The sequence below is a fragment of the Lutra lutra genome, chromosome 1, assembly GCF_902655055.1.
Source record: "Lutra lutra chromosome 1, mLutLut1.2, whole genome shotgun sequence".
Lineage (NCBI taxonomy): Eukaryota > Metazoa > Chordata > Mammalia > Carnivora > Mustelidae > Lutra > Lutra lutra.
This window is the reverse complement of record NC_062278.1, coordinates 201,495,694-201,564,014: the sequence shown is the minus strand read 5'-3', so window position 1 is coordinate 201,564,014 and position 68,321 is coordinate 201,495,694. Positions and strand designations below refer to the sequence as shown.

Below are 68,321 nucleotides of genomic sequence, written 5' to 3'. Positions count from 1 at the left end.
CTCTCTTCCACACCCCAGTTCCTTCATTTCTCCAGGCTCTCTGGGGCAGAGGCGAGGCTCAAAAATCCCCCTCCCCAGCCCCCAGATTCTGGGTGAGTTGGAATGCTAGGGAAGGCTGCCCTCTCTCAGGCCCCTTGTAAAACTAGAGATTCATTCCTTTGGGACCAGACTTGCCTCCTTTAGCCTGCATTGCAGTGAAAACAGCCCTGTGAGTTACCCACTGAGTGTCCAAAGTCCAGTGGACAAGATTCTGTGGGTGTGATGGCATTGCTGACGGCACCTGGAACCTAGGGAGTGACACTGGGGAGGGGGCGGCCAAGGTGGTCTTTCCTCCAGGAGGCCTCCCTGATCGGCCCCCACTCCCCTCCCCACTGTCTGTTGGGCACCTATAGGTTTGGGGGGGGGTGAATGGACCAATGGGGGCTGGGCTCTCAGAGCTTAAGTCTGGGAGGCAGGGGAAGGAGGAGGTCAGGGTCTTGGCTCCTGGGATGGGAGTGGAGACTGAACAAGGCCAGGGTCATCCCTGGGTCTGCTGTTTATTCAACTTAACCACCAAACCCAGAGGGCAGGAGGTAACCTGTTCTTGGCTGGCTGGGGGCTTCCACTCTCTGAGGTCAGGGGGCCACCCTCTCCCAGCACTGAGCCTCATTCCCTAAGAAGTTCACCCAGTTCGTCTTGCAGTCAGCCCACTTTCAAAGCTCAAACATCACTTACCCAGTCGGCGCAGACCTAGGAGTGCTCACACAAGGACATAGAAATGGAGCTGCCCTCAGCACCCGTGCCCGCAAAGCCTCGAGTGCCCACACACACACCACACATGCACGCACACGTCCACAGCTTTTCACATGCACTCACCCACAGGCACGCTCAGGCACGCATGCAGATGCTCGCCCAGTCATCCTTGCACACAGAAGCCTGCCCACACACACCACACTGCCCATTTTGGGTCAGGAAGGGGGAGTCCTCGGTCAGGGTCACCACCCCTGCCTGTGACCGGCACTGAGGGTGAGGTTTGAGGTGTGGCTGTGACCACAGGTGCTCCAGGGGGCCCGGCAACACTGGGAGGTGGGTTCTGCCCCGGCGGTCACCCGCCAGCCTGCTCACCTGGACCGGACCCCAGGCTGACCGGGACTTTGTGCAGGGGAGCTGGGGATGAGGGAGGGACCACATGAGCTGTGCCAGCACTGCTTGTGGCTGCTGCCACAGAGGAGGAAGTGGGCTGCTTGTGGTCATGGGGCCAAGGTGCTCGCAGGTGGATGGGGGTCCGGTCAGCCCCTCTGTCCCCCATAGCGTCCATGCCTGGTGGAAGTGGGGTTGCTGGGCTCTGGCGACTGGGAGGCAAGCAGGCTGCTTCTCCCAGGGCGGTGTGTGCATTTGCCAAGGCCTGGGTCCAGGGAGAGGCCTGTCCATCCGAGGTGTTTCCGGAGACTCACTTCCCCTGGGCTGCCCAGGAAGTGGTTTCAGAGTGGGACTGACCAGCCCGCTGTCTGTGGCCGCCCCACCCTGGCCTTGCCTATGAGGGGAGCAGCGCCTGGCCCGTGGGTTAGGCTGACTAACCAGGCTTCCCACGCTAGGGCTGATTGGGCCTTGACGGAGGCCCAAGGAGAGGGGTCGTGGGGTGAGGCCATGAAGTCCCCTGCAGCCCCAAGAACCCCAGTTCCTCCTTCCCTGTGAGCTGTACCCTGAGGCTCAAAGCCTAACTGGCAGGCACGGCGGCCTTGTGTGTGAATTAGCAGCCACTGAGTTGCCTCTCTGGGATTGGGCAGCTCCGAGCAGCTGTTTGAAAGAACCCGGGCAAGTGGCTTTGGTTCCTGGTGCCTCATTTTTCTTCTCTGACAAATGAGACAATGATGGCATCCACCTTCATGGGCTGGTGCAGAAAACTACAGATAATGTATGCAAAGCGGTGAGCATCATGCCTGGCACTTTATTAGTGTTTAAAGATTGGAAACTGTAGTTATGTAAAGCACTTAGCACTCGGTTTGTGGTAACTACCCCAAAAAACAGCAAGTGGTCTTGGTGATGGGGTTAGTATTGTCTGAAGGCCTGGACCCCCGCCCAGTATCACAGGGCCTGGTGGCCACACAGCCCGGCCAAGAAGCCAGGGCTCAGGCTCTCTCATTCCCCCTCGCGTCCGCCTCCCAGTGGCAGTCCTGCAGGGTGGGAGCTCCGGGTGGAGCAGCTGTGCCCACTCAACAGCCCAGCCCCCTCACTGCCTTTCAAAGGGAGAAAAATAGCTCTCATGACAAATGGATGCAGGAAGAGAAAGGCAGCTGCCTGCTGCCCCCTCAGGCCTCCCCTTCCCCCTCCACGGTCCCCCACGGGACTCTTGGAGAAGCTGAGGCTGGTGATGAGGGGTGGATGGTGAGCCCTCCTGCCGGCTTGCCTACCCTTCAGAGTCTGCCTGTGAACTGGGAAGGGGGTGGATATCTGGGGCCTGGGGCTAGAAATCCCCCGCCCCCTGCACACGTATCCCTATCTACATCCTTGACACTTGGCAGCTGGTGGCAGGGACCTGCCTATCGTAAGGACCTGCAGAGGGTCAGTGCAGGGAGTGTGGGTGTGGTAATGATGGTGGTGTAGTAGGCAAGGGCCCGAGATTGGAGGGAGCGAGCTGGGCAGGAGCCTGCGCCAGGACTGCGAGCCAGGGCATGCTGGAGGTTTAGGAGCAAGACCTCTATGGGCATCAGACAGACCTGGGTTCGAGTTCTCACTTGGTATTTACTGGCTGTGTACTCTTGAGCCAGCAGCTGGACTGCTTTGAGCCTCCGCGGCCTCATCTGTGCAATGGGCAGATCAGGGAGTTTCCATCAGAGACCTGACAGATAAGGAACAAGCCTGTGTTTCAGGGGAGGGGGCAGGAAGACGGAACAGCAAGTGCAGAGGCTCCTAAGCAGGAAGGAACCCGGCTGCTCAGGGAACTGAAAGGGGTCACTGTGGCTGGGGCAGAGGAATGAGGGGAGGGCAGTGGCCGAGGAGGAGGTCAGGGAGATAATGGAAGCAGCTTGGGTGGGTCAGGCCCAGGAGAGGCGTCTGGGCTTATTGGAAAGGGAGTGCTGAGATCTGCTTTATGGGGCAGAGGGGCTGTGGGGCCAGAGCAGAGGATGGAAAGCAGGCAGGTGCAGATCCTGGGGAAGGTGTTGTTGCCAGGATGGGGACAATGGTGGAGAGGAGACGACTTCAGGGTAGAGTGCAGGACAGAACTGAGAGCAATGCGGTGTGGGGAAGAAGGCTTCCACCCTTCCCCCACCTCCCACCCTGCTAGGAGAGGAGGGAGCACTCGCTTGGGGAACACTAGGAGGCCAGCTTCACATGTGTTTGAGGACCCCTAGAGCCCGGTGAAGTTGGGGCATCAGGTGGGCCCACAGGCAGGCCTGCAGTTGGGGGGCCTGGGCTGAAAGTAGAGACCCGAGAGTCAAGGGGTAGCAGGCGAGCCTGGACAGGGGAGGATGGGGTTCGGATGGTCTTTGGTGGGGAAATTCTGGAGGCCCTGGGTACAGGGCTGGATGGCTGTCCCTCGAAGGTCCCTGCCAAGGTGTCCAGGAGGGCAGGCTTGTGGTGGCTGAGCCACTGTTTTCACAACAGCCCCGGAAGCTTTGGATCATGTCGCCGGCTTGTTGGGTCAACAGACACAGTGGAGCGGCGAGGCCAGATGTCTGCTTGCTGTGGGCTGCAGGGGCGAGGAGTGGGGCCAGGGCAGGGGTCGGGGGAGAGAGGAGGATTGCAGGGGCTTCCAAGACCAGGGCTGGAGAAAGCTTCTCGGTCTCCATTGTTAAGATGGGGAGACTGAAGCCCTGAGGGAGACAGCAGCTAACCCAGGGTCAGCTGGGGGTTTCAAGCTGCCTTTGCCCCATAGGGTCTCTTTCCAGGGTAGCAGCCCAGAGCTGGGCACTATAAGGGTTGGAGGCTCGAGGAGCCCCTTTGCCCACTGATCCAAGGAAGTTCAGGGTGTACCTGTGGTGACAGGAAGACGGAAATGGGCAGTGGGGCGGGTGGGGAGAGGGCCAGGTGTGAGGCTGGGATGGCGGTGGTGATGAGGATGATGGTCTTGCACTCAGGACAGCCTCTGAGGCAGGGCAAGATCATTCCCTTTTGGGAGGAGGTCAGAGCGCTTTGGCCAAGCTCACAGGGCCCTAAGGGCCTATCGGGTCTGAACTAGACCTGTCCAGCCCACACCCAGGCCTCCACTGCTAAGTTCCCCTGTTCACTGCCTGCCGTGGGATGGGACAGCATGGCCCTGCCTCGCTCCCAGCTCCTCCCGGTCCCCAGAGTGGGGAGGTGCGATAGGGGCCCTGCTCACTTTGTGGGGACGGACGGCAAAAGCCTTTGGGGGGCATCTCACCTCTTCTCAAGCAAGGATCGATGTCAACAAAGGGGAGAACCATGGGTACAGAGGAACAGGGTGGAGGAGTGGACTTGGGCCCCCCCTGTGGAGGCTGGCGGAGCCCTTCCCCCGCCCGAGACACACCCATGCCCTCACCCCACAGGAGGCCAGGTGGCCCGTTCCAGGTTTAGAACTGGAGGGTCCCTCTCGGCCTCCCCCTGGGGCTGCCCCATCAGCTTTGTGGTTTTGGATGAATTGCTCCATCTCTCTTTGTCAGGTTCTGCCCAGTGAGTCTGGAGCTCAATGGTGGTCACGTGTCGGGTGCCTGGCATGGCTGTCCTACCCGCAACAGGTGTACGCCCTCCCCTCCTCCTGCACGCCAGGCCTGTGACTGCCACCTGTGACCCCTAGCCTCGTCCTCGGCCTCCGCTGTCCCCTCAGACAGGTGGGTGGGGAGGCCTGCCCAGCTCCGTGCCTGACTGGTCCACTCCTTCCCTCATGCACTTTGGACTTTGCTCTGGGCCAGGAGGGACTCTCTCTGCCTCCCTCAGTGGGGAGGCCAGGGCCTGCCCAGCACCCGGCTGCTGTTCTCTCCTTTGCCATTACCCCAGGGACTATGCTCAAAAAAGCTCCGTTTTGACTTCCCTGGTGCCAGCCCCTAGTCGGACGCGTGTGGTCCTTCCAGGCTCATGTGTTTATGCCTGTGTCGGCCTGAAGCATCTCTGCCCGTGTTTACCTTGTGCTCTTGGCGTGCCGTGTGCGGCCGGATCTCTCTGTGCTGGGGAATGCGTGAGGGTGTCAGTATCCTGTGTGGCCCCTCGTGGGCCTGGATGTCTGTCAACATGTGAGAGCAGGGGGAAGAGGGGTGGTTTCTTAGTGTGTGTCACTGAGTCATCATAGGAGTGTGCGTATGTGCCTGTGGTCACGTGTGTCTAACTGTAAGCAGGGTTCCCCGTGCGTGACTGTGTGTTTGGGTTGGTGGGTGTGCCCGTGTGTGCACACATGTGTGGTTATTCTGGGAGAGGCCCCAGTGTCCCCCCCCAGCCCAGCTCCTCACAGAGGCCCCCTTGTCCTCGGTCTTGACGGGGCCTTTGTTCCTCCCTTGGGGGTACCTGGAGCCCTCCCTCCCACCGAGCCCAGGGCTTTCCCAAGGAAAGGGACTAGAACTAGCTGAGTGACTCAAGGCCTGGGGCTGGTGTGGACTTTGCCCCCAAGAGGGCCTAGCCTCACCCCCCTCCCTACCGTGTGCTGGCAGGAGCGAGTGAGCCCCTGAGAGTAGGGTCCCAAGTCTTGCCCCTCAGACTCTTCCAGCCCCTCTGGCCTGGTGAGCCAGCTGCACCCCTGCACATCCATCAGAGGGAACCCCGTCGTGATCCCCATCACACCCCAGCACCTCTCACTCCCTTCCTTGCACTTACTGCCTGAGCGGTGGTCATATCGTCCTCTGATACATATTTATGTGACTGTCCTCACCAAGCTGTGAGTTCCATGGCCTGGTGTGTCTTATCACTGTGGTGCCTGCCAGTGGGGCCTTCGAGACTAACGGCCTCCCAGCCCATCTCGTGCGGGCTTCTGTCACCACCAGCTGTGTTTTCCTGGGAAGAGGGTCCGTGTCCCTTGTTGGGTCTCAGGGTGTCGCCACCCCTTTGGCTATTGCAGAAGCTTCATTCATGCTGCCCAGGTCTCACCTGTGACTCCCACTGGATCCCAGTCCAGGAGTAGGATTTTTTAATGTCCCCAGGACATTCAGCTGTGTAGCCAGGGCTGAGAAGCTGGAGCCAGGGACAGAGACTGTGCCCAGAGAATAGACCCAGGTCCCCAGCATGAACTTCCCAGACAGCTGCACAGGGTGCCTGGGGGAGGTACATGGGGTAGAGGAGCAGCCAGCTTTCTCGGGGGGAGGCAACGGTTCCCCAGGGTTGGCCTTCAGAACTGTCTGGAAGGATATATAGGAGTTAGGGAGGACATACTGGCTGAGGGAATAGCATATGCAAAACAAGGGGGCTAGAAAACAAAACGGGAGTTCACAGAGTAGCCAGAGGTGAGGTCTGAGCTGGAGAGCAGGCCACAGCCTGACTGAGGTCTGGGCTTTCTCCAAGGGCAGTAGGAGCCCAGGAGGTTCCATGGGTTGGGGAGGGACCAGGAATGGTAGCAACTGGGTAAAAGGAGAAGAATTCACTGCCGTGGTTGGTCTGCGTGGTGTGAGGGAGGGGCCAAGAAGGAGCACAGTGAGGGGGTAAGGTGCTAGATCTGGGGAGGAGCAGGTGTTGGGAGCATCCCCTGCTCTGGGACTTGGCCGTGACCTGAGACCATAGTAGCCCAGGACAGGACTGGGCATAGGGAGGCTGGGGCACAGGCCCTGGTGGAAGGGCATGAGAAGGGCCTTGCTAGCCCTTCCCCTCCCCCACCTCCTGTTCTTCTTGCTGAGCCCATTTCCTGGGTTGTGAAACCCCTGTGGCCTCCTTGACTTGCTTCCGTGTGGGAAGGCCATCTGGGGAGGCCAGCCTCCCTGTCAAGCCCGGCCCCCTTGGCCTGTTGGAGCTCTGCCCGAGCTAGCCAGTCCCTCCTGCTGCTCACACTGCCTCTCACTGTCCTTCCCTCCCACTGCCTGGGCTTTGTGTATCCTCCCTGCTTCATTCATTCTTCAAGGCCCACGTGGGCTGCACCTTGAACTACCCCCCACCCCAAGGCAGGGTTTGATCCCTAGGAGAGCCGGGGGTGACTCTGACTCGCTTTGCTGCCACCTCCAGCCGGCCTTGACCTGCAGCGGGTGGTGCCTTCCATGCACCCGCAGCAGGGGGTGGCCCCAAGGTTGGGCAGGTATGAGTGAGAAAGGGCTGCATGGGAGGGGTGCATCTTCTGCCCCCAGCGGTCTGTTCGTGGAAGAGCAGACCCAGCTTGTGCCTCAGCTTTGCTGGCTGGGCTGGCTTTGCTGGACCTCAGCCTGCCCCCTCTTGTTTCCCTGGCGGATGTTCGGAGAGAGCCTCCCTCCACATCTGCTCACGCTCCCCAAGAGCCTGGCCAGGTCTTTCTTCTCAGGGCCCCCTCTGCTCCTCTGTCCTACCCTGTGGCCTGTGAGGCAGAATCCAAGGCCAGGGAAGGGCTGGGGTAGAGGGGATCAGGTTGGCTCTGGGGGCCTGGGGACTCTCACTGCAGGATGTTGCCCTTGGTTTCCCCCTCCCTACGAAGAGGAGGTGGGTATGTTAGTTTCTAAAGACCCATCTCTTGACTTGTTAGGTTTTATTTTTCACCATTAATAAAACTATTTTCAAACAAGTTACACATGATTGCAGTAGAAAAATTAGAAAATACATTTTTTTGTTCCAGATGACACCCCTCAAGCCATGTCTCCCACCCCACCCCCTTTGCTGGAACACACTCACGTGCATCTGTGTGGAGATATGCAGCATGCTCACTTGTCCTCTGCTCCCCGGGAGCTCCAACCATCGTGGCCCCTCTGGCCATGTCCAGCCTGCCCTGGCTGGCTGGGAACAGGTTTCCATTGCCCTAGAGGAGGCTACCTGCCTGCTCTGGTCTGGCCCAGCACTACCTTTCCTCACTTCTGGGTGGCTGATCTAGGGCAGGGGTGTGGGGTGTGGGGGGAGTGGACCCTCATGCCCTGGAACCGGAACTCAGGACAGCCAAGGCTTCCCCAGGTTTTGATAAGCAGAGGCTGGCCTAAGGGGCTGGGACAGGAGGGAAGGGAGGATTTCAGGGGTCAGTATCACCCTCATACAGAGGAGGAGAAGGTCTTCAAGGTTAGGCTGACAGGAGGTTGGGGGAACAAACTCTGGGTGTGCCCCAGGACACCAGCTCCTTTCCCCCTCTCCTTGGTTCCTCTGTCCTTACTGTGTGTGTGTGTGTCGCTCCTGGCATGTTTCTCTCTCTCTCCCTTTGCTCCCTCTCTCCCTTCATCAGTTCTTCCTGGCTGGGCATACTGAAAAGAACATCAGGCAGGCCTGAATTCAAATCCTTGTACCACTTTCTGGCTGTGTGACCTTGGGCAAGTCACTTAGCCTCTCTGCACCTGCTCACTCATCATTAAAATTGCCACTTCCAGAACAAGCACAGGGATGAAGTGAGCTAATGCCATGATGAGGTTAATCTGGCATGTGTTGGCCTTAGGGAAGGATGGGTCCTTCTTTGAAGTGGGGGTGCTGAGACTCAGCCCTAGATCTTCTGACTCTGTCCGGTGCTCCCTGCTTCGTAAGGCTGCTTTTGCTGTGGGTTGGAGAAGCAGGTCAGTAGAGATCAGGAGCCCTCTGGCTCCAGATGGCTCCAAGGAGCAGGCGCCCGTGGAGGTCTATGGGAGGTCTGCCCTTGCCACCTCCACGGCCCTGCACAGCAGCATGGGGCTGAGCCAGTGGCCTTCCTTTGGGGCCTGTGGGCCTGGGCCTATTTGCATGAGGGCTATAAATAATCGACGCACCTTGCTTTTGTGCTGTTTCTTCACTCCCTGTTTCCCCACCCAAGCTGAGACTCTCTGAGAGGTAGATGGGGGGCGCTGGGTCCGCTGTGCAGGGGGCACTCAGTGTGCAGGGCCTGAGACCTCTCCCAGCATCACGTGGTGATGGAAGAAGATGCCAGCTCACGGCGACTGTCTCCCTCCTGGGGTCTGGGCAGTGCAGCTAGGCAGAGGGCTCACACTCTAGTTTTTTGTCTAGGAAGTTGGGGCTAGGTGACTTAACCGTAGGGTCACTGCCAAGTAGTCCCAGGGCAGCCCACAGAACCCATGGGTCCCCCTCCTTGCAGCCTGGCTGTACAGGTTTGGGGCAAGAGCTGGGGCTTGCTGTGGTCGTGGTTTCCCTCCAGTGGCTTTTAACTGAGCAGCAGCTGCTCTGATCATCGAGAGCTGGAGGGCAGGTCTGACTGGCAGCCTACAGGGTTGCGCTCTGCCTCCGATTCCGGGGGCTTCTCTGATCCGTCTCCTCCATGCACCCCCGGGGCGGTCCTCATGGTTGGCTCTTGCGAGGCGACCTAGAAGTGAGAGAGGTCATGGAGCCCAGGGTCCATCTGGGTCCAGGGGAGGCTGTGGGGAGGCAGCTTGACCCCTTGCCCAAAATGGCCAGGTCATTTTGCCGCTGGGCTATCCAGACCCCCTCTCTCCCAGGAACCCAGGTCCCCTGCGGCACAACCATTGCTTCTTTCTCCCTGCCTGACTGCCCCCTCAGCCCGCGTTCTCTGAGTCATCCGGAGAGCCCATCAGTGCCCCACCTGGGTCTCAAGGTTATCGTGCTGGGAAGCACGAGACCCAGCCATGTCTGCTGGGGTCAGGGCTTAGGATTGTGGGAGCAGACTTAGGGCAAGTGGGTGTTGTCTACAGGCCCAGCTGATCATTCTGGATCCCCCAGGGAGAACTCATCTGGTGGCTCCACAGCTTGGAGCCCCAAGCCCAGCCAGATGGCAGGAGGGGCACGGTGTCCATTTTGGCCTGCGAGTTTGGGACACTCACCCAGACGCCTGCATGCAGTCAGCCAGGCCCACGCAGCTTGCTTTTGTCTTCCACGTTAGCTCAGGGCCCACCACATGCCGCCCACACACACCTTCCCCATCTCACACACTCACACGTGCTTGAGCCCAGGGAGGAGCCTGCAGCCACCCAGGGCAGGCTCCTCCTCCTCACCTACCAAGAGGTCGTGGTGGCTGGCTCGGCTGGTCTTAGGCTGAAGGCTTTGGGACCTGGCCTCAGATGTGAGCTTCCAGCTTCCACACCGGCTTGGCGCTTGGCTCGTGCTCCCTCTGAGGCGGAGCCAGGCCTGGGCAGGAGACACGGAGGGCAGACCCCTCCCCTCTGGCTGCGGGCCGCAGAGGGCTGGTGGGGCCCCTGGGCTGGGCTGCAGGCTGAGGTCAGTGTTTCCCGTGAGCTCATCTGGGCTGGGAACAGCAGAGCCGGCCGTTACTCTGGCTGCCTTGTGGAGGAGCTGGGGGACCCGTCCCAGGGGCCGGGGGGCTGCTGCACGTGCACACGTATGTGTGGGGGGCTGGGGGTGCGTGTGTGAGGCCGCCGCCGTGCTGGCTTGTGTTCAGGAAGGCATGAGCACGTACACGTGTTTGTGTGCGTGAGTGTTGGCTCAGCCACACTCCCGGAGTGTCCTCGTGTTTGCGGTTCAGAGCTAGGGCGCGTGTGCGCCTGTGGGCTTGCGCGTGTGACCGTCTTCCAGGAACGACAACATGGTCACCTCCTCTGGTGAGCCTCGATCTGAGGAACAGCTAGGAAGAGGGAGATGCAGGGCTGACCTGTGTGGGCGGAAACACAAAGTCAGTGTAGGTTCAACATTAAAATAGTTTTATATTTGGCCAAAAAGAGTCTGAAAGTGCAGGCAACCTCTGTGCGTGAGCGCACCTGACCCTGAGGGGCCCCAGTTCAGAAGGCGAGGGGTGTGGCCTGGCCTCTCACTGCCCTGCTCCCTGAGTGGACTGGGTGCCTCATGATTGGGACCTCGGCTTCAGCTTCTGGCTCAGCTTCGGGCTTTCATTATCTCATTCTGAAAAGTGGGGGTGGTCTTCTTGGCCCTGTTGGTCTGCCTGAGTAGTTAGGAGCAAACTTTGGAACCAAGAAGGACTGCAGGGTGGCGGGGGTGCTGTCCTGCCTGTCTCTGTCGGCATGTGCTGGGTGCCTGGCCCGTGGTAGGTGCACAGCTGTGGGGTATTAAAGGACGCCTTAAATGACCCCCCAAATAAATGACTCGAGGTCACAGACTCACCCACCTCCAGGGCCCAGGTAGGTTTTGGAGAGTAGAGTACAGAGGGGGCCCCTGGCCTGCAGTGCACTGGTAGGTACTCAGCAAAGGGGGCTGTGCCAGCCAGCTCTCTTACCGGGGATGCCACAGATCTAGACTTCCAGAAAACCGCTCGGGTTTCCCACTGGCAGCTAGAACTAGTGTCTCGTCAGCACACCGTGGAGGCCAAACTGAATGCGGTGAGAGCCCCTGGGGGCCCCTGAGCACCTCCCAGGGCTGGCCCTCGCCGCCCGGCCTCACCCCTTCTGTCTCCACAGCCCCACTGCAGGCCCCAGCATGGCACCGTTCTTGCGCATCGCCTTCACCTCCTATGAGCTGGGCTCTCTGCAGGCCGCCGATGACGCCAGCCAGCCCTTCTGTGCCGTGAAGATGAAGGAGGCGCTCAGCACAGGTAGGACTGGTAATCGGGGCCCAGCAGGGGGCCCCAGAGGGCCTGGGCCTTATTCCCCTGGAACTTCCTCACACTCCTCTCCCTGCCCAGTCTGGCTGTGGATGCAGGACCATAGTGCCCATAGGGCCTCTAGCACTGGCTACATGGAGCCATCCCCAGGAGGGGGATGGAGGCTGCGGCAGGGGGGGCGCACATGCTTCTGGCTCTTCCCCCGTTTGGGGGTGTCCCCCAACAGTTTCCTCATGTCCATCTGTGTCATACTCTACGCTGGGCCCTGAGGATACTGCCGTGCTCCAGGGCTGACTTGACCCTGCTCTCGTGGGGCTTACGGTCGGGTGGACAAGTATAGGAGACACTGAGTCCTGTGATAGGGAAGCCCAGAAGAGCCACTGTCCCAGGCTGGGGTCAGGTAGGTCTTCCTGAAAGAGGCAGATATCTCACACCATCCCTTTTGGCTTTTGTCCTCACCTGCTGAACCCCTGACTTACCCCTTAGGTCTCAGCTGAGCTGTCCCTTCCTCCAGGAAGCATTCCCTGATCTTAGGCTGGGACACACACCTGACCATGACCCAGACCAGGTCTAGAACCCTGGTCCTGCCTTCTTCAGTCTCATCCCAGCTGTGATTTAACGTTTACTTGAGGGATTTGTGGGCTCGTCATGTCTCTGTCCTGGACTGGGCTCTAGGGGGACAGGCACTGGTTTGTCTTCTCTTTCACCGTGTTCCTCACCTCCAGTGTTGTGGCTGGCATGAGGGCCTGCAGTGTGTTCACTGAGAGAGTGCATGAGGGGAGGTGACAGCTAAGCGGGGCTGAAGGAAGAGGGTCACCAGACGAGGGAGCAGCAGGAGCAGAAGCCTGGAGGGGGTACCTAGCTGGGTAGAGGAGCTGCTGGCAGTTTGGTGTCCTGGAGTGTTAGGAATGACAAGCTGGAGAGATGCACATAGCACTGTTGTGAAGGCTGAGGAGTGAGAAGAGCCTCAGGAGGGCTCTCGGGGTGGGGGTAGGGGGAAGCCAGGCAGCCTTGGGGGGCTGAAGGCTATGGGGACCTGGGGAGGGCAGGAGAGAGGGGCCCCAGCCAGACCTTTGCCTGGCCGTGTTGCAGAGCGTGGGAAGACGCTGGTGCAGAAGAAGCCCACCATGTACCCCGAGTGGAAGTCCACATTTGACGCCCACATCTACGAGGGCCGAGTCATCCAGATTGTGCTGATGCGGGCAGCCGAAGAGCCCATGTCCGAGGTGACGGTGGGCGTGTCAGTGCTGGCTGAGCGCTGCAAGAAGAACAACGGCAAGGCCGAGTTCTGGGTGAGGGCGCGCGGGCGGCAGCAGTGAACACACGGGTGCATGGGGTGTGGGTGAGGGCATGTAGGCTGCAGTGGTGCACGCACGTGTGCACAGCGTGGGGATGGGGCGCGTGGGCTGCACAGTGGTGCGTGCATGTGTGCGTGGGGTGTGGGTGAGGGAACACGGCTGTGGTAGTGCATGCACATGTATGGGGTGTGGGTGAGGGCACGTGGGCTGCAGTGGTACACACGCGTGTGCACGGGCCCCGTCTGGCCTCCTGAGCACCTCTGTAGCTGCTCCAGCTCTGCGATCCACCGGGTCCCAGCTCCTCTGAGTCTGTGTCCAAATCTGTTAAAGACCCTAACTTGGGGTCAGTTGTTCAGGGGAAATGAGCCACTGGATGCCAAAGGCTTCCTGTAGCGCTGGGCACATAGTAGGTGCTCAAGAGAGTCACCCCCACCCCTACACCTTCCTTCTTCCCTTTTAGTTTCACAGAAGCAGGATACGCACATGGTAAAACATCTCAAAACGTGTGTGCGGGGATATCCCAGCCCCACCACCAGGCCCAGGCCCCCTCCCAGAGACACCCGTCATCCCAAGTTCTGTTGGAACCTTCACAGATGTTCGGGGTGCAGGCAGGCCTGAGGGAGCACAGTTATGTGGCTTCAACAGTGAGGGCATGGGAGAAGGGGAAAGCCGAGGGCCACCACTCACCCGCTGGAACCCGGCCTCCACACGTGCACCTGGCCACATATCCCTTGTGGCCACAGGATATCTGTGCTGCCCGGGTGTCTCTTGCTCTCTGGGGTCACCTTTGGGCTCCTGCAGCCAAGATGTCCCCATGGGAAAAAACCCCAGACCGTCGAGGACTCTGGTCAGCCTCCAGTGAGGCATGAAGGGACCAGGCCAGGAGAGGAGTTGACGCAGAGCTGTACCAGCCCTTGGCTGGTCAGGCAGAGATCCTTGCTGTGCTCTCTGTCCACTCTGCTGAGGAACAGTGTCAGGGAGCAGGCATGGGTCCTGGGAGAGGTGAAGGTCCTGCCTTCAGAACTGTGCAGGGGGACTGGGCGTGCAGAGCCCCCGCCACAGAGAGCACCAGCGTGGGGGTGTCAGCACACATCTGTCTGTCTGTCTGCATGTGCAGGGACTGGGGGAGGGGGGCTCTATTCTAAGATCCTTGTCAAGGGGGCAGCAAGGGTGAGGCTGGGGAGTTTCCCTTCCCACTCTCTTCCTGGGCCCTGTGGCCGGCCTGGGTGTGAGCTGGATCCTTTCACTTCCCCAAATGTAATAATACCCCTGGGTTGGGGCGTCGGGGTGGGGCTCAAGGGCGGGGCCATGCCCACACTGGGCAGACAGGTGTCCAGCCCAGGCTGCCAGGACTCCCTTGGCCTTGGGGGACCAACCATGGGGGCGGGTTCTGAGTCCAGCTTGGCTGGAGCCCGCCCTCATTGACCCCCACTCCCAACCCTCACTTCTGCAGCTGGACCTACAACCCCAGGCCAAGGTGTTGATGTCTGTGCAGTATTTCCTGGAAGATGTAGGTAAGACCCTCCTGCCCTGGGCTGGGGACGTAGGTTGAGAGGCTGGAGCTAGGGCTGAAGCTCAGGGAAGCGGTCCCTGTCAACGGTCTCCCCAGAGCCACCCTGGGAGGGACTCCAGGAATGTTGTCCTTCCCGGGGCTGGGACTGACCTCACGACTCCACGGTCCCCAGATTGCAAACAGTCCATGCGTGGTGAAGACGAGGCCAAGTTCCCAACTATGAACCGCCGTGGAGCCATCAAACAGGCCAAAATCCACTACATCAAGAACCACGAGTTCATTGCCACCTTCTTCAGGCAGCCTACTTTCTGTTCTGTGTGCAAAGACTTCGTTTGGTGAGGGATGGCTGTGCCTGCCGGGGTCGGGTGGGGCAGGGAGGGCCCAGAGCCAGCCCTGACCCTGCTGGGGGATTTGCCTTTCAGGGGTCTCAACAAGCAAGGCTACAAATGCAGACGTAAGTGTCTCCTCGGCCCGCTTGCGTGCCTGCCGGTGCCTGTGTACATACTCGGGGGGCCGTGTCCCCGTGTGAGGACTGCGTGCGTGGACGGGGCCCCCGTGTGCCCGTGTGTGTACTCGGGGGGCCGTGTCCCCGTGTGAGGACTGCGTGGACGGGGCCCCCGTGTGCCCGTGTGTGTGCTCGGGGGAGCCTGTGTCCCCATGTGAGGACTGTGAGCCCGGACGGGGCCCCTGTGTGCCCGTGTGTGTGCTCGGGGGAGCCTGTGTCCCCATGTGAGGACTGTGAGCCCGGACGGGGCCCCTGTGTGCCTGCGTGTGTGCTCGGGGGGCCATGTCCCCATGTGAGGACTGTGTGCGTGGACGGGGCCCCCGTGTGCCCGTGTGTGTGCTCGGGGGAGCCCGTGTCCCCGTGTGAGGACTGTGTGCGTGGACGGGGTCCCCGTATGCCCGTGTGTGTGCTCGGGGGAGCCTGTGTCCCCGTGTGAGGACTGTGAGCCCGGACGGGGCCCCTGTGTGCCCGTGTGTGTACTCGGGGGAGCCTGTGTCCCCGTGTGAGGACTGTGAGCCCGGACGGAGCCCCCGTGTGCCCGCATGTGTGCTCGGGGGAGCCTGTGTCCCCGTGTGAGGACTGTGTGCGTGGACGGGGCCCCCGTGTGCCCGTGTGTGTGCTCGGGGGAGCCTGTGTCCCTGTGTGAGGACTGTGAGCCCGGACGGGGTCCCCGTGTGCCCGCGTGTGTGCTCAGGGGAGCCTGTGTCCCCGTGTGAGGACTGTATGACTGGATGGGGTCCCCGTGTGCCCGCGTGCGTGCTTGAGATTTCCCCTTCAGAATGTAGGTAGGAGAGCCACACCCAGCGGGGCCAGGGGTGGGGGGGTTGTTGCTGTGGCTCACAGAAGCCGGTTCCCTGTGTCTCTTCCCAGCCCCCTCACGCTTGGGAGGGTCACCCTGGCAGCCCAAATAGGCCTCAGTGCAGGATTTGCACAGAATCAGTCAGCGCCACCCATCACGGCTGTGTTCTCCCAGACAGCTGAGGCAAACTTTTCCAGTCCACCCCTGGCTGCTCATGTGCTTCTGTGGGGACACGTGTTTGCCTGGGTACACATGTACACACGTGGTGATGGTTCCGGACACAGGCTCTGGAGCCAGGTGGCCCGGGTTCGAGTCCCAGCTCTGCCACTTCCTATCCGAAGGGCCTTAGGCAGAAGACTTAACCTCTCTGTGCCTCAGTAAAATAGGGCTAGGAACCATTATGAAGATCAAATGGGGTAAAATATATAAAAGCTGCATTTTAGGCGATAGACACATAATAATGATTCTGTACCGGGAGTCCCTTGTTCTTACACATCAGTATGTGTGTCGCAGGGTCTTTGTGTTGGGGGTGTGTGTGTGCGTGCGCACATGTGCGTGAGCAAGAGCTTAGGACCCATTTACTGTCCTGGTTCCTCCTGCTTGTGGTCCTCTTGCTACAACACTCCATGCCCCTCACAGCCGCCCCCCACTGCCCCCTAGGCCCCCTTGAGCCACCCCTCATCTAGGAGACCCTCCCGATTGGCCTGTCCTCCCTGCCCCTCCTCTTCCCAGGCCCCTCCTGCCAGGGCGGGCAGGAGGAGAGAAGAAACCAGCTGTGGGCCCCAGGCCTGTGTGGGGTGAGGGTGTGGGCAGTCTGGGAGAACAGCGGCTTTGTATAGAGGGCCTGACTGGCCCAGCGGCGCCAGCTCACAGCTCTGCTCCTCCTGCCTCCCCCCACCCTCGGCCTGTGCCCCCTCAAGAATGCAATGCTGCCATCCACAAGAAATGCATCGACAAGATCATCGGCCGGTGCACGGGCACCGCAGCCAACAGCCGGGACACCATAGTGAGGCTGGGCCTGGGGTGGGGACCTGGGGGGGCTTGGCCAGCAGGGAGGGATCCGGGCTCTCCCCAGCCTTTCCCCGTAGAGCCCACCCTTCTCCCCATTTTTCCTGGTCCGTCCCGGGACTCCTGGATTGCCCAGTCCCCAGGGGGGGAGCCCTGTTGGGCATCTTGCCCTGCATGGGGTTGGGGAGAGCTAGGGGTTGAGGAAGGAGCTGGCACTGGTCTGTGACCCTCAGCCTGTGACCACCCCGTCCCCTCCCCAGTTCCAGAAAGAACGTTTCAACATCGACATGCCGCACCGATTCAAGGTTTACAACTACATGAGCCCCACCTTCTGTGACCACTGTGGCAGCCTGCTCTGGGGGCTGGTGAAGCAGGGATTAAAATGTGAAGGTGCGTGTCCCCCAGCTAGGGGGCTAGGGCAGGGCAGAAGGGCATTCCCCGCTGGCACCTACCTACCCAGGTTTCTTAAACTCCAAGCAACTCCTACTGCTTTTACCCTGTTCCTGGGGGGAGGCCTCGATGCTCCCCCCACCCCCCACTGGCCCGACTGCCTCTCCTGTTTACTTGCTGTGTGACCAGGAGGGCCCACCCCTAAGCTCAGTGTCCTCAAGGGTAAGGTAGGGTTAGAGTAGAGTACGGCCCAAAGAGTCCTGGGGGAGGGGGACACAAGGCCTGACGCACACTAGCAGGTGCTCAGCAAATTAGCCTCATAGACTCCCGCCCCCTCTCCAGGCTTTAGCGAGGCAGAAACAGGAGAAATGCACCCCCCTCCCCCCCGCAGAAGGAAAGTGACTTGTCTCAGTTGTCCTAGACATTCCTTAAAGGGTTTAGAATTAGGTCTCATAGATATGGCTTTTTCTTTTTCTTCTTTAAATAATGAAAAATTTGAAGTGCTCAGGATGCTTCAGATGTATTTATTTCTAAATAATAGAAATATTTAGAAATTAGAAATCAGAACAGGAAACCCAGCGGACCGTACCAAAGCTCTGGTTCTTCCTACCCTCTTCTCTCCTCCTCCCTGCCCTTGGCCGAGCCTGGGGGAAGGGAGACAGTTCTTCCAGAGCTTGCTGGTGGCCTGTTTGGTCCTGCCTGGGCAGGGGCTCTGATGGCCCTGTCTCCCTCACCCCAGACTGCGGCATGAATGTCCACCATAAGTGCCAGAAGAAAGTGGCCAACCTCTGCGGCATTAACCAGAAGCTCTTGGCGGAGGCGCTAAACCAAGTGACCCAGGTGGGCAGGAGCTGTGGGAACCCTGGCGGGGGCAGGGGTGTTTGCAACTTGCAAAGACCCCACTTTTGGAAGATCCAGTCCCAAGATTTAGGCAGCAGAAGGTGGTGAGCTTGTTCTCATAACAAATTATTTGAGCAATTCTTTACTTGGTGAGCCTGGAAGAACACAAGGTTGGAATGCTTGGAACTAAAAATGTGTGTGTGTGTGTTTAGATGTGGGGAGGGCTTGAGGAATGCTCTAAAACCTAAGGTAAAATTCTAGAATCAGTTACAGGTGAAGGCAGCACGAATAACAATCTATTGGGTAAGTGGTTGGGAGGGTGGGACTCCGTGTGCCAAACTTTTGTTTGTAATCGGTGCCTTCCAGACCATCAAGATGTCCCTGTGCCATGGGAAGTTGTGTGTGTGTGTGTGTGTGTGTGTGTGTATACTCACATGTGCACTACCTGGAGGTCCTGGGCTCTGCCCCTGCTGGCCCCCATTGGTTGGTTTTGAGAACAGAGTTACGGATGGTGGGGGTCCGCCCTCTGGGCTGGGAGTTCTGATCACGGTATGCCTGTCTGGCTACCAACCTCTATCCCCTCCTCCAGAGACCCTCCCGGAAGTCAGAAACAGAGACTGTTGGAATCTACCAGCATTTTGAGAGGAAGTCAGGAGTCCCTGGAGACATTGTCCCAGGTAAAGCTGGGCCCATTTTCTCCAGGAAAGCCCCCACTCCCCACTAGGACTCGAGATGGGGGCCCGACCTCCCCCTGTTGCCAAGACCTGAGCGGAGGCACCACCCCTGGAGAGGGAGCCCCTTCCTCTCTGAGGCCCCTCACCCCACCCCACCCCTTGGCCCCAAGGGCGGGGCCTTGGCGGACAGAGACCTGAGTCTAAAGTGCCATCTCTTGGGCAGACAGCGGGACCTACGGCAAGATCTGGGAGGGCAGCACCAGGTGCAACATTGAGAACTTCACCTTCCACAAGGTCCTGGGCAAAGGCAGCTTTGGGAAGGTAAGGGGACTTTGGGCCCGGGGCAGCTCAAGGGGCCTGGGCCCAGCAAGGGCCCCTGCATCCCACCCTACCTGGCTTCTTCCTGATGGGGCAGGGCTGGGGTGCCCTGGCCCTTTGGCCTGGCCTTCCCCTGCTCAGCATCCTGCCCACCCATCAGGTGTTGCTGGCAGAGCTGAAGGGCAAAAAAGAGTTCTTCGCTATCAAGGCCCTCAAGAAGGACGTGGTTCTGATCGACGACGATGTGGAGTGCACCATGGTGGAGAAGCGGGTCCTGGCACTCGCCTGGGAGAATCCCTTTCTCACCCACCTCTTCTGCACGTTCCAGACCAAGGTGCCCAGCTCACTCATGGTTACTGCCCCAGTAGCTATGGCCTGCCCCCTGCCCCCCCAGTAGAGGTGTCCCCTACTTCCCAGCTTGCCTCCGGTGGCCCTCAGTAGCCTTCTGCCCTATACTGTCCCCCTGCTCACCCCTCTCCCCATCCCAGGACCACCTGTTCTTTGTGATGGAGTTCCTCAACGGGGGGGACCTGATGTACCACATCCAGGACAAAGGCCGCTTTGAGCTCTACCGCGCCACGTACGTGAGGGCCCTGATGTGTGTGTGTGTTGGGGGGAGCCCACTGCTGGTCTCCCCTCCGTTCCTGGTTCCTTCTCCCTGGAACAGCCAGCCAGGGCTAGAGCTGGGGGTGGGGAGACCTGGGGGAGCTGGGGGTTTCCCCAGCATATGGGAAGTCGTGGATGGTGAGTGCCAGCGTCCTGTCCCCTCCCGGAGCCTCTGGCAGCCTTGTGGATGGTGATGCTGCACAACACAGGACCCTGCTGTGGGCCCCCAGACTGGCATGAACGCCCCCAACTCTGTGTATGTGTGTGCGTGCACGTGCGTTTATCTATTTAAGTGCATACACTCTTATGACAGGGAATTAACTCATTTGAAGCTCTACCTTCATAATTTCCTTTTTGGCCTTGTTTGCCAGCCCCTTCTTCCCTGATACAAGATGTGCTTAATGAGGCCCAGGTGGCCCGGAGTTATTTGCAGCATTTCCTGCCCCTGGGGGCGGGGATGGGGGCCCAGGGAGAAGCAGGAGTTGGGGCAGAAATGCGGGAACACTTTGTCTGTCTCCATCATGCAGGTTTTATGCAGCCGAGATAGTCTGTGGACTGCAGTTTCTGCACAGCAAGGGAATCATTTACAGGTACAAGGCGACGGTGTGTTGCGGGGGGTTTTAGAAGGGAAAGCTCCAACCCCATCATAGACCCCAGAAGGCTCTGTGTGAAGCCCGGCCCAGCCATGGCCCCATCTCCGCTCGGAGTCCGGCTTTAGTTGGGTATTTGCCTGAGCCTCCTACTCCATTGCTTGGATTCCTGTGGCCCCTCTGCTGAGGCTGGCCCAGCTCCAGGGCCTGGGAATGCATTGCCCATACTTGGCGCCATTGGCGGGAGCACGGAACTGCCTGGGACGCCGTCTCCCTTCCTGGAAGTGATGGGTCTTGCTCCCAAGCCCCATCTGCGCCGTTGGGAGGGAGGGCCGGCTTCCATCAGTTCTCACCCAGTAAAAAACAGCCCCGTTCTGGATATGGGGAGGGGCCCATCAATAAGGCTGATCCTGAGCGCTGGGCTCTGATGTGGGACAAGGTCAAGATGCATGGTCAGGTGGAAATTGAATCCATGGGACAGTGTGGATCAAATAGGACTCGGGTTCGAGAAGGCTGTGGGAGGGGAGCCGCGCACTGTAGCATGCTTGTCCGTGCGTGCTATCGCCCTGGGGTGGGCATGGTTACTGAGGTTAGTGAAGACGGACTTCTGCTGTTTGCCCTTTTCTAGTACCCCACGTGTATCAGTTATCCACGAAACCACAAACTGTGTAAAACAGACATGGTCCCTGCCTTTGTGGGGTCAGACAAACCTGATCTCAAGCCACGTCCGCTGCTGACCAGCTAGCTGACCCTGGGCAAGTGACGTCACCTCCCTGAGCCTCAGTGTAGGCTTTAGGAAGTCAGGTGGCATGTATCTGGCACGTGGCACACCAGTAGGTGTTTTTCAGGAAACCCCTGTTTTTAGCACCTCTTCTTCGGTTTTCTTTTCTCTTCCTCGTTTCCTTGTCCCCTGGGGGAGGTCCTAGGCTCACAGGGCTGGAAGTGGAGACACGGGGGCTGAGGGAAATGGGACATTGGCCCCCGGTGACTCCCTTTCCTCCCCTCTCTCAGGGACCTCAAGCTGGACAATGTGATGCTGGACCAGGACGGCCACATCAAGATCGCCGACTTCGGGATGTGCAAGGAGAACATCTTCGGGGACAAGCAGGCTAGCACATTCTGTGGCACTCCTGACTACATCGCCCCTGAGGTGAGCGGGCCTGCCTGCCAGCCACCAGCCCGGAAAATATCTCGCAGGGTGGGGAGACGACGATGTCCCGAGCTGCAGCCAGGAGCATGAGGGAGCCTGGCCAGGCCTCTGGCTCGGGGGCTCCTCTCAGCTCCGGCCCTGCTTCTCCTGCCCCAGATCTTGCAGGGTCTGAAGTACTCGTTCTCCGTGGACTGGTGGTCCTTCGGAGTCCTTCTGTACGAGATGCTCATCGGTCAGTCCCCCTTCCATGGTGACGATGAGGACGAGCTCTTTGAGTCCATCCGTGTGGACACCCCGCATTATCCCCGCTGGATCACCAAGGAGTCCAAGGACATCCTGGAGAAGGTGGGAGGCTCTGGGCCAGGCTGGCTGGGGCGGGGGGACCAGCAGACACACAGGTCCTGGGAAGGCCAGGGGCCCCTCGTCTCCAGAACGGCAGCCTCGCCGGTGCTCTGGTCCTCACGTGCTAAGGGCATTGTTTGCTCTCCGCGTTCCCGGGAGCTCCTCTGAGTCCAGCCGCGCTGAATCAGCCTGGCACAGTGATTATGAGCTTAGGTCAGGAGGCAGACAGACCTGAAGCTAAACTTGGAGTCTGTCTCCTGATCTGCTGAATGGAGGCCGTGGGAGAAGCTTCCTCGCGGGGTTTTGGGGAGGCACCCTATGAATGTGTGGTGCTCAGCTCTGTGCCTAGCACGTCGTAGACACCCAGTAAACACCACTGCTTTGACTCATGGGCCCCTGGCAGGAAGTCCCAGCAGCACTCCTGCTTGGCCTGTTGTGTCTGGGGGGACCCTCTCAGCTCCAGAGGCCCTGCCATGGGCCTGGGCTAGACCTGCCTGGGCCCTCCTGGGCCTGCTTGGGATTTGCTGAGGCTCTGGGTTTCCCAAAGTCATCAGATGCTAACCAGGGCCTCTGCTGGGTTACAGCTGCTTGAAAGGGATACAACCAAGAGGCTGGGAGTGAGTGGGAACATCAAAATCCACCCCTTCTTCAAGACCATCAACTGGACTCTGCTGGAGAAACGGGCTGTGGAGCCGCCCTTCAAGCCCAAAGTGGTACATGATCTCACTCCCGTGGGGGCCACCCACTTGCTCCTGCCCTCCACTGCCTTCTGGGCCCTGCCTCCCTCTCGCTTCGTTGGCATGCTTTCCTCCTCTCCATCCTTCCAGCAAGCCTGCTTCCCTGGCCGCCTCGGCACCTTCTGTCTCTGCCTCTACCTTTGTGTTCTCACTACACACCGCCTCTCAGTCAGTCAGTCAGTCAACAAACGGGGGGACTGTGGATCCAGCCACTCTTCAGTGGACCTTTAACGCCCCTGTATGCCGGGCACTGTGCCTTGGGAATCAGTTAAGTCCTCTCTCCCTGCCTCCATCCACCCAGTCCATCTTCCAGTAAGTCTTGGAAATGCCAAGGGCCCGAGTGCAGGGTACGGGGTGCCATGCTAGCTCCCCAGCAGAGCGGGAAGCCCAGAGCCAGAGGAGTGCCAGCTCTTGGGAGAGATAAGAAGCTTGCATACTGATGATCGTTTATGATATGAGATGACCATGCAGGAGCTGTCACAAGACCACACATGATTGGTTGTCACTGGGGGAGTCTGTCAGCAGAAGCCCAGATACAAAGAACAGAGCGGGACTGAGGAGAAGCAGGATGTGGGCAGGGCAGGGAGGGCAGCCAGGAGGCCTTCCAGGCAGAGGAGGGGTCTTCCCACAGAGGTCCGGAATCTGCAGAGGCCTCCTAGGAGCCAGCAGGAGAGCAGAGGCAGGTTGGTGCCAGAATTCTCAGATAAGGAGTTGGCCCTTCTGTGACCTCGGCTCTTCCCTCCGGCCTTCTCTCTGTCAGGACACCGCGGCAGCTTGCGCAATGTGCCCCACGTTGTTCCTCGAGGCCGGAGAGCGCTTACCCTGAACCAGGGAGCTCGAACTCAGGGGCCTCCTGGTCTGGGCACCTGCTGGGGAAAAATAACACAGCCTGTTCTCAGTCTCTTGCTTTTTTTTTTTTTTTTTAAAGATTTTATTTATTTACTTGACAGAGAGAAATCACAAGTAGGCAGAGAGGCAGGCAGAGAGAGAGGAGGAAGCAGGCTCCGCTCCCCGCTGAGCAGAAAGCCCGATGCGGGGCTCGAACCCAGGACCTGGGACCATGACCCGAGCCGAAGGCAGCGGCTCAACCCACTGAGCCACCCAGGCGCCCCTCGGTCTCTTGCTTTTGATAGATGGGTAGAGTCCTTCCTCTGCAGCAAAAAGCACGGGGCAGGTGTGTGGGTCTGTGGGAAATGGTCAGGGACCTAGGGCGAGCTGTCAGAGGGTACCTCCACGCCAGGAGCGCACACTCTGGGAAATGGGTCCAGGGCTGCCAGTTTTCAAAAGCAGCCAGAAATCTGGATTTGTATGTCAAAAATTGCCCAATTATAAAATAACTGGCTCAAATCCATTAAAACCCAGTGCCAGTCAGAACGATTGTACCTGCCTGCTTAGTTTGGCCTGAAGGCCACTGGCCTGAGAGCTCTTCTGTTCCCATTTCATTGTATCCTCAGAAGCAGAGAGTTGGCAAACTTTTCCTGGAACAGTCTGATGGTACATATTTTAGGCTTTGCAGGCCAGACGGTCTCAACAAAGCATCCATAGAAAATATGTCAACGAATGGGTATAATTTTGTATGAATTTGGATTTCATTTCATGTTTACATGTCATGAAATGTTAATCACCTTCTTGATTTCTTTCCCTAAGCATTAAAAAATGTGAAAGCTGTTCTTACAGCTCTCGGGACCCATAAAAACAGATGGGGGGCGGGGTTTGCTCGGGGGCGGGGTTTGCTCGGGGGCGGGGTTTGCTCATGGGCGGTCATTTGCTAGAGCCCCGTTCAGGACAATGCCCACCTCTCCTTACCCAGGCCCAGGGCTCTTTGCCGGCTCCTTTGTCCCCTTGGGGAGACGGCATCTACTGTCCAGCCGGGCTCTTGTCAGGCTGTCGGGAGAGACTCCCTTTTCTGTTCTCTCTCTCTCTTTTTTTAAAATTCAAGTTAGTTAAAATCTAGTGTATTACTAGTTTCAAGGTAGAGATCGGTGACTCATCAATTGCATATGACACCCAGTGCTCATTACATCACGTGCCCTCCTTAATACCCATCGCCCAGTTACTCCCGTCTTCCCACACACCTGTCCTCCAGCAGCCTTCACTTTGTTCCCTGGACCTGAGAGTCTCTTAGGGTCTGCCTCTCTTTCTGTTCTTAATAAGGCCAGCTCTGGCCTGGCCCAGCACCACAGGGCTTCTGAGGTGTGTGGGAGGCAGTCTCGGGAACTTGGGGACCTTCAGGAGGGGCCCCCCCTTGAGTCCCGCTCACGTGCCGCTGCCCTCTTCCCGCAGAAGTCCCCTGGAGACTTCAGCAACTTCGACCAGGAGTTCCTGAACGAGAAGGCGCGTCTCTCCTACACCGACAAGAACCTCATCGACTCCATGGACCAAACAGCATTTGCTGGCTTCTCCTTTGTGAACCCCAAATTTGAGAGATTCCTGGAAAAGTGAGGTTTCCAGATATGCCTCCCCCCAAACCACCCCAGCCGGGGAGCCTGGGTCAGGCAGCGTGGCCTGCCCACGAAGCCTGGGCACGGCAGGCTGGGCGGTGCCCCCCCTTCATTGGTACCTGCCTGCCCACCCACAATTAGCAACAGTGTGATTGTCTGGTTTGTGCTGCTGCCGCCCCCTGGCCCCCAAGAGGGGCCTTGGCTCCTGTCTGGCTGGGCTCTTATGGTACTTCTGTGAACCCTGTGTGAATTTGCTTTTCCTCTGCCGTCAGAGGGAAATTGTAAATCCTGTGTTTCATTACTTGAATGTAGTTATCTATCGAAAAAATATATTATATATATATACATATATATACACACACACACACACACATATGTAATAGGCTGTATATAATGCTCAGTAGAGGAGAAACGTACGGGGGAACTAGTGATGTGTTGATTTTTTTTAAATATATATATATACATACACACACACACACACACACACACACACATATAGGAACAGAAAAGGAGCAGAAACTGTTTGAACCACCAGGTTCTTTTATCTGTGTGTCTAAATAAACACCGAATGGTACTGAGCTGGCTGTCAGGACATGTTCGTCCCAGGAAGCTGGTGGCCGCTGCTCCCACCTCGGCGGCTGTCCTGGAGCTGTTCGCTACAGACCCAGACCCCTGGGTTTTCGTACAAATGTGTTTGTATTAATGGGTCTCCTGTGGCTCCGAGACCCTGGGCCTACAGCAGAAGGCTTCTCTGCGTGGCAGAAGGGATCCCTGAATGTGCCTGTGGGGCGGTGGATGGGAGGAAGTGGGAGCAGCTGCCGACAGGGTGTCAGGAGAGTGAGGGCCAGTGTGGAAGGGCAGAGGCATGAGCAGAGGCTGGGAGGCTGGCCCAGACCGGGGAGGAGGACAGGGACGAGGAAGGAAATGGAGCTCAGGCCTCAGGCCCATCTGGATTCAAATCCCAGAGTAGCCGAAAGACGTGGCATATCAATCATGTTAAGCCTCAGCTTCCTCATCTGTAAAATGGGGACAAGGCAAAGTGATGCTAGATGGAACTCCGCACCTCATTGCTATGTATCCCTGACCCTGCTACAAAAGAGTCTGTGTTAGAGTTCTAGAATCTATTTCTCAAGAGTCCTGGCCTACCTGGGGAAGGGAGGAGAGCAGGGTGGGAGAAGAGGATGAGAAGAGGTGGGGCTGGTGCTGGCCGGGGGAGGGGGCCGCGGGGATGGGTGGGGCCGACTCCCTCAAGAGAATAAAGTCCCCCTCCCCTCTCCATCCACCAGCTCCTCTCCAGAAAATGCTCTCGTGGAATCCCTGCTCTGATGTAGGGCAGGGAAAAGCCTGGAAGTGAGGCTTGGTCCCTTGGGCTCACAGGTGGGGGACCCAGGATGGCACAAGGCTGTACTGGGGCACACCTGTCCCTGAGCTCTGCTGCGAGCACACACAGGCCCTAAGAGCTCCCCTGGGGCTGTCTAGAGTGGGTTTAGAACGAAAATATGGTTGGTGTTTGAATTCCGAGGCTCCTTCCATTTTCCCTCAGCTCCAAGGCAGACCCTCACACTGAGGACCCTGCTTGCTCCTGTGTGGAGATGGGGCAAGTGGTTTGTCAGCCAGAGGCAGTGGAGGGTGGTGGGGAGAACATGGTGCCGAAAGCCAGGAGCCTGGAGTTCAAGTCCCACTCTGCCATCCACGAGTTTTTCCACTGGGACTCAGTTCCCGTCATCTATAAAGTGGGACAATCCTGCTGCTTTGAGGAGCTCCTGGTTCTGGGGAGCCCCTTCAGGTCTGATGCTGGTAGCCCACAGTGTGGGCCTAAGAAATGGCAGGGGCTGGGCCTGTGGGGCCCACCTCAAGCAGCCAGAGAATGGGGATGGGGAAGGGGCTACCAGGATCCTGCCTCACTACGTGGGAGGCTGGAAGCTTTTTGCCTCCAGGCCTGTTCTCAGAGCTGCAAGGGGCCAGGCCTGGTGGCCTCAGGAAATGTCTCTCATGGCTGGGCCCAGAGCCACATTGTCACTGGACTCGGATGTCTTCTAGAAGCAGGCAGGTGTGCAAACAGCAGGGCTGTCGGCCCCCAGGACAAGGGCCAGAGGGAGCGCTGTGCCCGCTGCACCCGGGGCCCCTCACTCGGTACTGGGCAGGGTGGCGCAGAGGCAGGAGGCCGGGGTGGGGGGCAGGAGCATGGACTCTGCTGACAGATGGCTCTGGGTTCAAATCCTTCATGTCCCTAGTTGGTGACTTCCATGAGTGACAACCTCCCAGAGCTTCAGCTTTTTGTCAAATGGGGATAACCGTGCTGCTACGTGTGGGGGAGGATGAGGTCTCTAAGTGTACCCCCATGGACTCAGGACACTGCAAATATGCTTTGTAATCAGCAGCCACTGTGACTCCGTCCCCTCAACGGGATGAAAGGTGGTCAGGACAGAGGGCCTGCCAGCTGGGAATCTCACCGGACTGGAAGGGGTGGAGGGCCCATTTGGCAGCTTGGATGAAAACCTCTGAGGCACCGGCCCCATGTCCCAGCCATCCCCCTTCTCAGGCAGAGCTACGGGGGAGCCTCACCCACAGGCCCCAGGAGGCTGGCCGGCCACTGCATGGATTACTGGGGAAGTGAGCAGAAGGCCCAACAGTTGGGGAGCTGGTCAAGTACCAGCAAGGCCAAGGGACCCAAACGAGCAGGTTAGAATGTGCCAGCTTAGGAAGGCACCCAGAGATCTGGGAGCACAGGGCAGGTCTACAGAGAGGGGTGAATGAATGACCACACAAGTCCCTTTAAGGCAGGGGCTGTCAGATTCGGTGTACTGTGCGTACCGATGAGATATGGCCACCGTGCCAAGTTTCAAGCGGCAGGTCTCAGGGCTGGCAGCGAGCTGGAGTGCCATGCCTGGGCTGCCTCTGGTCGAATGGTCACCTCTGGAGGGGGACCGGCCCTCAGTATTTTCAAAGCTCCCCAGAGGGTCCAAGCTGCATCGGGATCAGGAGCCAGTTGGGTGGGAGCCAGGAATCTGCATTTTGCCCAGTCATCCAAGTGAAGTCAGGAAACGTTGCTCTGAATAGGCTACACTCTGGAAGGCGAAGTCCTGTACCTCCCAAACCACCGTGTTCCCGCGCCCCCTCCGTGGTCCCAGAGGTCCCCTGCTGGAAGGCTCAGGGCTGGCTGGGCTACAGCGCCCTCTGGTGGTCGTCTGGCTGGCAGGTGCTGCTGCTGGCTCAGACCAGGGAGGACCCGCTTTGCACCAGACACTGTGATGAGTTCTTAACCCACCTCTGTCTGTGTCCTTAGTCCCTGGGGGATTGTTCCAGCAAGGAGGTGCTGGAGGATCATTTTGCAGAGGCTCAGGGATGCAGAAGTTATACATCTGGGTATCTATCCTGACCTTTAACAGGGTCCTAGGGCTGGTCCATATCTCCAATCTAGTCTCTGGCATCCACCCCAACATTACGGTCACATTTCCTCAATTTATTCCTTGTTAAGGTGTGCACAGCTGATACGAGCTGGGAGGTTTATCGCAGATTTTATTAGCAGGAAATAAGGAGGTGTGTTGCATTTGCCAAGATGGGAGGGGCTAGTGGGCTCCAAGACGTCCCCACTGCAGCCCACCATGCACCTGCCTTCTCCTTGACCCCGCTAAGCTGGATAGGACCTGGCTCCCTCCTGTGCCCTAACTGTGCCCACTAGGTGACCTTAGGCTGCCCTGTGTGAGACTGGAGGCTGGAAACCCTGTTTTGGTTCCTCTGAGTCCTGACAACCTTCCCAGGCACCTTCTTATCTCCTTGGTGCCGGCCAAGGGGAGATGCACGCAACTGAAAAAAGGAACCTGGAAGCAAAGAAGGGGCAAAGGAAGACCCCCAAAGGTGTGAGCCAGGCCTGAGTCAGTACGGCCCAGGCGATGCCAGACCTGTGAGGTTTGGGGCACTGGGGTACTCCCTGGGTCTCTCATATGATTGAATCCAAACTTGAGCGGCTGTAGCCTCAGTGATTTCAACCTTTGGAACTTTAATACCAGTCCCCAAATCGGGCTTTTTCAGTGGCCTTAGAAGACCCCCGGTTTCTTCTCTTTCCCTGCCAAGAAACGCACACTCTGAAAGCCCAGCCCTTTGCTGCTCAACCCACATTAAGCAGCATACAAATCTCAAAGCCTTCTTGGGAAGGCATTTTTCTTTCCCACCTTCTGAGAGGGGAGCTTGGCTTTCTATTGATTGCACCTGTGACGGTAGACAGGTGCGCTGTGGGTGGGGTGGCGGTCTGGGCTGTGTTCCCGAATTCAGGCGTTGCCTCATAGAACAGGTTCCTGCTCTGTGCCGGGAGCTCAACAGGCATCATTTGGAGCCGTCTCTCCACTGCGCTGATTTAGCAGTCTCAAGAGCCCATGAAGGTGACACTCTGGGTCCAGCACTGCACTTGACGCTTTCCCTCCACCATCGAAGGCTGAGAATCCCAAAACAGCCCCGTGAGGTAATAACAGTTAGTGTCCCCATTTTACACACCTGCAAACCGAGGCTCTGGGAGGTTAAGGACAATCTGTCCAAGGGCTCTGGGCCAGAGGCTCAGCGGTGATGTTTTCCACAGAAACAAGCAGTCTCCCAGGCTTGCTTAGGAGCTGTCAGGGATCCTCAGCAGCTCCAGGAAGAGGGGAGGTGGGCCTGGTGACGGGCAGAGACAGTGGAGGCAGCTAGGAGGGGGCACAGGCAGGCTGCCTGGGAGCTGGAAGGACGCTTGGAGACTGGGTCTTCAGTGGGGCTCTCCCTGGATTCACAATGGAGCACTGGGGTTAGAGGAGAAAGGGGGCTGGGCCAGGTCACACGGGGAGGCAGAGGCTGGGACAAAGGCAGACCCTTGGAGCAGCCAGGTGTGCCCGCAAAGTCCCCCTCCTGTAGGACACCAGCGTGGCTCCTCCTTTCTGCCTATTTCAGGTTCACCCCGACCCTGGCATACAGTGGGTGGTCAGTAAATGCTGATGAATGAACACGAGTGAGCACGACGAGTCCACTGAGCACTTGCTAGACCCCCAGCACCATCCTGTGCCTCCCTCTCTGCTGCCCTGCCCCTGCTCTGGCATGGGGAGGGGCCAAGGGTGACTAATAGACTCAAGCAAGGAAGGCTGCCAGTCCTGCCTTATGGCCTTAGCAATGGCAGGGGACCAGAGTCCACGGACCTCAGAAGACAGTGTCTACCAGCTGGTGAATGGCAGAGGCCCAAAGCCTCAGCTGAGGGTGGGACCCCGTTCAAGAGCAAAGCAGCAGCGGCTGGCCAGAGTCCAGCACAAACCTGCCATCACTAATTTTGGCAAGCCTTCTCCAAGCAACTTCCTGGGTTTTAAATAATGAATTCAGAAACAATTAGGTGAATTCGGCATACTTTGCGTCAATAACAAGTTAAAAATAACACACTTCGAAAGGCTTGCTTTGAATTGGAAATGGATCTCGTTAAGCTTAAACGTGCCCGAATTCTCCGTTTGGAAACAATGTATGTTCAAAAAAAAAAAAAAAAAAAAAGATTGTCTTTACACCCTGGTTTTCAGGTTGGACAATAGCGGGATATCCAATGCCTTTGTTTTGATCTGGCCAGCAGGGGGCAGTGCTGATGACCCACCTGTAAGACACAGGTGCAGAGCCCGGGCCGGGTCTCCACCTGCCTGGCCCAGGCTGTGACTTGGTGTTTCACCTGTAGCTTGTATATAACCTGCTCAAGGCAGTTGGGAAGCTGCTGCGTGGAAAGCTCTCCATGCGTCTCGGCACACAGTGAATACTCAGGAAACCTAAGCCCATTGTTCTTATTCTGAGCTCGTGAACCCTTTATCCGTATGTGTTTGTCTCCTGACAAGTCATGGCTGGGCCCCGGCTACTGGTGTCCAGGAATTGTGTAGAAAGGGAGGGGACAGGGTTTCCCTGGGTTGGGAACGAAGAGCTGCAGACGGCGAGTCGGGAGCTGGCTCCGGACCGGGCAGCAGGGTCCTCGCTCCACTCCTGCCCTCGCTGTGGGCTCTGGGCCGAGAGCCAGCTCGACAGCAGGAAAGTGACTGTCTAAGACTGGTATGAATGGTGAGTGGGTCTCATGTGGATTTAAATGACGAAAAACAAAATTTGAATGTCAAATGCCACGATTCTTGGCACCAGTTAAAGCCAAATGATACGAAAGGCAGTAATTACCACTGTCAGGAAATTCTGTTGGAAGTTCTGGCTGCCACAAAAAGGACATCCAGTGTCTAGAGACGTTGAGGCCCCCTCTTGTTGGGTCTTACAGCCCACACTGGTCTCTCCTCACCTCTCGTGCCCCTGCCCCGCGTGTTCCAGAGGCAGGGCTGGGGAACCTTCCGGAGGCCCCCAGATGCCTCCCCTGCTGGTGGGATCCGGGCCGTGGCCAGGCAAGTTGCACTGATGTTTCTAGATCCTGTGCCGGGGGCTTTTCTAGCACATCTGTGGTCCTGACTCTGAGATGAAGGCTGGACTCGATTCATTCTGTGAGCATTCAGTAAGCGCTGACTGCATGTCAGGACGCTGGGAGCAAGGAGGAGGCCTCATGGTCTCTAGGGGGAGGCAGGTTAAGGAGACAATGACAGGGACTTGGGGTGGGGCACCCTCTGGGCTGTGGGTACACAGAGGACTTGCTGGCTCTTCCTGGGAGAGCAGCAAGGGCAGGGAGAGGCCTTCTGGAGGAAGAGAGAGACCTCTAATCTGGAGATCTATAGAACAAGTAAGTCCCTGACACACCTGCAGTCTGCTAACTGCTGAAATGCGAAGCAGCAGTGGGTCCCTCTTAGCAAGGCTGGGGAATGTACATCAGCCCCCTCCCGCTGGAAGGCAATTTGGCACTCTCTGGGGATACTGGAGACCCAGAGTTTTCTCGGCTGGCGAAAGTCGTAGTGGTGACATTGAAAGTCGGAGGGGCAAGAAGGTTCGTTGGTTCGTAGTTTGTGAGATCCCGAGTTGGACACAACCCCAGTGTCCTAGTCAGGATATGAGATCAGGAGCTGCAGGTGAATTCGGGCAGCAGGACCCTGGCTTGTCTGCTTTCTCCATGGAAGAAAGCCATCTGCGTCAACGGTGATAAAATCTCAAAGCCACGTTGAGGGAAAAGCACAACGGAGAAGGACGAGTGTGCGGGGTGATGAAATCCACAGCCTGAGCTCAGGCTGAAGTTGTGTGCGATGTGCCCGTTCACGGAGCGGCAGTGGGAACGCTGGGCTGGGACCCTGGCCACTGCTGGGGGTGAGGAAGGGCTTTAGGGTACCTGAAGGGCTGTAATGTTTCGCTCCTAAAACAAATGTTTTATGCACATAAGGAAAATCTTTAGAGGTTTATAAAACTCAGTGGAGGGTCTCTGGATGCTATTTTAATCTCTGTGCCTATCTTGACATTCAAAACGTTTCATAATGTTTAAAGGCATTTTCTAAAGATTATTTGAGAGAGAGGGAGAGGCAGTGTGCCAGGGAGGAGGGGCAGAGGGTGAGAAGCAGATTCCCTACTGAGTGAGGGGCCCGCCCCGGGCTGATCTCAAGACCCTGAGATTCTGACCTGAGCAGAAATCAAGAGTCAGACTCTCAACAGACTGAGAGTCACCCAGGCGCCCCTAAAGGTGTTTATTTATTTATTTTTATTTTTTAAAAAATATTTTATTTATTTATTTGATAGAGAACACAAGTAGGCAGGCAGAGAGAGGGGGGGAAGCAGGCTCCCTACTGAGCAGAGAACCCAATGCAGGGCTTGATCCCAGGACCTGAGATCATGACCTGAGGCAGAGGCTTAACCCACTGAGTCACCCAGGCGCCTTCCTAAAGGTGTTTGTTTATTTATTTACTTATATTTACTTATTTTTTAAAGATTTTATATATTTATTTGATAGAGCAAGACACAGCGAGAGAGGGAACACAAACAGGGGGAGTGGGAGAGGAAGAAGAAGGCCTCCCGCTGAGCAGGGAGCCCGATGCGGGGCTCGATCCCAGGACCTTGGGATCATGACCAGAGCAGAAGGCAGATACCCCACGACTGAGCCACCCAGGCGCCCCATTATTTATTTTTTAAAAAGATTTTATTTATTTGTTTGATAGAGAGAGAACACAAGTAGGCAGGCAGGCAGAGAGGGAGAGGGGGAAGCAGGCTTCCTGCTGAGCAGAGAGCCCGATGCAGGGCTGGATTCCAGGACCCTGAGATCATGACCTGAGCCAAAGGCAGAGGCTTTAACGCACTGAGCCACCCAGGCCCCCTCTTAAAGGTGTTTTTTTGTTTGTTTGTTTTTTAAAGAACAGCTAAGTGTTCTGTCTCTTGACCTGACTGCCAGTGACCAGGTATCTCTTTATAATGATTTGTTACACTGTGTATCGGTTCTCTGTGCTTTTCTTGATGGAGGTGACATTTCAGTTTTTGAAAGTTAAAAAGAATGAGCGGGTGAGAGGCTAGGGTGGGAGCAGCAGTTCAGACAGAGGGACAGAAGAGAACAGAGGGCTGGGAGCTGGGCAGAGCCCTGTGTATGCGGGGCCCAGGGATCTTTGGTGCCCTGAGTGGCAGCCCTGCTCCCAGCCCCCGCCTACCTGTGGTGGGGCCCTCTGCTCCCCACCTGGCCATGAGGCCAGGCCTGATCCAGGCCCAAGCCTGCGTGGGGTGGGCTACAAAGTGAGCTCTCCGAGAGGGAGGGACACCAGCTGGAGGTAAGGAGGTTGGCTTTGAGAAGTGGATCAACCAGCACCTGCTGGGTGTGTGGCCTGCAGGGGGGAGACTAGGAGACTGGCATTTCTTGGCGTGGGGGGGTGGGGTGTGGCTGTGTTAATGGGGAAGGGCAGGCAGGAGAGGGCAGAGCGGCCCTCGGTGGAGGCGGCGAGAAGCACCCCACACGGTTCCATGGGCAGCTGTCTTTAGGAGCTCGGGTAGGTTTGTCTTGGAGTTTTGGAAGGTTGGGGAAAACCCAGCAGGTGCAAGGGTGTTAGCAAAACTGCATTACTCTGGAGGAAGCGAAAAACAAGCTCCAGGAGGCAAAGGTTGGGTTCTTAAGCTTTTGGTGTTTCTTCTGCATCTGCAATGGCGAGTCAGAGCCTGGGCGCGGGCGGGAGTGCACGGGGAGCAGGTGCACCTGACGGATGTCAGCAGTGACTGATCTGGCAAGTCATCCTGTTAAGAAAACTCTCAGACATAAAGGAAAGTATAGAGAAGGATTCTGCCCCGGACTGAGAAATAAAACATGAGAGCTAAAACTGCCCGCCCCCCGCCGACCTCCCTCCCTAGCGTGCAGCCTCCTCCTTTTGTCTGTGTTATTCCGAAGGGACCAGAATCTGTTTCCAGAGTGAGGAGCATTTCTCTGCGTCCCTGAGCATAGGCTAAGGAGTGGTTTTGCATGTTTTTAAGCTTCATATAAACAGTCTCTGTCCTAAGGATCCTTCTGTCCCTGCATATGCCCGTGGCATGCTTTCAAAATTGATTTTTTGCCGGGGCACCTGGGTGGCTCAGTGGGTTAAAGCCTCTGCCTTCGGCTCAGGTCATGGTCTCAGGGTCCTGGGATCGAGCCCCGCATCAGGTTCTCTCTGCTCAGCAGGGAGCCTGCTTCCTCCTCTCTCTCTGCCTGCCTCTCTACTTGTGATCTCTCTCTGTCAAATAAATAAATAAAATCTTTTTTAAAAAATTGATTTTTTGCCAAAGCCTGTAGCTCAAGTGCAAGTTTTTCCTTTCTGTGAGCGCCTTGAAATTCACATAGGATAGAGTCTACCCATTTCTGGTGTACAGTTTGCTGGTTTTCAGTATGTTCATGGAGTTGTGTGACCATCACCACGATCCGTGTTAGAACAGTGTCATCACCCAAAAAGAAACCTCAGACCCTTTAAGCACTACCCCCAACTGTCCCATACCCCAACTCTAGACTTTCTGCCTATAGATTGACCTATTCAGGACATGTCATATAAATAGAATCAGGCAATATATAATCTTCTGGGACTGGCTGAAGTATTCCTTTTTGTGGTTGTATAGTCCATCATACAAACTTACCATCATTCATTTATCCAAATAAATGATGTGGAATCCCGCTTTCGGCCAAGATGGAGTAAAGGGACTGGATTTACCTTCCTGCCTGAAAAAAATAAACAAACAAACAAAAAACCCTAAACAACAAGATAAAATCAATGAAGGAACAGTTCTCAAGACGCTGGACATCAAGCAATGAAGGTTAGGACTCCCTGGGAGATGGGGAACAAAGGAGGTGAACCCTGTGATTGCCATGACTTTATTGCTGGGAGACAGTCTCCGGGCTGAGGACAGGGAAGGGGAACACAGGTGGGGCCCAGGGGGCTCCTCAAGTTGAGAAGAAGAAGCTGGAAGTTCAGGGAAGCCAAGGTGGCTAGAATTTACAATGCAGCCCACGGAAGAGGAGAGAGTCTGAGAAGCCTGGAGAGCTGCCAGGGACCTTCTCCCGGGACTCAGCTGAGTGCCCATCCCTACAGGCATGTAGGGAACAGACCCAAGGCTGGGAGAAAGAACGCTTTCCGTTCATGAGAGGTAATCATCCTCAGAACTCACACAGGTTAGGAATAGGGCCTGTTCCCAGAAGCCAGAATGGGGAACATCACGATTTAGGGGTTACTATAGAAAGTATCCAGAAAGTACATCCTAGAACAGAACCTGATAATTTTTATGGGAATTCAAAAAATAGCCAATGTTCTCAATAAGATGAAATTCAGGGGCCCCTGGGTGGCTTGGTCAGTTAAGCGTCTGGCTCTTGATTTCAGTTCAGGCCATGATCTCAGAATCATGAGATTGAGCCCCATGTCTGGCTTTTCACTGGGCATGGAGCCTGCTTAAGAGTCTCTCCCTCCCACTTTCTAAATGAATGAATGAATGAATGAATAACTTAAGATGAACCAGAAGACTACACAGGCTTTAAGGATTTCACAATCTAGAACACATCACCACGATAGAAAGTAACAAATATACTCCCCGTATGAAAGGAAGAAATATAGAGGTGTGGCGGGTGGGTGGGGGGATTTCTCCTAGGCCGTTTTCTAGGTAACCCTTGGAAACATGAGAATTCAGAACTATTTCGCTAAGAAAGGCTTTGTCTGATTTGTCATTTGTTGACAACTTCTGATGAGAAGATTAAAATTTCTCTCTCTGCTTCATCCCCCTCCCGCTTCTGTTACTCTGTTTGAGGCAGAAGGGAGGACCGGTGAGGGAGGGAAAAGCAGCAGAGTGGAGGAAATGGGGTTTGCCACTGGGATATGGAGATCTGCAATCTCCAGAGGTGGCTGGGGAGCAGGTGAGTGGCCCTGGAGATGCTGACGGTGCTGGGGCTTCTGCACAGACTTTTTGGGTGTGGGGGGGGGTACGAGCAGAAAGGTGGGGGACTCTCCGGTGGGGGAGGGTCAGGCCTCTCTGGAAAGTCTGATGAATCTAGATTTGATTTAATCTCAGACTTCCAGTGCTCTCCATGTTTACTTTGTCTTGGTCTAGCTAAACCCTTTTGGAGACGTTTCGCCGGCGCTGTCTTGGCAAAGGAAGGCCACACGAGAATGGCTTGGGGCTTAGGACTTGGTGTCTATGGAGATCTCCCAGCTTCCAGAAACCATGGGCCTAGAAGTTGTGGACTGGGGCTCCTCCCCTTTGGCTTCCTCTTCACACAGAACCTGGGCCCTGGAAAGCATTCAGTGAAACACTGGAGAAAGAAGGGAAGAAAGGAAGAAACACTGGAAATCTTTTCAAGCATCATGATGGGAGCATTCAAGGCTGTATCACTGGACCCCCTCTGTGAGGCCTCTTGTCAATATATAAACCTTTACTGTTGCCCAGCCAGGCTGTGCCCTCCTCTCAGAAGGCCCTCGCCCACCCCCGGGTTATACATGGCTCGCTCAGTCAGAATCCGGTCTGTCTCCTAGATGCCACCTCCTCTCAGAAGTCTCTTCTGATTGTACCCTCCACCCCCGCCAAGCTCTGGCTTCTTCCTTTTTGGTCCCCTGTTCCTGGGCCAGACTGACTTGTGTTTTCCTCAGCCCTACACGTGGAGGCACCGCCCAGACTGGGGAGGGGTAGGAGGCAGAAGAGGAAGTGGGAGAGAACCAAGAGAAGCTGGGCTGGAGCTGGGGCTTAGACGGTACAGGCGAGACGGTTTCAGACGAGGCTGGATGGGGGTGGGGGTTGCAGGAGGAGGCCATTGCGGGCCTCAGCCAGTATCTGAGGTTCATCCAGTAGGAGTTGTGGGAAGGGGGCCTTTGAACAAAAGAGTGCTTGTGCCAGGTTCTAGAAGGTTCCTTGGGCTGCCACACAGAGAATGAGCTGGGGGGATGAAAGGAGGTCAAGAGGCAGCTGGCAGCCGCTATCACCTGCGTAAGGAGAGGTAGTGGAGGTCTAGACCAGGATGAGGCAGGAGGTGATGTGTTGGGGTCATTCGGGAAGTAAAATCAACAGGACCTGGAGTTAGTGGGGGAGAGCCTTCTGCAGCCCCACGGTGTGGGGGCAGGCAGCTGCCTGAAAGCTGCTGCTTTGTTCCAGCGTGCCTCTCGCAGTTTCGGTGCTGTGTGACTGCCGGGAGGCATAGCTGCCGCTGGGGTCTCTGGTCCATAAGTCCATCCCTCCCTGGCCCTGCAGGTGGGGGTGTGGGTTCCTCCTCCCGCAGGACACAACCCGGGCCTCTGAGGGTGGCGCGACTGGCTAGCTGCTGAGCCCATGTCCCTGAGACCTGCAAACGTGAAATTCCAGGTGGGCTCCATACTTTAGACCCACCCCAAACTCCTGCCCTCATGGACCCTGGCTTGTCTCCAAATACCTTCTCGTGGGGATAAAGCTTCTCATCCATTTCTGAGTTGGGTGGTGGCTTCTTCAGTCTTTCGAACGTGGAGCAGTAGAGGTAGAAGCCTCCTGAGTTTAAGGCATGGCATAGGGACAGGGAGTTTCTGTTAAAACTGGTCAGCTGCCTCCCTCCCAACCCCCCCTCCCCCATCACGAAAATGTGACAAGCATATTGATTGAATGCTCAGATCTGGAGTCACAGATGGGAGCATAAAGACAGGCCATGTATGACTCGGGTACCCATAAACTTCCCACCACCATGCAGGGATGGAGACTCAGGCCGCCCCAGGTGGGTTGCCGTGAACTTGGCCGATGCGGAGGCTGTTAATGCACTGAACCACGTCCCGCTCACACTCCTAGGTTGAAGCCCTAAACCCTAGTGTGTCTGGATTTGGGGATAGAGGCTCCAAGAAGGTGATTGAGCTTAAGTGAGGCTAGAAGCATGGGACCCTGGCCCCATAGGATTAGCATCCTTAGAGAGGAGACCGCAGACCACACGTTCTCTCTGCACGCTCGTGGAGGGAGGAAGGCCACATCTCCAAGCCAGGAGGCAACTCCTCACCAGAAACTGCTGGCGTTTTTGTCTTGGACCTCCCAGCCTCCAGAACTGTGAGAACTTAGTTTCTGTTTTGAGCCGTCCAGCCTGTGGTCTCTGGTTAGGGTGGCCTGAGCTGACCGACGCAGAGGCTGCCGTAGCTTCTTGGTCCCTCTTTGCTGCTGACGTTGTTGTTCCTCTCAAGTCCCAGAGGGGCTGGGAGCAGGATACCTCCTGGGTCAGGCCCAGGCCATAGGGCCAGCCGCAGGACCCTCAACCCTGAGGTCCCATGGAACCCTGAAAAGTTCCCCCAGCCCTCCCTGCTGGACCCAAGGCTCATCCTTCCCACAACTGTGCCTAGAGCGTGTCGGCATGGGACCAACACAGTTGCACGCCCTGTGAGTCCGACCTGGGCCACAGGCAGCTGCTACATTGGCCTTTTGCAGGACTCGACTTGGGGAAAACTTTCTTCCTCTTGCCCTAGGAGGGTGATCACTGGGTGACCCCCTTTCTCTGGAGTGGACACTGGGAGCAGGAGACCTGGCCTGGGGGGCCCCACTGAGCTGCCACTTGGGGCAGGGGAAGGAGCCCTAGGATTGTACCCTCCTCTTCCCATTTTCTGTGCTTCGTTATTTTCTGTGATCTATACTTCCAATCCACAGATCCAGAGCCCCCAGATTCCCGAGGGTCTGTGATTTCTGGAATCCTACACAGGGCATCTCCCCGGTGTCCCCATAATCTCCTATTACCTCTCTCCTTTCCCAGAGGGAGACCGAGAGGCCACAAGGGAGCCCCAGGCAGGCCATCTTCTGATGGGTGTGTGTGTGTGTGGCTGGAAACTGCCTCTGAAATGCGTCGGTTATTAAAGTATGATCCTCTGAACCCCTGGAGGTTAGAGCCTGGGAAGCAGGAGAGGCTGTTTGAGGTGGTGGCTTTCCTTATAACGGGACCTGGGTCCCTACCCACAACACGCCATCTGGGAGGGAACCTTCGGTGGGAGCAGGGGGTACAGCTGTGACCCCATCTCTGCAGCTAGAGATGCCTGTGTGGATCCTGGGCTCCAGGAAGCACAGGGTCCTCACTGGGGGGAAGAAGCATCTGGCCCCCCAGCTGCCGTGATGTACCTCACATCCCTGTTTCCCCCTCCTCCTCCCAGCAAAGAGAAGAAGGGAAAACCTTCAGGTACCACAAATGAGAAAGACACGAACCCTGGTGAAAGCCGAGTTAAGTCTAGAGTCACAGGACACACTGTGGAAATGTCTATTTCCCAGTTCGGAAACGTACCCGTTCTCTAAGATGCCACCAATGGGAAAAGCTGGGTGACAGGTCAAGAGACCACTACACTTTTCTTGTAACTTTAAGTCTATAATCCAAAGAAAGATTTTTAAAAACAGACCCAGAGACTAGGATAAAATATTTGCCGACCAGAGTCTCATAAGGGACTTGGATAGAGAGCTCCCACAATTGGCCAGTTGGGGCTACTGTAACCAATGAGCATAGACTCTCGCTGGTCTGAGCAAACATTTCTTTCTCCCAGTGCTGCAAAGTCCAAGATCGGGGTGCTGGCAGATTTGGTATCTGGTGGGTGGCCCTCGTGTCGCATGTGGGTCTCTAGTTCCGTCTTCCATTGCCTTCTCCTGACGCACGCTTGCAGGTTGGGGACATCCGCTCTTCCTCTTTTTTTTTTTTTTTTAAAGATTTTATTTATTTATTTGACAGAGATCACTGTAGGCAGAGAGGAGGAAGCAGGCTCCCCGCCGAGCAGAGAGCCCGATGTAGGGCTCCATCGCAGGACCCTGAGATCATAACCTGAGCCGAAGGCAGAGGTTTAACCCACTGAGCCACCCAGGTGCCCCCGCTCTTCCTCTTTTAAAAGGGTATTAATCCCTTCCCGTGAGCCCCACCCTCATGACCTTAGGGAGTTATAATTACCTCCAAAACTCCCCACCTCCAGATGCTGTCACACTGGGCATTACTAGAGTTCCAGCTTACAGATTTTGAGCAGACACAACAGAGTGATAAAAAGTAAGATGACCCCCAAGAGTGACAGTGAATATGGAGACAGAAGTGGGTCCCTCGCATCTCTGGCGAGAATGTAAAACTGTGCAGCCACCCAACCGGTCCCCGGAAAGTTAAACGGAGGGTCACCGGCAATTCCACGCCTAAGTATATAGAATATAGTTTACATATAAATCTGTTGTTGTAGAGTTAGAGAAATGCAACCCTACGCCCCCTGCCACAAATATTTATATGGCATAATTTGTAATAGCCGAGAGTGGGAAGCAACTCAGGTGTCTGCTCACCGATGAATGGATGAATAAAATCTGCTCTAGCCGGACAATAGGATAGTATTTGGCAATAAAAACAAGCGGAGTACGGACACACGGGGACCCCGCACACCCATGAAAGAAGACCAAGCAGAAGGCCACGTGGTGTTTTCTGGTGCCTACGTGAAGTGTCCAGAACAGGTGGACGGATAGCCACAGACAGCTGACCAGAGTGGCCAGGTCATCGTGGTGGTGGTCACACCACTCTGTCCAGGTATCAAGAGCCACTGGATGGTGCATGGAGGTGGGCAAATTCTGTCCCATGCCTGGGCCGCCGCAGGGAGAACCTGTGCTTCCCGCGTGCGTGTCCGTGGCCCCAGAGCCCAGCGCCCTGGCATGGTGCAGATGGGATTAGTCCTGCTGTCCTTCCCACATCCTCGTGGCAGCCTTATGAGGTGCTATCGTCGTTCCCATTTCACAGATGAGAAAACTGAGGTTTGGGGAGAGATGACCCCCCCAGGGGGTGCAAAATACCAGTCTTTTACTCCACAGGGCTTTGGGCAGGCTTTTTTTTTTTTTTTTTTTAAGATTTTATTTATTTGACAGAGATCACAAGTAGGCAGAGAGGCAGGCAGGCAGAGAGAGGAGGAAGCAGGTTCCCCGCTGAGCAGAGAGCCTGATGTGGGGCTCGATCCCAGGACCCTGGGATCATGACCTGAGCCGAAGGCAGAGGCTTTAACCCACTGAGCCACCCAGGTACCCCTTTGGGCAGGCTTTGTGACCCTTGGTCAGGCTCAGCGGGTTGCAGGCTCCTACCAGTGGCTTGGGGAGTGTGGAAAGGACCTCCCACGCTCTCTCTAGCTGTGTCACATGTGTGACGGTGTGGTGTGAGGAAATGGGGTCCCCCGCCTTCCTGTGGCAGGTGTAGGGCCAGCTGACCGCAGCAGGTACCAGACATTGCAGCACAGGTAATGGCCACCAGGTGGCAGACCCACCCCAGCTCTCCCTTGCAGCTCCACAGCCTGCAGACCTTTGTGCATTTTTCCTTGTTCTGTGGTTTCAGTGTTCCGTTCTTGGAGTATAGGAGAAGGGCTATTAGAACTGTGCCAGGACCCAGAGCTCTGGCTGAGAACTGCCCCCCCCACCTCCTTTCCCATGCAAGAAGAGAGGCCCTGACCACTCCCCCCACCCCCTTCTGCAGCGCCTGGCACCCATAGTCCACCCAGTGCTTGCCTCGACCTCCCTGCTTCGTGTTGGTCCCCTCCAGCTAGTGCTAGCAGGCTGGGAAGCCCTGGCCCCAAGGTGGATAGCAGGCCAATCCAGGCCTCCTCGCCATCGCTGCTCTTGGCTTCTTCTGGAACTGGTGGTGGTAAAGGTAGGCACATGGCCCCTGAGACAGCCACACCAAGCTGAGGGGCGGTGGGAGCGGCTGTTTACCCCTGTGGATTTAATTGTTTCATACTGTTGGACCAGACTGCTGGGCGGGGAAGCAGACATGACTACAAGTGGGTCCCCTCCTCCCCAAGGGCTCAGAGGATTATCCTGGGGCCCCCACCAGTGGCGGGGAGCATCCAGTCGCTTTCCCCAGCATTAGTGCGTCCCTGGTGGGTTCTAGCTATCTGGCTGCCAGCATGGCCTGCAGCAGTGGAGCACGGCCAGCAGAGGGAGCTATCATCCTGCAGTCACAGAAGGGAGAGCCCCCCCCCCCCGCCCCCCCGCGGCGGGTCAGGGCCATCTGTGACGCTCCAGGTGTGCTGATGTGCTCCTGGGCCAGCCGTCAGAGGGAATACCAGGCACCAGAGGCAAGGCCTGGGGACCTGCATTTTAACAAATCGGGGGGAGGGAGTTCTGCAGGGGTCGAGGGATTGAGACTTCTGGTTTGTGGGGCCAGGTGGGAGCCAAGCCTCCCGCTTTCCCTCACCCCCAGCTGCTCTGACGCCAACCTGAGGGCCCCCTTCCCCAGGATGGGCACTGCTGTTTCTCTCTGCTTCTCTGAGGTTACTGGTGTGGTGGGCAACAATTAAATGTGGAGCTGGGCCTGTACGATAATGCCCTTCCCTGCCCAGGGTGGCGGAGCGGGGGGGAACCTCTGCTCACTGGGCTGTGCGGCCTTGAGGGGCGGGAGGACAGAGCGGGCTTCAGCCTCTGTGCCAGGAGGCAGGCTGCGGTCATGTGGCGGCGCTTCTCTGGTGGCTGTGGGCCAATGGGGGGCCCAGGGGAGGGGACTGCACGAGACTCTGGCGTCTCACCACTGCCCCTACCAGTAGCAGCTCGGTTCTCGTCAAATAAACGTGACCAGGCCAGGTCATTTGTCTCAAAACATATATTTTATCACTTCTCTCCATATATTTCCAAGCACCTTTGCCACAATTTCAGGAATGTGTAGAGCCTCTAATCTCGACCCCCTCCTCTCTCTAGGCCTTGGCGACAAGGTCCCTCACAGCCTGTGTGATGGCGTCCCTGTCGATGCCAAACATCTTCAGCAGCTCCACAGGCTTCCCGCTTCTTGGCACCTTGCCCACGGCCAGGCGGGTGACGGTGATGCCAGGCTCGCCCACCAAGGCAGAGCACACGGCCTCACCTAGGCCGCCTGCGAGAGGAAAGGAGAGCAGTCAGGGGATGCGGCCTCAGGCTGAGCAGCGGGTGTGTCCTCCCGCCCCGCCAACCCAAGTTTCTTCCCTTGCCCTAAGGATGACAAGATAGCACAGACACCGCCCTCCCCCATGCCTAGAGCCAGAGCAGACATCATCAATCAATCATGATCCTTCTGTGTTTTCCTAAGCCCAATGTGGCCTCTGAATCATTTTTAACACCATGCCCTGGGCAGCTGTCCTAGATGAGTGAGCATTTGCACCTGACCTCAGAGTCTAAGCCCACCTCTTCTCCCCTGGAGCCTGCCCTGGAGGAGGGCTGGTGTGTGCTTGTGGGGGGTTGCTTTGCAAAAGACCCATAGAAGACAGAAATTCTGCACAACTGGGTCAGGGACACAGCCACCTTTTCTCCTCTTAGCCTCAAGGTCAAGATCCTCCTGGGCTCCCTGAGCAGCAGCGGCTCAAAGAAGCCACATCAGCAGCCAAGTTTGTTGGGTCCTTGGCGAAGCCTGGGGCCCACAGGAGGCGGAGTCCCAGCTGCTCCAAGGGATGGCTCTGGGCTTCCTGGGCCCAGGCTGCCATCCTGGGGCAGGAAGAAGGAGAGGGGTCCAGCCCTTTCCTAATCTGCCTTCCCCCAGTTCTCTGGCCCAGAACCTGTTACCTTCATAGTAATGGTCCTCCACAGTGAGGATCCTGCCCTTGGTAGCACGTGCACTTTCGAGAATGAGATTCCTGTCCAGGGGCTTGATGGTGAAGGGGTCTAAGACGCGAATGTTGATCTTCTCTGTGAAGGGAGAGAACACGGGGGCATGGCTGAGGGCAAGGCGCTGGGTGCTGTGGGTGTGTCCTTGCATGGGTGAGGTCAGTGGGGGTGTCCTAAGAGTTGTCCCACGGTTAAAAGCCTGGGTCTATCCCTATCATGGGGAGACTGGCTGTCCCTCTGCTCCCATCATCTGAGTAGTGCCTGCCAACACCCAGTGGCTTGCCCTCTCCCTCTGCTTATCTGTGATGCCCACATCCTCCGACATCCTGCACCCTGAATTCAGAGCATTTGGTCTCAGGGAAGAGAAATGCCCGTCTGTCTCCTCTCACATCCTGAGCCAGAGAATGTCAGCCTTTGGACCATCAAGGAAACACTGTGTGGCTGGCAGGGGCCCACAGAGTTTTGCCTCATCTTCCCAGACACCTTTGAAGATACAGGGGAAGCCAGAGGACAGTTCCCAGTGTCTGCTGTGAGACAGGGCCAGGGCTCACCGGGAGAGGGGAGGGGGACCTGCAGGCACAGGGGCCAGGCCAGGCGAGGACCCCGCAGAATGGCCTCAGAAGGACAAGCCAAACTCTGCCATGCCTCTCAAAGCCCTCCGCCGGGATCACCATCTCTGACAGGGCTGGGCCTCCCCTGGCTTCCCTCCAGCTCACTGGAGCTCTGGACATGCTGTTCCCTCTGCCCGGGGCCTCTGCTTAGCACTTCCTTCTCATATCTGAGGTCATTTTTCTGAGGACACCCCTGTCTGTCTTCTCCATCCTGCTCCACACGGCCACACCATGGCATCTGCTATGATTCCATGGGGCTCCTACCTTTCCTACTGTGTCAGGAGCTAACACCTGCGAGCCTGCCCTGGTGATAGTAATAGTGATGATAACTCTAGGTCACACGGATTAAATCCTCAGGACAGCCCTACTGGAAAGGTGATGGTATCTCCACTTTACAGATGGGGATACTAAGGCATGGAGATGCGGAGTAACTCAGGTAGTACCCCACTAAGTGGCGATTTGAGCCTAGTTATCAGACCACTGAGCTAGGGCACCTCAGCTCCAGGGCCACAGGGCAGGGGCAGGGCCTCCGGTCACTGTAGTCCTTGAACTCAGCATCATGCTGGCTACACAGTCCAAAGTGCTCAAAGGGGGGCTTCTATTGGGCGCCTGAGGGGCTCAGTCAGTTAAGTGTCCAACTCTTGATCTCAGAGTCATGAGTTCAAGCCCTATGCTGATAAATGGTGGTTTTTGTCACTACCACCATTTAATCAGATGAAATCCCTTCTCACCCCCAAGACTGTGGACGCCATTGGTGCCTGATCTAAGACCGGATGGGGCCCTCCTCACCTTTCTTCAGCAGGTCCGCAGCAGCCAAGGCCTCGTGCAGGGTCACTCCGGCCCCAATCACAGTCACCTGGTCGTCCTTGCTCTTCAGGACCACCTGGGGAGGACACCGGGGCCAGTGAGGCTCAGGGACCAGTGGCCGGGGGCGGACCCTGGCTCTGGGCATGCTGTGGGGTCTCACCGGGCCATGAGTGGCACTGACCTTGGCTTGTTGGATTTGGAAGTCCTCGTTGTTGTTATAGATAATGGCGTTTTCGGGGCGGCTGGTCCGGATGAAGCAGATGCCCTAGAACAAAACACAATGACAAAGAATGACGGGACGTGGTATGCACGGGCAGCCTTGGGGGAGAAGATTATTTCTAGAAAGCCACCGCTTCTCACCTGTCCACTTCCACCCCGCTGTCCCCATGCTGGCTCCCACCCCGCTCCAGCAGGGAAAGGGAGAGTCTTGTCCTCTGGAGCGTGCACCTCTCCAGACACTCCCCACGTAGAGCAGCCCCGTGGCTATGCAGCCCCAAGCCCCACACAGAAAACGGCTTCCCTTTCCAGTCGGCTAGTCTCTAAGTGGGGCTGCTCCCTGCAGGTGCATCTGGCAGAGGAAGGGGACCCACAGGGGACGCTGGTCTATGGCACTGTGGCCCTCGGTCAGGACCACTCAGCTCACTCTTTCTGTCCTGGAGAGCCCAACTCGGGGCGGAGCCAGGCATCACCAGCCAGAAAGACCTGGCATGCTGGGATTCTCATGGACACAGAGCACAGTGATTAGTCAGCAGCATCGGCCACGGGGCAGAAAGGGTGGTGTGTATCCTGTGTTTCCTGGTCTAACCTCTATAAGCCCCAGGCGGCAGCAGCAAGATCAGGAGCCAGTCCCCTGGCTGGGGGACAGGGGGCGGGGGCTGAACGGCCAGTGCTGTGCCGGCCTGCTGACCCCCGCCCCTACGTCGCGAACAGCCACGTGCCCCACCTTGGTGTTGGCTGCTAGTTCCACCGCCTTCTCTGTAGACACCCCATCACTGGGGTAGAAGACCGTTGCGGTGGGGATGGACCGAAACATGGCCAGATCTTCCAGAGCCATCTGAGAGGGTCCGTCTTCCCCTGGGGTGTGGGAGAGGACATGAATGAATCCCCCACCCACGGAATGGAATCCTACCCCCCACCCCCCGCCGCCGCCACACCTCCTGGTCCCGACATCCAGGGAAGTGGCAGCGGCAAGCCTCCTGGCCCCGCTCGACTCACCGATGGACACGCCGCAGTGGGAGCCACAGAAGTTGATGTTGCTCTCTGAGATGGCCGCCATGCGGATCTGATCAAAGGCCCGCGTGAAGAAGGCCCCAAAGGTGCTGCAGAAGGGCACCGTCCTGTTGCGGGTGGCACAGCCCACGGCGACGCTGACCTGCGGGGCAGATGGCAGGGGCGTCAGCCCCGGCGAGAAAAGAGAGGGTGGCCGAGGAGCCCAGAGTCTCACGCCCCTCTCCAGGGCTGGGGGCACCGGTCACCCTCGTGACCAAATTCTCCTCTTCCCAGGCAGGAGATTCCAGGGGACCCAGGGCTTCCTCAGTCTGTCTGTCCACAAACTCCTCGGACTTGAAATGACCACTTCAGAAGTTCTCTTTAAAGTTCTGTTCCTGGGACCGTTTTTTTTTTTTTTTTCCTTCCTAGCAAACGAGGAAGGCCTTTCCACAGAGAAGGCTAGGAAGCTCGGACATGGACGTTCCCTCCTTCCCAGGCTTCTGCGAACCCCGTCCCCAGCATCCTCGCCAACCCCCAGCCCTCTGCGGAGACCAGTCCTCCCTATGCACGTCTAGGCCCGAGGCAGCTCCAGACCCAAATCCCGGCGTGGAAGCATGGAGGGCAGGCAGTGGCTCCAAGTCGGCTGCCACCTCCACAGCTCTGGAACCTTCCACGGACGTTGACCTCCCCAGCCCACACACTGTGCCAGTTTAGCCCAGACCCTCCAGCTGCCAAGACTAAAAGCCCCAGAGAGACAAGTTCAAGTGGAGAAAGAACTCTGCATGTGGTAGAGCCTGGTGGCCTTCTGAGCAAGGAAGCTCTAGGTGCTACAGGCCTGCAGGCCAGGCTGGTGTCCTCAGGGAGAGGCCCACGGCTGCTGGACCCAGCACATTCCAGCCTTGTGACTATGGCTGCCCTACCACCTGGAAGGCCCTTTACCACAAGACAGCCCAGTGAACACCACACGTGGCCTACAGACAGCATTTCCGGTGTGCACCTGCAGCCCACCTAGCTCTGCTGTCCGTCCACTCAGCCGGTACGTGTGCACCCGAGCGGCACACGCACATTCCTCTCCCTCGCCGCTGCAGTTGCTTGAGGTCAGGGCTGGGTCCCAGCTGTTCCTGGGGTGTCCCTGGGCTGGCCTCCAGCAGGCACCTGGCATTGCCAACACAGCTGCCCAGGGGAGCAGGAGGACTTCAGCCTTGCTCCACACCTAGCAGACCTCAGCCTCAGGCTGTCGCTGGCCTGGGGCCCACCTGCCCACCCCCAGCACCCACCATGTTCTGCTCCGCAATGTAGCACTCAATGAAGCGGTCTGGGTGCTCCTTTCTGAAGATATCCGAGAAGGTGGAATTCTTGGTGTCCCCATCCAGGGCGATGATGCGGTTGTGGGCACGGCCCAACTTGGCCAGGGCCTGTCCGTAGGCCTTGCGGGTGGCTATCTATGGGAAGAAGAGCATGGGGGCCCTGAGCACTGGGGGAGGCATGTGGCTGGAAGCCTGGTTCAGCCTCTGGAGGTCACAGCATTTGGGGAGGAAGCGAATAAAAACAAGGGTAGAAAAGGGAAGTCTAACACCACACAGTCCAGTGGAAATTAATCTTCTGCAAGGCTGCCAGTGGGAACTCGTACACTGACTGACTGATTGACTGACTGTCTCATCAGGGCTGGGGATGTTCTACCACCCCTGTGACAGAGGTCTGTGAACTGACCCCACCCTGCACAGGAACAGACAGAGGACCAGGGCAAGCCTGCTGTGGGATCACATGGGGGAGTGCCCTGGAGCAGGACAGACCTGCCTCAGCTCTGCTAGGCTGGACACGGCGGCGTCTTGAGCTCGGACCTAGGGACTCAGGAAGACCCAGAGATAAGGGGACTCAGGTGCCAGGGGCTTTGATCGCAGTGCCGCTGGGAGCTTGCTGCGTGACTGTGGGCCACCCTCTTGCCCTCTCTGAGCCTCTGTAGGAAAACAGTCACACAGTTGGCTGTTCCCACAAAGGAGATGGCAGGATCAACACCTAGGATTCCTCCTCGCCCTGAACTAATCTCTCCTCTCTCCCTTTCCCAGCCCCCCAGGGAAGACACATCTTGGTCCCAGCCTCGGGGAACCCGAGAATCACGGCCATCCCAGCTAGACCAGAAAAGCAGGGCCCAACTCCGTACCTTGTCCCCAACCTTGTAGCTGGGCGGGCTGGGCATGCGGATGTTGGCGATGCTCACTGACGGGGCGTCCTCTTGAGGGGGGGTCACGAGGATCTTCTTTTTGCTCTGGATCTGGTTGTAAATTTCCTGGACAATCTGATCAGCCATGTTTTTGGGGAGGGGCTTCCCATGCCATGCCTCCTTGTCCTCTATCTCTGTGGGTACGACACAGCAGAGCGGCGGGCCCGGTAAGACCAGAGCTCCCAAGGACCAGGAAGCTGCATAGGGCTGACCCTCCAACAACAGAGGGCCGGCCAGGGGCTGCAGACAGGGCTGCAACGCTGTGAAGCACAGTCCCGTGTTGGGGGACTGGGGTTGGGTGAACAGGAGTCCACATGCCCAGCCCCCACGGACCAGCAGCCAGGTCTCCTGGAGCTGGCTCACACCCAAGTGCGGGGGGTTGGGGGACACGCGTGGGCCTCTACACCACCTCCCCCATTGCAGGGAGGCCCCTGCTGCAGAAATACCGGTCTGTTGAATGGGTCGGTCAGGAGCGAGCCTGGCCAGGAGAACGGAAGCCTAGACCCAGAGCAGGGTGAGCACTAGCCGGGTGTCCCCCAGCGCACGGGGGTGCAGCAGAAGGGCACCCAGGAGCGTCCTGCACCATGCTGCCTTGCTGTGTGGGGACCACTGAGGCTGAAGAGCCCCCTCCTCTGAGGTCACCTCAGCCCAGGCAGAGCCAAGGACTGACTCTCCCACACAGCACCCAGCCCCCCTGCTAGGTCCCCAGGATCCCCCAGAAGCTTTGAGATTTCCAGATCCCACCTGGTGCTAATACCAAGGCATCCGTGCCAGGTGGCAGTGCTGGGGTATGACGATACCCCCGAGTCCTCTCCTCGAGGTCCACCCCCTCCCCGAAGGCCCCAGAGCCGTGTATCTTCTCCACAGGACAGTGCTTGTCCTCATTTGCCACATGGCAGGTGGGCCAGTGGGGCATGTGGTGCAGAAGCTGGCTGGGGTCTGCAGTTAGGCCCCATGGACCTGGGCAAGTGCCCGACCCCTTCAGCCCCACTTTCCCATGTCTAACAGGGGCGAGGGCTGCCTCAGCCCGAGGGGTTTGGAATCCAAGGGGCCTGCGTGCTGGGGAGCTGCTTACACTTGCACTGCTCTCTGGGCCAGCCAGGAGCCACCTTCTAGACCCTTCTAGGCTCTGCCCATGCAGGACCCTGGAAGCACTTCACCCCTGTACGCAGGGGACCCCGCTTACCTCCTGGGGGAGGACCCAGATTTCCCGGGTTCTCCCAACTTGGCGTCAGCCCTTCTGCTCAGGGCAGATAGCTAGAGCGGCCAAGGAGGCGGTGTAGGTGACACCCAGGGAGGGTGTGGGGGGCTGTGTCACACCACTGTCCCTTCTCCTTACCAGCAGGTCCTCCCAAAGGCCTTCCTCTCCTCCCGTACAACCTGGGCTCCAGTTCAAGCTCAACCACGTGGACTATTGACTTACCTCATGGAGCACCGTGTCCCCTACCTGCCCCTACCCACCCCTACCCAGCCCCGTGCACCTGGTGTAAGGCGTCAAAGGACTAGCACTTCCCCAGACACGGGACCTCAGAGACATGCCCCCCACTGGTGGAAACCCCACACCTCGGTTGGCCACAGGGTGCAGTGGTAGGGGTGGGGTGGAAGAGTGTATGGACGTACCTGGGATCCCCCGGCCTTTGAAGGTCTTGGCAATGATGGCCGTGGGCTGGTGCTTGGCCTGGCCAAAGGCCTTGCACAGCTCTTCCACGCTGTGTCCATCCACGATGACGGTGTGCCAGCTGTGGACAGACAGCCAAGAGTGAGCGGCGGGCGCCGGGCCCCTGGGAAGGGCAGCCCTTGCTCTGACACGTGGCTGCGGTCTGAGAAACACTAAAGGGAGGCCTGGGTGGCTCAGTCGGTTAAGTGTCTGCCTTCAGCTCAAGTCCTGATCCTGGAGTCCTGGGATTGAGTTCCACATCAGGCTCTCTGCTCAGCAGGGAGTCTGCTTCTCCCTCTGCCTCTCCCCACCATGTTCTCTCTCTCAAGTAAATGATTTAAAAAGAAAAAAAAAAAAACCCTAAGAAGACTTTTCCACTTTTGATTTTATTTTTTCTTTTCTTTACCCTTTTTACATTATTTTACATCCTGTTTGCCTGGAACAGATTTTCTTTCTCTTTCCTAAGTAATTCAAAGCTTGGTTCATTTATTTTCTCTTTCACTCCTGACCTACTTGTTTCCTGAAATCTACTAGTTTCCTGAAAGCTGCATTGGGGACACCGCCCTGGCTCTGGAATCTGTCTGCTGTTAGATTCTTCAAGAACATTTTGGCTCAACTTTTCTTTAGGGAACACATTTGGTTACTCCACAGATGCTGGATGTGAAGTGCTGGAAATATTTATCAAATGGGCCAGGGCACCTGGGTGGCTCAGTTTGTGAAGCCTCTGCCTTCGGCTCAGGTTATGATCCCGGGTCGTGGGATGGAGCCCCACATCCGGCTCCCTGCTCAGTGGGGAGCCTGCTTCCCTCTCTGCCCTTCCCCTGCTCATGTTCTCTCTCTCTCAAACAAATAAAATCTTCAAAAATAAAAAACAGCCAGGCTGCCAAACATGTGAGGGAAGGAGCCGGGGCCGGGCAAACTTTCCCTTTACCGCCGTCCCTTCTGGGACTCAGTCACGTTAAGAGTAATAAGGCAGGGGCACCTGGGTGGCTCAGTGGGTTAAGCTGCTGCTTTCGGCTCGGGTCATGATCTCAGGGTTTTGGGATCAAGTCCCACATTGGGCTCTCTGCTCCGCAGGGAGCCTGTTTCCTCCTCTCTCTCTCTCTGCCTGCCTCTCTGTCCACTTGTGATCTCTCTCTGTCAAATAAATAAAATCTTTAAAAAGAAAAAAAAGAGTAATAAGGCAGCAGCTGGCGTGTCCTGAGTGCCGGCTCTGTGTAGGCCCTGGGTGGGCACCACGCACATGACCCTCCTGAAGCCGCAGCTCTGGGGCTGGGCACTGTGGTTGCCCCCATTTCACAGACACATAAACGGAGACGAACACTGAGGACGCAATAACCTGCCCCAGGTCACAAGGCAAGTTGGTGATGCAGCCAGGACTTCAGGACATGGGTTCCAGACCCGGGGTTATGCTCCAAGTCCCCAGCCGGTGTGGCCTGAGGGGCTCTTGTGACACCTGGCAGCCCGTTTCCTCCTCCTCGGGCAGAGGGAGCATTTCCTCTCTTCACTTTCTTTATCAGGTCAGTCATCAGAGATCACAAACCCTGGGTGTTGCTTAACCAGGGAGAGCAACCTGGCCTTGACCTTCTCTGTGCAGACTCCTCTACAAAGGGCAGCCCCCGAGGCCTGGGCCCAGGGTCTTCCAGACGCCTCTCCAGAGGCTAAGCGTGGAGGCACGGGTCCCCTGGAGCCCCAACTGCAGCTCAGCTTTTACCCGGGGCAGGAAAGGGTCACTGAGGTGAGGGCTGCTCCAGCTAACACCCACCCAGACAACCTCCCTGCTCTGCAACACGGGACTCCCAATTCTCAACCACTCACACCTCTCGGCCCGCTTTACTCAGAGAGGGGGCCTGTTCTGCCCCCTGGGGCTGGCTTAGGACGCGGCCCCCGGACGGATGCTCCAAGCCCTCAAGAGCCACATCCCTCAGTCCCACGCTGGGCCCCTCGTCCCGCCCCAGCCAAGGACTGGGCGAGGACGTGTGCAGTTGTGGGACGTGAGTGCTCTGAGCCCTATCTCCCAGCATCACCAGTAAAGGAACTCCCTCACACTGGGCCTCAGGCTACAGCTCCAGGCTGGTGGCCTGGGTTGCCACTCTTAAGTCTGAAACTGTGAGCCAGACGTTGAAGAACAGACACCTCTTTTCAAGGGGGCCTGGCCTCCGGCTGACTCAGTCCTTGGACCTGAAAAGCTCCCAGCTCAGACGGCTCTGGGGTGGTGAGGCCACGCAGGCCATAGCCCTGTACTCACCCGAAGGCCTCACAACGCTTCTGGTAGACGTCCACCTGGTGTTGCAGGGGGGTGGGGTCGCTCTGGCCCAGGCGGTTGATGTCAAGAATGGCAATCAGGTTGTCCAGCTTATAGATGCTGGCGAAGGCCATGGCCTCCCACACGGAGCCCTCGGACAGCTCCCCGTCGCCCATCATGCAGTAGACGCGGTAGCTGTGCAAAGGTGGTGGGTCAGAGGTTAGCCCCTCTCACCTGGGGCACCGTGCTCCTAGCCCATCCCTCCTGGAGAGCCTGTCCCCCAGGGAAGGGAGCAACAGCCACGTGGGACATGTAACAGTGCTGTCAGTCACGTCCCAGCTGCCCACCCTGCGTCCACAGGCAGGGTTCTGCTACCTAAGATCCAGAGAACAGGGGTGATTAGGGCACGAGTAAAATGAACAAGACTTCACAGCGGGGTGGGGGGTGTTGTTACTATTCTCACTGGGGGAACAGGGCTTGAGCCACCTTCGTGGGGTGGGTCTGCTTCTCTCCACCTATGCAGGAATTAGGAGTACTGGGGAGCCCTGGGGACTCGATCCCAGGAGTGGGCTGGGGAGGCCAAGACGCACCGCCAGGAGCATCCCAGGGTAAGCTGTCAGGTAGAAGGGTCACGAACACTAACAGGGGAGAAGGGTCCTTCCCGAGGACTGCGATCATGATGGGGACAGTGCCTCATAGGACGGGCCCTCCCCAAGATTCCAAGGCTGGTTCTCACCCTAAGATTCATGTCCAGCCCTGTCTCTACCCCGAGGGCCTTGTCCTGGGTCAACAAGGCAACCCCAACGGCTTCAAAGGCAGTGTGACCTGGTAAGAAAGCACTGAACTTGGGGCACGTCACCCAGTGAACAGAGCCGGCTCTGGACCCCATCACCCCCAGGCCAGCGCATGGCACCCGGGGGGCTCTCCATGTTGAGCAGCCCTGTCCTTGAGGTTAAGGACAGTTATCACTCTCAAACCACACAGATAAGACAACAGGCTCAAAGGTCAAGGGGCTTGTCTAAGGGTCACACAGCTGGGGAGGAGGCCAGCGGGGATTCAAACACTGGTCTGAGCGCCCAGCCCTCAAGGTCCACTCCCGGCCATCCAGGAAGGCACACAGATGGAGCAGCACTGGGCCTGGAGGTCTTCCCCACTCCCCGCCCAGCGTCCAGCTGTGTGGCCCCGGGGGCAATGAGGCTCCTGAGGCTGGGCTCAGCGGGGACACAGGCACTCTGCTACTGCAGCAGGCAGCAGTCCTGGAGCTGGCTGTAGCTGAATGACCCCAGTTTCAGGGCCCCCGGGGCTTCGAAGCCCACAGCAAGAAGAGCTGGGGAAGAGGCGGGAGGGCAGGGCCACACTGTCAGCATGACTCAGCACTCGTGTGGGCCCGAGGTCAGGGAGGACTCCTGCATCCTCCCTCCGGTGCCTGCTGCTTTCCCTTCTGTGGCCTCCAGCAGGCCAGCCTCCCCCCACCCCGCCCTCCCTGTTCCTCCCTGAAGCGGTGTCCTGTCCCCCAGCTGTTCTCCCCTCCCCTCTGCAGGCTGCACTGGGGGCCCAGAGATGCTGCAGGTGGTACGCCTGGCACAGCATCTCCCAAAGTGAACAGCCCAACGGTGCCCAGGCCAGAGAGACTAGGGAATCTGATTTACCTGGGAAGAGATTCCACGGAAGCACGTTGGCTGCCTTCCCAGCCCTGCACCCGCTGCTGTGGAAGGCCCGTGAGGGCCAAGGGCAGAGCACCGCCACAGGCTTTGGTCAGGAGGGCGTGCTAGGGTCCCGAGGAGACCCGAGGAGGCCTGCTGGATTTGGAGCGGGGGCCCCAAAGGCCCACGGTCACAAGCTGCCCTGAAGATAAGGGACCCTAACACGTGCCCCAGACGTGTTTGCAAAGCACCTCGAATATCCCACCCCATCAGGACTGCCCAAAGGGTTACCGCATAGCCATAAAACAGAAAGAACCTTATGCAATCCTCAAAACCAGGTCTCGACAGTTAAGGCAGAAAATGTGCACCATGTTCAGATTTTTCTATTTTTCTGAAAAGCAGAATGTACAACTGTACACGTACAAGGGTTACTGATCTGTACGCTTCCTCTCACAAGAACACGGAGGAAACAGGATCCGTTAAGTGAGATTCACATGGGAGGTAGTTAAGGATAGGAAAATGTTCATTACCTTATAATGCATTTCTATATTTTTCACATGAGTTGGCACTCGAGAATTCAAACAAACATATTTCAGAGAGAAAGTAAAGAAAGCCAACTTGACCCACGCTCGCTGGTGGATGGATGGGAGCAACATGACAGGAGGCCAGATCTAGTCTAGCAGGCCCCCGGCTCTGGGAGCAGGCTAATTCCCCCGACAGCCCGTCTCCTCCTCCCTGCCAGGTACAGTCCAAGAGCCTGAGCCTTCGCCAACCCTGGCTGCTGGGAACGCAGCTAAACTTCTCCCTCCACTGGCTTGCTCCATTATGTCAGGGTCAGGAAATGACCCTTCACAGGGAATTACTTCAAGCATCTGTAGGGAATAATTAACTCACATCTCTGGTTCTGTGCCAAATAAAATACTCTTAAACACACATCCCATTCTGTGCATCTTTCTTCACTTCATGGTGAATCACTCCTGGTAGAGCAGAGTTTGGCCCCAAAAGGGTCTGGGAGGCTTCACAGCCTCAGCTCCACTCCTGGAGAGTGGTCTCGGGATCTCCCTCCCCTGCAGACAGTAGGTGCTCACTGCGGTCCCTCTCTTCCGTGGGCCTATGGTCACCACCACGCCCTCACGACCGACCTGGCTACGGCCCTTCTCTTGCCAGTGGGGTGGACTGTGGGCACTGGGGAAGCCCCTCCTCCAGGAATCCTCCTACTCAGGCCCCTCGGAGCAGCCCGGGGACCTTTCCTACACTTCAGATGCACACCCGGGGTTCAAATCTGACGCGTGCTTTCCTTGAATCCGTAGCCAACTCTCCTCCCCTCTTACCCATACAGACACCTGTCTGCAGGCCAAACCTGGCCTCACCACAAAGCCCTGAGACTGAGACCTGAGACGAGGGAGTTCTCCTCCAAGCCGCCCTGAGCTGGAATGGCAAATCTCCCCGACCAGGCTTCTTGCCTACCCTCTGCAGGCCCTTCTCCCCAACGTCTGTCTCATCTCTGGACGGCAGGTGGTGCTCAGGGATGCCCAGGACCATGTAGAACACATAACCTCCTTCCCCAAGATAAAGGTGAGTGGCTCGAACCTGGGCCTATGGCGCTTTGTCAGACCATGGGGCCGTGGGGCCCGAGAGGAGGTACCTGGGGGCAACAGTTAAGGCTTGGCCGCCGAGGATCCCTCCCAAAACTACTGAGGGTAGGGTTGGGGAGTGGAAGTCTTACCTGGCTTTGTCGAAGTATTTGCCCGTGTAGGCCATCCCACAAGCGGCCCCGAGGCCCTGGCCCAGGGAGCCAGTGGCCACGTCGGTGAAAGCTTGTTTCTGTTAGAGAAGAGAGGACCACAGTTACAGCGGAGAGCGGACACTGCCCTCCCCCCGCAACCAGCCTCCCAGGTCCCTGGCCTCAGGGCCCCGCCGAGGCGGGTTCAGGCTGGGTGTCCCGAAAGGCCCAGCCCCGGGCAGCCTGCACCCAGAGTGTGAGCTCTCACTCTCCAGCAACGGTGATGGGGGGTGCGGTTCACATACCAGCCGTGCCCGCCAGGCAGCTGGGAGACCTCAGCCTCCCCCATCACCCACCTCACACCCATTCATGACAAGACTCAGGAAACACCTAGCCCTTGTGGGTGCCCAGATGGGAGGTGAGTTTTCACGGTAGCCTATAAACTCCAAACACTTACAGGGGCCAGCACCTGGGGGAGTAAAGCTGGGGCCCTTCCCTGGGGTGTCCCCAGCACCCCGCTGTGACCCTCAGATTGACCGCGCCATGACCCTCTTTTCTCTTCTCCCAAGCTGTGTTGACAAGGCCAGTGTGGCCCTGGGGGTGCAGGGAGGTTGGGCCTTCAAAAGGCCTTGCCCTTAAGCCCCAGCCTGGGGTGAAGAGTGTGCCCTGGAGACACCCACTTCCTTCCTTCTTCGCCTCAACGCCCTCTTCCCTCACTTTCAACACCCTCCGTTTCTCAGGGGCACCCCGCCTCCCCTCCCCACACGCCTTGAGAAACAGGAAGTGCTCGCCAAGGCCGGTTGCTCTGGTGGGGGTGCTCACCGGGACGGGGTGCCCATCCAAGTCAGAGGTGATCTTCCTCAGGTTCAGCAGCTCCTCCTCAGACAGGAAGCCGGCCTCAGCCCAGACGGCATACAGGATGGGAGCCGCGTGGCCCTGTCAGGGGTGGGGGGAGATGAGCGGCCCGGGGGCATCATCCAGGTCGCCAGTACTTGGGGGCCGCTTCACCCCGCACACTGCGAGCAGAGCCTGGCTGAGCCTGTCAGCCCTTTCAGGGAGGCGGCAAGTGAAGGCCGTCGGTGCCTCCACAGCCTGAGGCTCCCCCAGCCAAGGCCGAATGGGCCCCAGGACAGGTGCAGGGGGAGCACAGCTGTGCCGCCTGCCCGTGCCAAAAACCCCAGCAGGCAGCCGGCCGCCCTAATCCCTGCTTTCTGGCATGGGAGCCGACCTGGACAGACTTCTAAGCTCTCATGCCTGCCCTGGGAGCCCAGAGGCCACAGGGCCAGGCCTGGGTACAGGTGGATTTCAGGGCTCCGTGGCATCGTCTGCGGCTGTGACTGTCATGCATGAGTGGTGGGCTCGGGCGCCTCAGCCCAGAGCCTGCCATGGGGCCCTGCCACTCCCAAGCCAGCAGGCGTGGCCCTGGGGGCACCAGCCCTGCACAGAGAGCTGTGCAGCGCCCAGCCTCAACACTGTAACCCAAGCCTGGACTGGAGTCCCTCTTATTCACACAAAACGGGCAGAACAGCCAGCAGATCATTTTCACAGTCCCCGATGAATTCAGCTGTTTGTTTCTTAACTTGGCCTCAGTGTTGCTGTGGGTCGGCACGGGGTGAGGCACCAAGGGGTGGGCTGGGCTCGTGGACAGGGGACACGGGTGGAAAGGGTGGGCCGGGCCGGTGGACACCAGGGGATGGGTCCCCTCAGAGACCCCTCGCTGCCAGCACAGGGCCCGTGTGCCACCTGGCCCAGGGGAAGGGTGGTGGGCTGGGCTCCTACCTTGGAGAGCACAAAGCGGTCGTTGTGAGGGTTCCGGGGGTCCTGGGGCTTATAGCGCATGGTGTGGAAAAAGAGGACGGCCATGATCTCCGCGGCACTGCAGCATGACGTGGGGTGGCTGTGGGCCAGGGGAGAGACAAGACGCATGCCTCATGGCCCCGAGCCTCGGAGCGACAGGGGGTCCCCAAGTATGGGGACCTGGGGGTGCATATGCCAAGGAGCCAGAGGCCTGGCTAATCAGAAAGCCACATGCTCCTGTTCCTGGAAGGGCTGCAAGCAGTCCTAAAGACGCCACTATGGGTGGCACGGGGTCACACCCTCCTGGGGCCCGGAAAGGACCCACTGCGAGGCAGTGCGGAGGCTGGAGAGTAGAGCCTGGATCTTACCTCACCGCTTCTAGTGGCAGCTGTCAGGCCACAGCAGCCAAGGAGCGGTGGCCACTGTCTGACAGTGAGCTACATGCCAGGAGCCCTGCTCAGGACGCTGCCCACTCATGAGGGGTACCCTGCCTTCCCAAGCCCCAAGAGGTCCTGGCTGTCTTGGGCCATGGGCAGGGGGTAGGAGAGGGAGACTCACAGAAGAACCACAAAGCTCCCAGCAGCCTCAGTACAGAGGGCTGGCAGCTGGGAAACTGGGGCCTCAGACTCTCCTAGGCATCACTGGACTACTTGGCCCTTTTTCAACTAGCATCAGAAAGGCTGGCATCGCCATTAGTAGCCAAGCTTTTGTGCGGAATTTAAAAGGCAACACATATTATCTTGTCTTCCACAAGGGCTCTGATCATGAAAAAATCACAACCCTTTCTGCCCACAACCAGGGCGGAGGGGCTGCTCATGAAAGCAAGAAGCTGTCCTTCCAGTCCTGGAGTGGTGGGGTCAGGGGACGACCCCCTTTTTTTTAGCCTTTTGTTCTAAATGCAGTTCCTTTCAAATGCCAATTTGCATGAACAACAGAAAGTGCAAGGGTCAGACCTTAGCTGAGGCTCGTGGAGGTCTCTCAGGACCCTCCTGAGTCCGCCAGTCCAGGGGCCAGGCCATGCTGGAATTCTCGGCTGGCCCTGACGGCCCCCAGGTCCACAGTTCTGTGAACACATCAGCTGCAGGGCACGGGCCTCCCAGCCGCCCGCTCCATGGGGCTCAGTGCAGCCCTCGGAGCTGCTCGGAGGTCCGACACGGAAACATGCCCAATGCCAAACCCAAGGGCACATGCAGCACCTGGGGTTCACGCGCGCCTCCCTCCTCCCCTGCTGGTCAGCTCCCCATACTAGGTTAGGGGGTGAGTCACTCCCAGCGCAGACACATTAGTAGAGAAACCCAGAACTGTCCATGCTGGTTTAGTACAGCAGTCCCGGCACACCATCAGCTTATACTTAGCCGTCTTTATGAACTCCGGGTCATGGGGGAAAGACACTAGGCCTGAAAGAGGGAGGTGAGGAGACATAAATAGGAAAACTTGCTCCATAGGGCAGGGAACCCTCCCGCTCATACCCCGCGCTGAACTTAGCTGGAGGACAGCCTAGTCAACACCAGCCAGGCTGACCTCCTGCCTCCCCGGCCTCCTGGGGCAGCCTGGTCTCTGAGGATCCTGTTTCAGAAGTGATGACCCCATAAGGAGACGCTGGGGAAGGGCACAGGTGGACGGCAGGTCAACTCGCTCAGGGGAGAAGGCAGGCAGGCAGGCAGGTGCAGGAGCTACCCCTGACCCGCCCACCCGGTGAGCCCAGGGCGACATTCCCCCACCCCCCTGGGGACGTCAGGGATCCATTGTGTGGCACAAAACCTTTCTGCACATGGTGGAAGCATGCCCAGGCCGGGGTAAAAGATGGGGTGGGAGGGAGAAGATCAGCCAGGAAGAGACACCAGAATTTGAAGAGTAAACCTTCCCTGCCAGGTCCGTGAGCGGCAAGCCCACAAGGTTATCCCCTCCAAAGCCTGCATCCTGGCCTCCCTGCTGGCCTGTCTGAGCACCCACAGAGCGCAGACACACAGGGCAAGGGCTTCATCTCCCTGAGGCTCCGCTCTTTCATCTGTAAACAGGGATGCTAGGTAGGATGCAGGGCAGCCCAGTAAGATAATGCATTTGAAGCCTGGTCACTATGGGCCACCACCATCCATCCACTGGAAGGCCAGATGCGAAACTGCCCGGTGCTTCCAACTCCTCCTGTGCTGGCCGGGACTGAGACGCCCTGCGGACCATAGGGCGGGCGGGAGGGGAAGGAATGAGCCTAAGACTGAGATGGTTACCTGTAAGCTCAACCTGCTAGAGAGACTCAGGGCTGAGAGTGTCTGGAGCCTGTGGCTTCAGGGCTTGAGCTTCCCCTGCAACTCCAGCTTGTTTGGGGTGGGGAGGGGACATCTGTGGGTAGAGGCTCCCCCCAACTCCACCCTGCCGGGGTGTGTGGGGTTGTGACACACCCGTGGAGGTAAACTAGCTAGACAGGTGCGGGGGGAGAGCTTGGGGGGGAGGTTTGCATCCTACTCTTTGTGATGCATGTGGGGAGGGGGGCTACAAGTTTGTCCCAAACCTGCACTGGCCTGAACAATGCACCTCTAGTCCCAATTCGTTCAGTCTACGAAAAGGGCACTGATTGCTTCAAGCAAGGCCTAAGTGTCTCAAAGGTCCTACCTATTCTTCCAGGTGTTCCCCCCTCTTCCCTTTAGCACACACCCCACCTGTTTGCCAGCTTCCCTGCAGGAGAAGCAGAGGGAAGGTCCCTCACCACTCTGGTAAGGCTGCTCTCCATTACCGAGCCATATGACTGCTGGCCTCCATAAAGTGACCCCTCTCCCGCCATACTCCAGCTGGGCCCACACTGCAAGGAGTCACGAGGCTTCCTGACAAATGAAAAAACCCGGGAGGCCAAGCACCTACCACAGCCTCACTGAGGCAAACCTCAGTGTATAGAAGTACGAAGAGAAATAATCTGTTGTGAAGAAGGAATACATACCCAATGAAGAAAGTAAAAACCACAAGAGCTGAAAACCCATAGCTGAGAAACTAAGAGTTTATAAAAATGCTGTGAGCTCAGGCAGTAGAAAGATAATAAATAGAACAAATAATACATTATATGTTAATTTAAAAAATAAACTCATGGAATAGGAAATATACAAAAAATATATATATATGTATATCAAAGCCAAGAGTTAGCTCTTAAAAAAAGAATACAAATTTAGTCAACTTCTGATAAGGCAGGATCCAGAAAAAGAAGGGCAGTTACTAGAAAAGGAAGGAGAGACCTAATAGATAATGATACTCCAAACAACGAGATGCAAAGAAATTTCAAAACAGCAAACGGTCTAGGAAAAAAAAGTAACTCACCAAAACTGACTCAAGAAGAAATAGAAAGCCTGAGTCATCTTTCAACAGTTACAAAGAAACCAATCAGCCAGGGCAGGTGCACATTCCCTACGGCCCAGCCACGGCGCCATAGGTGTACTCCAGGAACGACAGGGGCTGTCCTTGCATGGCCTGCAGCGGCCACACCTGGAGGCACCCACGTGTGTGTCGACACAATAGGTTACTCACACCACACTCGGATAACAGAATGCTCGGCAGGACAGTGACAATGAGTGAACCACACAGATACAGCGCCGACCTACTCTCACAAATCTACCATGTGAGCAAAGCGTACTGCAGAAGGATCTGCAGACCAGAGAAGACCATTCAATTTATGGAGATTTGCAAATGTTATAAAATGATAAGGAAAAACAACGGAATGAAAATGCACAATTCGGGGTGACTCTCCTTCTGGGGGAGGAGGAGGGACACCCAGGAGTTTTAAAGCACTGCAATGTCCTGGTTCTCAAGCTGGGTGGTAGGCACATCCAGGTGTATTATTTATAACGTACGTGCATTATTTGTACTCTTTTCTAGCTGTATATTTATTTAAACAAAACTACTCAGAAGGGAATCCCAGGATGCAGGATGGAAGTGACCCTTGGAAGCAGTCCTTGTTCTTCCTGCTCCGGGAACTGCCCTGGCTGGCTCCTGCCTGGAAAGACTGCCTTCGAGACCCTCACAGCGTTTCTTCTGGGGTTTACCCCTATGCCACCTCCTCTGAGAAGCCCTCCCTGACCACACTATCTACAAATACCCCTTCTTCCCCTTGCTTACACTTGTCACCACCTGACATGACATGCCTATTTACTGCCTACTTATCCTACTGCAACACAAGCTCCACGAAGGGAGGGACTTTGAGCCTTTTCACTATTGTACTCTCGGGCCTGAACACAGCACCTGGCACAGAGTGCACAAATGCATAAATGATGTACCTTGGCTCTGAGATTCTAGGGGTGTAAACTGTCTGAACCTCAGTGAACTTGGAGATAGTAACAGAACCTCACCGAATGAGGTGGTGTGTGTGTAAAGACCTTGGCACAGTGCATAGAAAAAGTGGCAGTGGTTCAGTATTTGTGTCTAACGTATCAGAGATGAAGTCTAACCTCTTCCTCATTTTGAAGATGGAACCACTAAGAACCACAGAAGGGAAGTGACTTGCCCAAGGTCACAAATTCTACCATCAGAAGAGCAAGGACACGAGCAAAATGCTAAGAGAAACTGATGAGCACACAAAATGAGGTACATCCCCACAATGGAATATTCGAGAACAAAAATAATTAAGTACTGCTACAGGTTACCATATGCAGGACCTTCCAAACGTGCTAAGTAAAAAAAAAGTCAGACCCCAAAAATCCCATTCTGTATGAGGATGAAGTGAAATGTCTGGAAGCATTAGACGTGCAGAAAGTAGATTAGCGGTTGCCTGGGAGCTGGGGATGAGTGCAAATGAGCATGAGGGACCTTTCAGGAGTGATGAAGAGTCCTAAAAAATTGGATGTGGCAAATTCACTAAAAGTTATTGTAAATCACTGTTATTTTACTAAATTTACGGGACACGTGGGGGGCTCAGTCAGTTAAGCATCTGCCTTCAGCTCAGGTCATGATCGCAAGGTCCTGGGATGGAGTCGGGCTCCCTGCAGAGCAGGGAGCCTGCTTCTCCCTCTCCCTCTGCCCCTCCCACCACTCGTGTTCTCTCACATGCTCTCTTTCTCAAATAAATAAATAAAATCTATTTAAAAATGTACTAAGCTTACTAAAAACCACTAAACTGTACACGTAAATGTTACGATTTGCATATTATACCTCAATGGAGCTGTTGCAGATTTGTTTTTCAAAGGAGGATAAACGATGGGGAGCCCAGTAGAGGAAGTTCTCAAATGTCCGCAGTCCCCGGTCTTGTGCAGCCCGCAGAGATTCACTCAGGCTCCAAGTGCAACTTCTGAGCACGAAGCCCGAACAGCGCACGTCCTAGTCAGCCAGACCCACCTGCTGCTGGAGTCCAACATCTTGGCCCCACAGCCCTCTCCCCCCACCAACTCTGGGCAGATTCTGCCTCATTGTTTAGGACAAGAGCACAGGGACTGCCTAAGGACCCACCTCCGGGCAGGTCCCAGCCCTCAGCATCCAGGGCCCTCAGCAGTGGTCTGTGGCAACAAGAAAGTTCCGGATTTGGTGGGACCAGGCTCTAGTGACCACAGGCCTGCCTAAAGAAGCAAAGTCCAAGGACCAGCGCAATGACAGGGGCCACGATGCAGTCAGAGCTGATGCAAAACCCTGAAAACATCTCAGCCAGACCCTAGGCAGGTTCCTGGTTCCGGGTTTCAGGAAACACGGTCCAGCACCCGCCCTGCTGAGTTCAGAGGTCTCTTAGGCAAAGAACTGAGTCACTCTAGGACAGCCTCGTGTTTTCACACCGAGTTGGGAAATGCTGCTGGGGCAATCTCAGTGGGCTGTCCTCTTGCCTCAGTCAGCACCAGGCTGGGGTGGAAAGCAGCCCCAAAGGAGGAGGAGGCCCTGACAGGGCTTCTATGGGGCCAGAGACTCAAAGGAGCCCTTCCGAGCCCTCGGCCGAAGCATCCCTGGAAAGCCAGAGCTGGGGAGCAGGAATGGGCTTTCAGCTACCTCAAAGTCACATGGCCCTCCAAGATGTGAAGCCCACAACGGCAGGTGGCAGGGCCCCAGGGCTTGCTCATTCCATTCCCCCAGTCCCACTCCTGAGGGATCCACTTGGAAAATCACCTATCTATGAACTTCTCCTTTAAAGATGGGGAACCTGCCCTGAAACGGGAAGGGCCTTTGGGACAAGGGTACAGCCGCTCAGAACAAAGCTGGGGTTAGGTTCCTGTCTCCCCATGCCCACCAGCCAGGTCTGGCCAGACACGACACTCCCAGGCAGCCCTCGCAACACTGTGGGTCAGAGCACTAGGGACTCCTTAAAGGCATGGCTGCTGCCCCTGTTCAGGCCTAACTCTGAAGGGGTCCACAGACAACACTCAGCGCTGTTTGGATAACGCCACATCTGAGCCCTGGTCGATGAGAACTACAAAATCTTCATCCCCAGCCTCAGCAGCCAGGCCCCTTCGGAGGAGGCCACCAGATTTCACTTTTGTAAAACCTGGATGCGCTGGGCCCTGCCACAGTTCCTTCAGCACGTGGAAGGACAGGACCCTGGAGCCCCTCTGGCCATTGTCAGTGCTGCCTCCACAAAGGGCTCTCTGTGAGGGCTTTGTCCCTCTGCTCCTCCGACACAGAGGCCAGTGTCCTCGCTGCCCAGGGCCTGCGGAGCTCCACAGACAGGGGTTCGGCGATGGCATGGGAATGGGAAAGCTACCAAGAAATCAGGACCTCCCCAATCCTGAACCCAGAATGTGTGAGCACAGCCTCTGCGGGGGACCATAGAAAGACCCCAGGGCGTCAGCTCCACAGAAAAGGGGCATCCTGTCAAGAGGGTCACTTTGGCTGGGGCTACTGCCCAGACCGGGCCTGAGCCTCAGGACTGGGCCTCACTCCCTGTGGGGAGGGGCTAGGGCCTCAAGGCAAACATCCAGGAACCGGAATGCTGCCTTGCACCCAAGTCCTCCCTGGCCATCTCTGCGCACACACAGCTCAGCATACACCCCTGAACCCCGGTCTTGTGACATCAGTTGCATAGCACCACTACTTCGTATTGTAAAAAAAGTTTTCTCTAAGTCTCTCCTGCATCTTTACACACTGACAAACACACAGGAATCAGTCTTAGACACGCTCATTCTTTTGGCAAGTGGACAGTTTCTGAACTCAGAAGTTCCTCCAAAAGGCATTATTACAATGTAAACCTGGATGTAACTCTCAGCCGCCACAAACTGTTATCTTTTGCCTGTAGGTTTTTAACTACCTAACAAAGTCCTAGGAGACCCACCTGACACCCCTTTCTTTGGGAGCCTCTATGTGATGTGATGTCATTTCTCTCCAAGTGTCCCCAGACTGACTGCCATCTGCCATTTCTGCACCGGGCTGTCCCCTTTCCAACTTCCCCTTGGGAGCTCCTGATGCTTGTAATGTTATCTCATTTCTCCCAGTGCTTTCAAGCTGACCCAACTGAGACCCTCCATCACTGCACTTGTCTTGCCCTTTCCAACTTCCATTGTCCAGCCTGGCACTGAATGGCCAGGCCCAAAAGTCTTCCAATCAAGACAAGCCCCTCACTGGGTAACACGGAACAGCCAGCCACCAATGACCAGCTTGGGCAACTTGCCTAACACCCCAGTGTCAGGAAACGGAAAAGCATCTCCTTCCAACAGTTATTCTCAAAATGCACGAAACAGCATTAGCAATAAAGGATGCTCTATGTCACGCCAGGGATGCCTGGTTGGGTGCTCAGTGACCCCAAATTGTCTGCAGGTCATGTGTAGGCCTGCAAGATGCTCAGACATGTAACAGACTTAACCGGGTAATTGCCGTCTCTCCAGATGGATCCCCAAGAACCTGGCTAGACAAGCTCCCAGCACAGAGTAGGGCTCAATAAAACCCTTCAGGGTGAGTGACCCCCTGAAACAGTCAAGGGAAGGGGACCTAGTAGTACCCAGCAAGCAATACCTGCTGTGTAGACCTACTGTGTGCCAGGCTGGGGAGGGGGCACTGCAAGGAAGCCCAATCCCTGCTTCGGCAAGGAACACCACACAGAATGGGTAAGTCCCACACAAACCCAGTGGAGACAATGGATTCAAGGCACACATGGGGATGGGCTCAGAGAGAAGGTGCCTGCCAGGAGAGGTCTAATCCCTTCTGAGAACTGGAGGTCTTAAAGGTGAGTGAGTCCCCATCCTGAAAGTCAAACAGATTTACTCATTAATAACAAACATACCCTGTAAGACACTAGCCAGAAGCTAGAATTCTGTCATTGCTTTCAGCACATGGAGGAGCTGGAAAGATTCCTGGAAATCACCCCCTAGCGAACCCTCAAAATCACTTCATCAGCCTGGCACAGTGCAGTCTCCCAGTCGTCATGCCAGGGCCCAAGGGTGATGCCAGAATCCTTGAAACCCTCCAGGGCATGGGAGCTACTACTGTTCCCATTTTATAGACTGGGAAGCAGCCTCTGAAGTAACTCACAGGCCGACCCTCCCAACTGTCCCCAATGCCTCCAGCTGCACGCTGGCCTGTTATTATCATGGTCCCTGCTACCTTCGGAGGAAGCTCCTTGGAATCAGCAGCAGCCTTTCTAAAGCTTCTGAGCCAGAAAGGCCGGCGGGAAAGGCTATTGGGGGATGGGCCTCCCACCTCTGCCACGGGGAAAGTGCGTCTGGCAGCTGGCCTGGCCCTGGGACTTGGTCCTCGGTTCTCTTAGCCTTGCAAGTCTCCCTCCCACTCCTCCCGCCTCCAGCCGCAGGTCCCATCTTCGACCTCCCCTGCAGGCGGCGTGCCGGGGTCCTGCACCCACATGGCCGCCTTATTCCCCACTCTCCAAGCCCAGCACTCAGCAGAACCCTGCTCCAGACTCGGACCCCAAACCACGGGTGGCAGGAACGTGAGCTGCGAAGGGGAGTCGTCGTGTAAGGTGGGGAGAGGGCCGGGCTCCAGTCTCCCCGCAAAATGAGGTATTAAAACAGGCGCTCTCGTGTCAGGCAGCCCGCATTTCAACAGCAGCTCTCGCCGTGTGTCACACTGGGCACCTGACTCCATCTCGGGGCCTCGGTTTCCCCACCCGCAAGGCGGAACGTTGGTAGCGGCGCCCACAGAGGGCCGCCGCGTGGAGCGCAGGGCCGGGCGACAGCGCGGTCACAGTGGGCCTCCCGGCACGGGACTCCCCAGTCCGGTCCCCGCGCAGCGGACTCTCAGGGGAGCGGGCGCCCGGCGAGGGGCAGGCCTGGCCCACAGGACGGAAGCCCGGCCGAGAGCGCGCGCGGCAGCGGAAGGCGCCTCCGGCCCGGGCCGTGCAAGGCGCGCGTCCCCGCCACCTGACCGCGCCCCGGCCGCCTCCCTCCAGGAGGCTCCGTGCAGCGCGACACGGAGCCGGCGCGCCCGCGGTGACCGCGGCCTCCGGAACGGCGCCCTCCCGGTCCCCGTGCCCGGCACTCACCCCGAGCCGGCCGCCGTGGTGGCCTGGATGGAGCTGATGCGCAGGCGGTTGGCCGTGTCCTTCAGGGCCTGCAGCTTCTGCTGGTCAGGTTTGTGGTAGCCCTCCATGGCGCGGCCGGGCGGGCAGGAGGATGGGGAGGACGAGGGTGAGGACGCGGAGACGCACAGGCGGCGCGGCGTCTCCAGCGGCGACTGGCGGCGGCCGAGGCCGAGCACCGCGCGGGGGCGCGTTAAGACTGCCCGGGCCCGCCCATGGGGGCGGGGCGAGGGCATCACCCCAGGCCTCCGTGCAGCAGCGGGCTTGCAGCGTCCCGCCCTGCCCCGCCCCCGCCCCGCCCCCGCCCCGCCCCCCGGCCGCCCGAGCTGCCCAGGCCAGAACCTTCCAGAGGCGTTCCGGGAAACCCAGGCGGCGGCTGGCCGGGGTGCTCAGGGACCCAGCCGGAGTCTGTTCACCTGCCTGACTTCCCCTTCGCCCTGCCGGTCCCCCGGCATTTGCTGGGCAGCTGGGGGTGCTGCCAGGCTTCTGAAGCCGAACTGCCCTGCTGGAATTAACTACACACAAGTAATAGTAATAGTCACTCCAGGTTCTAGGATGGGCTCAGAGTTTGCCTGACTCGCATCCTCACGGCAGAACGCTCCGTCTCCTTCTCCTCCATGCAGGCCCGTGCGGAACTGAGAGGGGAAACCTCGTTGGTAACACATTTTACAGATGAGCCAACTGAGAACTGCAGGGTCCATCAAGGTCACAGAGCTGGGGGATGCAGGACTCTGCCCTAGCGGAATGGCTCCGTCTACAAGTCCCAGCCAGGAGGGAGCAAGCCAGGGCTTTAGGGGTCTGTAAGAGGGATGGGGATTATGAAAATGAGAATCACGGTAGTAGTAATGGTACTACCAGCTGTCTGTCTTTAACTGAGAAGTTACAAGTAGTATGCCTTTCACAAATTATTAGGGCCTAATAACACTGTTGAACCTTTCGGAGTTTGGATCCAGATCTGTAGGGACAGGTGCACCCACCTCTGCTGTTACCAGACCCTCTGACCCCCAGAGCAATGGGGCTCCCCTTAGTGGCAGGAAGAGAGGGGACTGTCATCACTGACACTGTTTATGCCACACACCACGCCCCATGCAGTTGATACCTTTTGGGATGGATGTCTTACACAGGAGGAGATTGTACAGAGAGATAAAGACAGGCCCCTCAAATTGGTGGCTGGCTGGGGGCCTACACCAGAACTGCCTGATGCTGAGCCCCTGAGAGACCCAAGGGGAGTACCAGTGGACACGCCCTGCCTCTGTCCCCTCTGTGGCCTTTGCACAGTCCACACTCAATACTCTGGGTCATGTGGGACGATGGCCTGAATGTGAGTGAGTCCCCCACCTCACCCCCAGATGCTCCTTGGCTGCTCCTTGACTGGTCTGGTTCCCAGATGCCTGGTCAGGCCCCAAGAGTGGCATCTCACAGCCCTTAGCTCCCGCTGGCCCAGCCTGCAGAGCTCCATG

General features: G+C 57.3%; 2 protein-coding genes across 3 annotated transcripts in view; one reads left to right on the top strand and one right to left on the bottom strand.

Moving 5' to 3' along the window:
• The window catches only part of PRKCD (protein kinase C delta), a 29,132-nt gene extending 4,012 nt beyond the window's left edge, over positions 1–25,120 (top strand). Inside the window, exons 3-20 of one of the 2 annotated variants that reach the window (XM_047691899.1) lie at positions 4,602–4,769; positions 11,322–11,455; positions 12,557–12,756; positions 14,216–14,276; positions 14,448–14,610; positions 14,698–14,729; positions 16,500–16,585; positions 16,848–16,977; positions 17,717–17,817; positions 18,407–18,494; positions 18,715–18,812; positions 18,970–19,143; positions 19,298–19,389; positions 19,943–20,005; positions 21,017–21,155; positions 21,312–21,500; positions 22,082–22,210; positions 24,518–25,120. In XM_047691899.1, the coding sequence (XP_047547855.1) occupies positions 11,341–11,455; positions 12,557–12,756; positions 14,216–14,276; positions 14,448–14,610; positions 14,698–14,729; positions 16,500–16,585; positions 16,848–16,977; positions 17,717–17,817; positions 18,407–18,494; positions 18,715–18,812; positions 18,970–19,143; positions 19,298–19,389; positions 19,943–20,005; positions 21,017–21,155; positions 21,312–21,500; positions 22,082–22,210; positions 24,518–24,676 (2,019 nt within the window). In that variant the 5' untranslated portion in view covers positions 4,602–4,769; positions 11,322–11,340 and the 3' untranslated portion in view covers positions 24,677–25,120. The remainder of the gene's footprint in view (positions 1–4,601; positions 4,770–11,321; positions 11,456–12,556; positions 12,757–14,215; positions 14,277–14,447; positions 14,611–14,697; positions 14,730–16,499; positions 16,586–16,847; positions 16,978–17,716; positions 17,818–18,406; positions 18,495–18,714; positions 18,813–18,969; positions 19,144–19,297; positions 19,390–19,942; positions 20,006–21,016; positions 21,156–21,311; positions 21,501–22,081; positions 22,211–24,517) is intronic. The other variant, XM_047691891.1, reaches the window with a different exon arrangement.
• Positions 25,121–42,547: 17,427 nt separating this feature from the next.
• TKT (transketolase) lies at positions 42,548–67,041 on the bottom strand. The gene is made up of 14 exons (XM_047691861.1): positions 66,826–67,041; positions 57,429–57,546; positions 56,472–56,585; positions 55,653–55,750; positions 52,287–52,478; positions 50,002–50,120; positions 48,322–48,515; positions 47,438–47,602; positions 46,167–46,323; positions 45,895–46,025; positions 45,133–45,216; positions 44,934–45,027; positions 43,492–43,614; positions 42,548–42,829 (listed from the first exon to the last, which is right to left on the bottom strand). Exons 1-14 carry the CDS (start codon positions 66,930–66,932, stop codon positions 42,654–42,656), a joined length of 1,872 nt encoding a protein of 623 aa, XP_047547817.1. The 5' UTR covers positions 66,933–67,041; the 3' UTR covers positions 42,548–42,653.
• Positions 67,042–68,321: the final 1,280 nt, after the last annotated feature.

Coding starts and splice junctions, on each gene's coding strand:
- TKT (XM_047691861.1), bottom strand. CDS start 66,932: ATGGAGGGCTACCACAAACCTGACCAGCAGAAGCTGCAGGCCCTGAAG. Junction 46,324..47,437: donor ACATTGCGGAGCAGAACATG/GTGGGTGCTGGG, acceptor TCTGCCCCGCAG/GTCAGCGTCGCCGTGGGCTG. Junction 42,830..43,491: donor GGAGGACCATTACTATGAAG/GTAACAGGTTCT, acceptor TTCCTCTCGCAG/GCGGCCTAGGTGAGGCCGTG.